The sequence below is a fragment of the Amphiura filiformis genome, chromosome 1, assembly GCF_039555335.1.
Source record: "Amphiura filiformis chromosome 1, Afil_fr2py, whole genome shotgun sequence".
In the NCBI taxonomy this organism is placed as follows: Eukaryota; Metazoa; Echinodermata; class Ophiuroidea; order Amphilepidida; family Amphiuridae; genus Amphiura; species Amphiura filiformis.
The window spans coordinates 54,977,373-55,039,902 of record NC_092628.1 but is presented as its reverse complement, the minus strand read 5'-3'; the positions used below and the strand labels follow the sequence as shown (position 1 = coordinate 55,039,902).

Sequence of the window (62,530 nt, the reverse complement as noted above, 5' to 3'; positions counted from 1 at the left end):
CAATGTTAGGGCAAAACATTTTACAGTTCTTTATTTGGTTCATTACAGAAGTTGCGGTATCAGGGCAAAGTATTTTTAAACTTCTTCATTCGAGAGGTTGCTTGCAATGTTAGGGCAAAATATTTTACAGTTCTTTATTTGGTTCATTACAGAAGTTGCGGTATCAAGGCAAAGCATTTTAAAACTTCTTCATTCGAGAGGTTGCTTGCAATGTTAGGGCAAAATATTTTACAGTTCTTTATTTGGTTCATTACAGAAGTTGCGGTATCAAGGCAAAGCATTTTAAAACGTCTTCATATGAGAGGTTGCTTGCAATGTTAGGGCAAAATATTTTACAGTTCTTCATTTGGTTCACAACAGAAGTTGCGGTATCAGGGCAAAGCATTTTAAAACTTCTTCATTTAAGAGGTTGCATGCAATGTTAGGGCAAAACATTTTACAGTTCTTTATTTGGTTCATTACAGAAGTTGCGGTATCAGGGCAAAGTATTTTTAAACTTCTTCATTCGAGAGGTTGCTTGCAATGTTAGGGCAAAATATTTTACAGTTCTTTATTTGGTTCATTACAGAAGTTGCGGTATCAGGGCAAAGCATTTTAAAACTTCTTCATTTAAGAGGTTGCATGCAATGTTAGGGCAAACCATTTTACAGTTCTTCATTTGGTTCATTACAGAAGTTGCAGTATCAAGGCAAAGCATTTTAAAACTTTTTCATTCGAGAGGTTGCATGCAATGTTAGGGCAAAACATTTTACAGTTCTTAATTTGGTTCATTACAGAAGTTGCCGTATCCGGCAAAGCATTTTAAAACTTCTTCATTTAAGAGGTTGCTTGCAATGTTAGGGCAAAATATTTTACAGTTCTTCATTTGGTTCATTACACAGAAGTTGCGGTATCAGGGCAAAGCATTTTAAAACTTCTTCATTCGAGAGGTTGCTTGCAATGTTAGGGCAAAACGTTTTACAGTTCTCCATTTGGTTCATTACAGAAGTTGCAGTATCATGGCAAAGCATTTTAAAACTTCTTCATTCGAGAGGTTGCTTGCAATGTTAGGGCAAAACGTTTTACAGTTCTCCATTTGGTTCATTACAGAAGTTGCAGTATCAGGGCAAAGCATTTTAAAATGTCTTCATTCGAGAGGTTGCTTGCAATGTTAGGGCAAAACATTTTACAGTTCTTCATTTGGTTCATTACAGAAGTTGCCGTATACGGGCAAAGTATTTTAAAATTTCTCTTCATTCGAGTGGTTGCTTGCAATCTTAGGGCAAAATATTTTACAGTTTTTTATTTGGTTCATTACAGAAGTTGCGGTATCAAGGCAAAGCATTTTAAAACATCTTCGTGTAAGAGGTTGCATGTAATGTTAGGGTAAAACATTTTACAGTTCTTAATTTGGTTCATTACAGAAGTTGCAGTATCAGGGCAAAGCATTTTAAAACTTCTTCATTTAAGAGGTTGCATGCAATGTTAGGGCAAAATATTTTACAGTTCTTTATTTGGTTCATTACAGAAGTTGCGGTATCAGGGCAAAGCATTTTAAAACTTCTTCATTCGAGAGGTTGCTTGCAATGTTAGGGCAAAATATTTTACAGTTCTTTATTTGGTTCATTACAGAAGTTGCGGTATCAAGGCAAAGCATTTTAAAATGTCTTCATTCGAGAGGTTGCTTGTAATGTTAGGGCAAAACATTTTACAGTTCTTCATTTGGTTCATTACAGAAGTTGCCGTATACGGGCAAAGTATTTTAAAACTTCTTCATTCGAGAGGTTGCTTGCAATGTTAGGGCAAAATATTTTACAGTTCTTTATTTGGTTCATTACAGAAGTTGCAGTATCAGGGCAAAGCATTTTAAAACTTCTTCATTTAAGAGGTTGCTTGCAATGTTAGGGCAAAACGTTTTACAGTTCTTCATTTGGTTCATTACAGAAGTTGCAGTATCAGGGCAAAGCATTTTAAAACTTCTTCATTTAAGAGGTTACATGCAATGTTAGGGCAAAACATTTTACAGTTCTTCATTTGGTTCATGACAGAAGTTGCAGTATCAGGGCAAAGCATTTAAAACTTCTTCATATGAGAGGTTGCTTGCAATGTTAGGGCAAAATATTTTACAGTTCTTCATTTGGTTCATTACAGAAGTTGCGGTATCAGGGCAAAGCATTTTAAAACTTCTTCATTCGAGAGGTTGCATGCAATGTTAGGGCAAAATATTTTACAGTTCTTCATTTGGTTCATTACAGAAGTTGCAGTATCAGGGCAAAGCATTTTAAAACTTCTTCATTCGAGAGGTTGCATGCAATGTTAGGGCAAACCATTTTACAGTTCTTCATTTGGTTCATTACAGAAGTTGCGGTATCAGGGCAAAGCATTTTAAAACTTCTTCATTCGAGAGGTTGCTTGCAATGTTAGGGCAAAATATTTTACAGTTCTTCATTTGGTTCATTACAGAAGTTGCGGTATCAGGGCAAAGCATTTTAAAACTTCTTCATTTAAGAGGTTGCATGCAATGTTAGGGCAAACCATTTTACAGTTCTTCATTTGGTTCATTACAGAAGTTGCCGTATACGGGCAAAGCATTCTAAAACTTCATATGAGAGGTTGCTTGCAATGTTAGGGCAAAATATTTTACAGTTCTTTATTTGGTTCATTACAGAAGTTGCGGTATCAGGGCAAAGTATTTTTAAACTTCTTCATTCGAGAGGTTGCTTGCAATGTTAGGGCAAAATATTTTACAGTTCTTCATTTGGTTCATTACAGAAGTTGCGGTATCAGGGCAAAGCATTCTAAAACTTCTTCATTCGAGAGGTTACTTGCAATGTTAGAGCAAAACATTTTACAGTTCTTCATTTGGTTCATTACAGAAGTTGCGGTATCAGGGCAAAGCATTTTAAAACTTCTTCATTCGAGAGGTTGCTTGCAATGTTAGGGCAAAATATTTTACAGTTCTTTATTTGGTTCATTACAGAAGTTGCGGTATCAAGGCAAAGCATTTTAAAATGTCTTCATTCGAGAGGTTGCTTGTAATGTTAGGGCAAAACATTTTACAGTTCTTCATTTGGTTCATTACAGAAGTTGCCGTATACGGGCAAAGTATTTTAAAACTTCTTCATTCGAGAGGTTGCTTGCAATGTTAGGGCAAAATATTTTATTTTACAGTTCTTTATTTGGTTCATTACAGAAGTTGCAGTATCAGGGCAAAGCATTTTAAAACTTCTTCATTTAAGAGGTTGCTTGCAATGTTAGGGCAAAACGTTTTACAGTTCTTCATTTGGTTCATTACAGAAGTTGCAGTATCAGGGCAAAGCATTTTAAAACTTCTTCATTTAAGAGGTTACATGCAATGTTAGGGCAAAACATTTTACAGTTCTTCATTTGGTTCATGACAGAAGTTGCAGTATCAGGGCAAAGCATTTAAAACTTCTTCATATGAGAGGTTGCTTGCAATGTTAGGGCAAAATATTTTACAGTTCTTCATTTGGTTCATTACAGAAGTTGCGGTATCAGGGCAAAGCATTTTAAAACTTCTTCATTCGAGAGGTTGCATGCAATGTTAGGGCAAAATATTTTACAGTTCTTCATTTGGTTCATTACAGAAGTTGCAGTATCAGGGCAAAGCATTTTAAAACTTCTTCATTCGAGAGGTTGCATGCAATGTTAGGGCAAACCATTTTACAGTTCTTCATTTGGTTCATTACAGAAGTTGCGGTATCAGGGCAAAGCATTTTAAAACTTCTTCATTCGAGAGGTTGCTTGCAATGTTAGGGCAAAATATTTTACAGTTCTTCATTTGGTTCATTACAGAAGTTGCGGTATCAGGGCAAAGCATTTTAAAACTTCTTCATTTAAGAGGTTGCATGCAATGTTAGGGCAAACCATTTTACAGTTCTTCATTTGGTTCATTACAGAAGTCGCCGTATACGGGCAAAGCATTCTAAAACTTCATATGAGAGGTTGCTTGCAATGTTAGGGCAAAATATTTTACAGTTCTTTATTTGGTTCATTACAGAAGTTGCGGTATCAGGGCAAAGTATTTTTAAACTTCTTCATTCGAGAGGTTGCTTGCAATGTTAGGGCAAAATATTTTACAGTTCTTCATTTGGTTCATTACAGAAGTTGCGGTATCAGGGCAAAGCATTCTAAAACTTCTTCATTCGAGAGGTTACTTGCAATGTTAGAGCAAAACATTTTACAGTTCTTCATTTGGTTTGGTTCATTGCAGAAGTTGCCGTATACGGGCAAAGTATTTTTAAACTTCTTCATTCGAAAGGTTGCATGCAATGTTAGGGCAAAACATTTTGCAGTTCTTCATTTGGTTCATTACAGAAGTTGCGGTATCAAGGCAAAGCATTTTAAAACTTCTTAATTCGAGAGGTTGCTTGTAATGTTAGGGCAAAATATTATACAGTTCTTCATTTGGTTCATTACAGAAGTTGCCGTATACGGGCAAAGTATTTTAAAACTTCTTCATTCGAAAGGTTGCATGCAATGTTAGGGCAAAACATTTTGCAGTTCATCATTTGGTTCATTACAGAAGTTGCCGTATCCGGCAAAACATTTTAAAACTTCTTCATTCGAGAGGTTGCTTGCAATGTTAGGGCAAAAGATTTTACAGTTCTTCATTTGGTTCATTACAGAAGTTGCGGTATCAGGGCAAAGCATTTTAAAACTTCTTCATTCGAGAGGTTGCTTGCAATGTTAGGGCAAAAGATTTTACAGTTCTTTATTTGGTTCATTACAGAAGTTGCGGTATCAAGGCAAAGCATTTTAAAACTTCTTCATTCGAGAGGTTGCATGCAATGTTAGGGCAAAATATTTTACAGTTCTTTATTTGGTTCATTACAGAAGTTGCGGTATCAAGGCAAAGCATTTTAAAACTTCTTCATTCGAGAGGTTGCTTGCAATGTTAGGGCAAACCATTTTGCAGTTCTTCATTTGGTTCATGACAGAAGTTGCAGTATCAGGGCAAAGCATTTTAAAACTTCTTCATTCGAGAGGTTGCTTGCAATGTTAGGGCAAAATATTTTACAGTTCTTTATTTGGTTCATTACAGAAGTTGCGGTATCAGGGCAAAGCATTTTAAAACTTCTTCATTCGAGAGGTTGCTTGCAATGTTAGGACAAAATATTTTACAGTTCTTTATTTGGTTCATTACAGAAGTTGCGGTATCAGGGCAAAGCATTTTAAAACTTCTTCATTCGAGAGGTTGCTTGCAATGTTAGGGCAAAATATTTTACAGTTCTTCATTTGGTTCATTACAGAAGTTGCGGTATCAGGGCAAAGCATTTTAAAATTTCTTCATTCGAGAGGTTGCTTGCAATGTTAGGGCAAAACATTTTACAGTTCTTAATTTGGTTCATTACAGAAGTTGCCGTATACGGGCAAAGCATTTTAAAACTTCTTCATTTAAGAGGTTGCATGCAATGTTAGGGCAAAACATTTTACAGTTCTTTATTTGGTTCATTACAGAAGTTGCGGTATCAGGGCAAAGCATTTTAAAACTTCTTCATTCGAGAGGTTGCTTGCAATGTTAGGGCAAAATATTTTATAGTTCTTCATTTGGTTCATTACAGAAGTTGCGGTATCAGGGCAAAGCATTTTAAAACTTCTTCATTCGAGAGGTTGCTTGCAATGTTAGGGCAAAATATTTTACAGTTCTTTATTTGGTTCATTACAGAAGTTGCGGTATCAGGGCAAAGCATTTTAAAACTTCTTCATTCGAGAGGTTGCTTGCAATGTTAGGGCAAAACATTTTACAGTTCTTTATTTGGTTCATTACAGAAGTTGCAGTATCAGTGTTGTAACAGGATTAACTACCATAGCAATAGATGAATACAAATTTTGAATAGATCGCCATGCACTACAACGTTCACGCGAATCACGCGGTACCTATGCATTGAACCATACTAATGTCAAAGAAATGCTGATCACTCGAACCTGTAAGATTAGTATCTGAAAAAAGCGGTAGTATGTATTCAATCTATAAAGGCAGACACACTTGTGATCAGTGTAATCTGCGTGCAGTGCAGGGCGATCCATTCAAACATTGTATTCCTCTATTGCTATCGTACATGTAGTTAATCTGATTATTACATTACTTCGACGGCGAATTGCATTGTAATAATAAGAATTTCACATTTTCATCAATGATTACCCTCAAGAATTTAACATGTTTATTGACATCTACCCTCTTTAATGATACATCATCAACTAAGTACAGTATTTTCAGACGGAAGAGTAGTCACCATTACATTCACCATATCCATTTTCTCGTTGTTTATGGAGATTTCATCGTCAAATAATTTATTTTGCTAGCATTAAACTGACAACTTATTCTCCCTGAACCAATTACTATATCCACTATTGTTCATTATTAAATCAAGTTTTGAGGCTAAATCAGTATCAGGGCAAAGTATTTTATACCTCTTTATTCGAGAAGTTGCAATATCCATGGTATCACAGGTCTTCATTTGAGAGGGTGCAGTATTAGGTGTTACCATCTATAGAAACATTAAGGTCAAAACATCTTTTACCCAAAATTCACTTAAGGATGCACAACAAAACACACTGTTTGTTTAAGTCAACAAAAATGAAATGTTAATGAAAAGAACAGGATGGCTGGATAGTGTTTTCACATAAATCATCAAATATACATAGCACATGTTAAAACAATCATCATGAGTCTCGTTTTCTTTGCTGATCAGTGTTGCTGAGTTTAATATAATACAGCTGATGTATCCTTTGCGTACAAAATACTTACACAGATGACAATCTTCGAAATGGTCTTACTTGCATCAATCACTCTTTCTTCAGAAACAGTTTCTTCGGTCCGTTTCACTTACATTAACAGACGTGTTTATTCATAAAACAGACTTCATCATGTCGGAGGAAGACCAATATAAAATCCCGTTTTGGGTAAAGATGTGCACTTTTGGTGTAATCCAAATATCTCTTCCAGTGGCCGAATTACCAAAAGTATCTTTTCCAGCAGTGGCCAAATTTCAAGTGCTCAACTTTGAAAGCACAATCACAATACAGCACACCAATTTATACTAATATTGATCCTGTTACCTACCCTACATACCCTATCTGTATCCAGCTGATACTAATTGTCAACCTTTCCATAAAATCCGACTCAATCCGAAGTAGACCCTTTCAGCACTACGGTTTGCTAAAATTCTGGAAATTTTCAGGGCTGTGTGGTCTAAAACCATGGGTTTTTTCGGGGAGGCATTACCGTATGGTTATTTGTGTAAAGTGACCCTCCCGGTATGTAATAATATGACTATAAATATACACTAAATGTCATTCAAATCACACAAATCACAAACTTATAGCACACCCTGCATTCGTTCTTTTCAGCACAATGTGTAACAGATGTTTCCGCAGAGCCCATCTCTGCGTCACAGATACGTGTAACATGGGACGCTAGTACAGACTCATGCTTCGCAGACGAATACAGTGTTACGTATCAACTGTTGAATAGAGATCAATGTAATGCAGAGGGCGATGCTGACGAAGGCTCCTCTGGGTGGAACGAAACGGTTTCGCCTCATGACATTGATGTAGACTTTGCATATTCCACATACAAGGTCACTTTGATGTATAGGGTGTCGAATGCGGATGGACAGTTTCTGTACGGAGAGAATGTTGACCAATATGTGACTACGCTTGAATTTGAGAGCCGTAAGTATTAGACCTATATGTTTCTGTATAATTAATAATGGACCAATCGTAATTTGTGTGTTTATAGCTTACTGTTACTATTAATAGTTACTCTACCTAATTAGCTAAACCATAGATTATCTAAATATTTAGATGATCTATGGCTATACTAAATTGGTTAAGTTGCTAAATTGATAAACTGTCAAGAATGGCCACTATTTTTCATGTCGCCGTCACTTTGATGCATGAGATGACCTGCAAGTTTACGACAGCAAAATTGTGTTGTTTAATGTGTCAAAAATAAGCACCAAATCAAACCTAATATGGATAATTTAGTTCTATAATTCTAGGTAAGAATAACATAAGACATTCCATAAATTCAGAATGGCAAACTGTCCAAAAACTGTTATATATTAATGGCAAGAAATGTTTTGTTTAATATGATTTGTTCATCAGCTACGATGGCTACTGGTAGACCATGGAATGTCACCGGAGGTCAGATTCCAGAATCAAATAGTATTAGATTTACTTGGAATGCCCCACGGTGTGGACGCAGACATGGGTTGATACTGCACTACATCTACCAGCTGCGCAACGGGGAGGACAACTTTAGATTCGTGGACACTGAAGATAACACAACGTCTTTGGTGGTAGAAAATACACAGTGCGGGGGAAACTACGCAATACGCATCAGTGGGCAGATAGGTGATGGACATACTGCCCCATCAGAATGGAGTGGACGGGTCCCTGTAGACAGAGAAGGTGAGTTTATTCGTTTTAGAAGAGTAACCGCCTCAAAATATTGTTTTTGATAACATGTTCCAAATTCGGAATCCCCTCGTGTATAACAATTTTGCAATTCAATTAATACTTAACAAATTTGATGATAATTATCTAAAAAGTTCATTATCCATGTCAATGGCATGAGGATTTGGTCACGCTTGCTTGTCTTGGTATATCGTGCCCATGAGTCAGCTGATGAGTCACGTGCGTATTTATAAATACTTATTTATAAATATAGTCGAAGTTGGCTGGTTGAGAAAAACCCATGAAACAAATGAACCAAGGAGGATTTTCTCTTTCCATTCAGACTAGTCTTGGCACTTCGTAAAGAAGTATTCAATACTTCATGTCAAGTCTGTAAAAGCATGAACTCGTACGCCATACGAAAGGACAGTATCATGTCTATGACAATTTTGTAGCATTTTATTTGTCAAATGTGTGAATTATGTTGAAACTTTCCCAGGGAATATGTATTTCAGATAACTAAAAAACCGGGCAACCAGTCTGCTAATGAAGTTAAATCTGAATGTCAACCAAAATCGTAGAATGCGACGACATGGAAATCGAATCATCGACCTTCAATGCCCTAGACAGACGCCCAAACAATAAACTATCAGCAATCCATGACAAACATGGCGATGAAACCAGAAGCCATAATGTTGGGGTATTAATTATACAACATGTGCACAGCACACACTAACATCAGTCCTTCATGTTTATTTTTTAACGAAATTGTTACGAATTTAAACTAAATTGACTAAGCTTGTATTGAAGTTTTCATGAAGCAGGGCTCCGGGATGGACTACTTTCAAAGGAGAACTTAACATTATGCGAGTTATTATAGGCTTCAATAGCAAACTTTAGCATATTTTCATGACTTTGCAGTTCCTGAACCCGTCACCAACCTTAGATATACTACACGCAGAATAGAAAACTCACGACTGCTATGGGATCCACCAGTTTTTGGTTGCAATCCATCAATGTACATTATGGAATACCGACTCCTTGATTCTCTTGAGGATTGTGCAGAAGAACAAGACACACGCTGGCGGATGTTAAGTACTTCAAACACTAACCAACCGCTTAGAAATCTTCAACCATTTTCTATGTATATTGTCAATGTGACGAGTAGAAATGAATTTGGAGATTCGGTGGCAGAAAGCATTGTGTTTGAAACCCACGAAACTGGTAAGTTGTACGTACTTCCTTAAGGTCTTCAAATCGTCATCGTCGTCGTCGTCGTCGTCGTCATCATCATCATCATCATCATCATCATCATCATCATCATCATCATCATCATCATCATCATCATCATCATCATCATCATCATCATCATCATCATCGTTGTCGTCGTCATTCTCTAAGCGTACTTCGTTTTTTTTCTTTTGCTGACGAGGTTATGACGTTAAACGTCGGATGAGTTCTCTCCTTCTTTGCGCAAAAACGCCAAGTCATGAAGTCATAATCTTTAATGGCGTCAAACTGATATCTAAAGTTACAGGGACCACAGAGTGAGATTAGATAAAAATGACTTTGGATGACCTTTAAACGTGTAATAGGATACAAAATGTTTACGACTCCAGGGATACTAGGCATCACATTGGGGGGCACCGACCATGATGGGGCACCGGATGATCCGGATCTAATTGGGGGTACAAACCGTTTTTCGGCAATTGTCCTATGGGATTTTCTAATTTTTGCAATCGAATGTCCCTATGACGCTACGCCACTGTACCCATTTACATGAAGTAAGAATAGTGCGCTCAAGAGGGAAGCACGATGAGCAAGAAAGGTAATTGCCACCGCCATTTCTTGCGCCTGGCCCAAATAGCTCCAAATCAGCCCAGAGACAGACAGACAGGTAGATTCACATACAGACAATTTTATTTAGCATAAATATCATCAAAAAATCAAACAAAATATACAATCAATCTTTGATTCAACCGCAGCTCCAACAGGAACTCCGTCTAACCTAGAGTACCAGCCTGGATCTTCATCAAATCTGACCTTCCTTTGGGATGAGATACAGTGTGGCTTCAGAGGAGGAATCATTCTCGGATACACTTATGACTTGGTCGGTATAGATGGAGCAGAAGTTATCAGCGGATTTATTCCTAATCGAACGGTTCTAATCAATGGAATCAATCCATGTGCTACTTACAATTTTACTGTGTCCGCGATGAACTCTATATCGGAGGGACCAAATGTGACAATAACGGCTGGAATATATTTATCAGGTAGGAAAATGTGTCAATATTATTGTCTTTATGATTATAGCAATAAATCCGACTAAAGTTTGCTATTCCCGAGGAATGTCCATTTAGTTCATAGACTCTATCGTATCTCTGTCCTACTCTCGGCTTGGCTTCGCTAACGAAGATCTAAAGACTATTGTCTTATATACGTTTGCCGCTACAGGCAGGACAGACTGCAGTATTTGCAGATAAAAGTCTGATCAGTGGTGGGGGTTCTCTTTTCGTCTCCTTTTCTTGTCTTCCAACTGAGTTCTTCTCGTAACAATCGTATCATCACCTTCATAACCGAATTGCCAAAGTAATTTTTTTATGATCGGTTTTGAGTTTTTGTTATTTTTTGCTAAAGTCGATCAATCTTTATAACAATTGCCACCTTGAAACAAAATGACATCACTGTTCTCATGATTATAGTGTTACTATTGTGATATTATTTACCACTCAGGAGCCTATGTCGCAAGACCAATGAATATTTTCCAATCTGAAACTACCTCAAGAAGTATAACATTAACCTGGGATATTACCGTATGTGATGAAACAGACCTCGCGAATTATGATGAATATGTTTACCGGCTGGTACGAAGTGATGAAGAAGTTGCTGCATCTGGAATAGTGTCTGGTAAAATGGTGACCATCAATGATCTTGCACCTTGTACGAGGTATACACGGTATTCTGTATAATATTGACACTTAAGCTTTTGTTCTTATTGTTGATTACTTACCTAGCTTTCATCTGGAGTCAACTCGCTTGAGATTTTTTGTTGATTGAGAGGTTGGTTCCTATTGAAGACATACTACGGTGATATAAAACCTGGTCAAATCGTTCATAAGTTGTTCTAAAACCTATAATTATATATTGGGTTTGCTGTATTTTGTCGTTGTCAATGACAGTCATTTACTTTTATCTTTTCAGCTATAACTTTGGTGTTGCTGTTGCTAGCATGAATGATACTGAACTTTACACATCAATCGAGGTCCAGACAAGCAATTCCGTGGGTAAGTACGTGTGATCATGGTAAATAGAGTATTTCGCACGTTATGGCGGGTCCTTACCTTACTACTCAATTCACCTCATCTCATATTATTTCATTTTTTTGTCAATCTCATCTCACCATGTCGGTACCTTAGCTTTCCTTTTGCAAGGTACAACTCGTTATGTTCAGGCCAACCTTCGACTAACCTCGTCAATCTATCTCCAGAAGAAGGCTTTCTAACACTCTTTTTCAATAATTGCCCTTTTTTCTATCTGTCTTGTCGGTTGTATTGCGTAAATGATTAAAGCAACTTTACCTGTGAGTTTGTGGCAGATGAACAAGTTATGACGAGTAAACATGGTAAATTGCGGATCTGTACAGATACGCAATACCAATGCTTCACTAACGTCAAATCATGAGTATTCTAATGCATACTTGATAACGTAATGTTGTTGCTCTTACACCACCAGTTCCAGATGCTGTCACAACCTTAATGTTTGATAAAACTCTGTCGCAGTTAACTTGGGATCCAGCAAATGCTTTATGTACACCAACAGCTTACTTAATAGAAATCAAACCATTACTCGTGGATATGTGCATGGCATTGTTTACTGATAATATTACGTCTGTAGAGGTAGCCCAGAATTCAGTGAAGTTGAGCAATTTGTATCCAGAAGGTGTCCTCCCATTCTCAACGTTTGTGGTTAATGTAACTGCGAGAAATTACTTAGGAGACTCAGATGCGATGACTATTATGGTGGAGTCAAATGAAGTTGGTAGGTATCAATAAGTCTGGTTGCGTTTTTATTACGGTAGATAGATATGAAGAAGAAAGTAAAATATGACCGTTCTGTTCTATGATCGGAAGGCCGTTTTTATATGTGTACTAAAATAACTTAATTGCCCAGGCAAAATTGTCTACCCTAATTGCATAAAAAATAGCGTTCAATACCAGTCCGATGAATTGCATTCTCGTACCCAAACAAAAGTATAATATTACTCTCGTGTTCTTTCTCCTGAAATCTACAGCACCTCTGGGTACTCCAACCAATATATCAGCCACGGCGTCGAATGGTTCACACATTTTATTGTCATGGAACGAAGTCCCATGCGGCTCTCGTGGCGGTATTATCACAGAATACGCATATGAAGCAAGAAATAGTTTCGACATCATTGTATCGAGCGGGAGAAGTAGTGAGACATCTGTTGGCATTGGAGATCTACAGGAGTGTAGTGTCTACACGTTTAGTATTGCAGCTATCAATGCTAAAGGAACCGGACCATTTGTAAGCTTGCAGGCATCAACAGTTTCTGCCACAGGTAGGCATAATAAACAAAAATAGATGTAACGTCCAAGAATTGTATTGTCTCGTCCAATATCCGTCATTAATAAAGCACATGGTGTCTTGCGTCAGTATACGTAGTCATTATTATTATATTTTTAATATTTTTACATTGTTGTATTATAATAATATCATTATATTTTATTAAACCCTTTGACATGTCTGACAAGATCTGTCCAATGAAACATTTCTCGTTATATAACGTATCTGTGTGCTTTTCATATCAGCACCACAACCAGTGAGAGACCTTAGTTACGAAAGCCTCCAGGGAGTCCTGGAATGGAGTGCTACCTTCGACCCGGACTCATGTCCACCTACTAGCTACTATTTACAGTACCAACGAATGGGAAGTCTTGAAGATTGCATGCCTGAGGAGATTGATGGTGAAGTTGTAGACTTGGTGGTTAATACTAATAATGCGTCACTTCTGCAATTGAGTTCATTTTCATCTTACATTGCCAATGTTTCTGCAAGAAATGATGGTGGGGATTCGGAACCTATGAGTATAGTCTTTGAAACAGCTGAAGAGGGTTTGTATTTGCATATTAAAACAACCGCATTATAAATAGTGCGTTAAGTGTTCCTATAAATCTAAAATACTCGCAAGGTTATGGCCAATCTGGAGTGATCTAGGAACGGTACTACATATTAGTGATGTGTTTGGTACACTTAGCACATTTTAAAATGGATTATTTTGCAGAAGTCACAACTTCTGACAAATAAAATTCACTCACTGAAGTAATTGAAGTGTGGATATAACGTAACACTTTAAAGAGTCGCCAAGAAATGCAAAATCGAATAAATCGGTCCAGAGTCAAATAAAATCTGCTCTTGTTTGCAGAACCAACGTTGTGTTTGAAATCGTCTCTGAGAAATTGACTTGGTAGATATTTCTCTTGTATTATCTTCAAAATAATCGACAGTGACCGCTCAAAATTGATTTGTCCGTCGAGCAAAGGTGTGTATAGGTCAATAATGAGTTGAAATGTAATAAAACTGTTTATTCAATTTCTACTCAACTCTGTATAGGTCCGTCTGAAATACCGTTAAATCTGACTTACGAATCTACATCTACAACAAGTCTTACCTTCAGCTGGGGTAAAGTACCGTGTGGCCACAGAAACGGCGTCATACTTGGGTACATTTTTCTTTTCTATCCTGTCGGAGGGTCTGAAAGAGATCGTGTCAGACGTGAAACCACAAATACAACGGCTACATTTGATGAGCTCAACCCGTGCGTTGAATATGTCTTTGGAGTGATTGCCTTAAACTCGGCATCTAGGGGTCCTTCTACGACCATCAGTGTAAATTCGGAAGGTGTGTTAACAATATCTACTTATGAATATGATCTAAACCCCTGTAGAGTCCGTTAGGAAATGTAGTGACATTAAGAATAGTAGTTGCGCTGCGATGAATTTATATATTTGTTTTGTTTTTATCCTTTTAGCATTGGTGACAAACATAGCGTATAACGAAGCTAGTTCTACTATTTCATGGGACGTCTCGTCGGATACATCATGCGCACCAACTGGTTACCTAATGGAGTTCAGATTAAGTGTACAAGACATGTGCATGACCCTTCCGGATAGTAAATGGCAGCAGTTGGAATTGCCGGCAGACACACAGTTTGTAATTTTGCCGCGTAGTTTGGAACCAAACAATGAGTATATTCTGCGGATAACTCCTTTAACGGAGGAAGGAATGTTACCACCGACAACAACATCCATTCAATCCGGAGAGTCGAGTAAGATATTATTATAATCATTGCAGTTTTAAGTATCACGGTTTACCGAATTTGAAATAAATTCAAAACATACCTCGAGTTTGGAACCAAACTCTTACTATTAAGATGTCTTGCTATAAAGGTATAAATTGAGGGAGATTCAATGCAAGTACAACCGCAATTGGGAATGGAATCCAAAATGGATTTACTGAGTCCAACTCTCAACATTATGTTAAGATTGCGGCTAATATTCGTAGCCAACCTCAGTGATGAGAAAATTCTATTTGTAAACTTTCTAAGAGAAACCGCTATCAAAATTACCCTAAAATGTTCTTCTTATTGATTATTTAACCTTTATCTTACTGAGGTATATATCTTTTGGTTACACACTTTACTAAGGACATTCCCTTTTGGATTTCTGTATACTAAACCTCTTGTTCTATTTGGAACCAATGGATAGCTGTGGGTTTCCTCTATCCAGTGATGCCAACTTAATTCTACTTGTAATGTTATAACGTAAGTGCTCGCGCCCTCGAAAAATAGGGAAATCCTATCTTCTATTTTTTTCCAATGGATTTTTGCATGGAAAATCACCAATGTAAAATCAAAATATGAAGTTTGAACTCAATTTTAACTCACTTTAATTTTGTAACAGCATACGTCTCCGACAGTCAACAATCTTTCGGGAATGAGCATGATAAACAAGCAAACAAACAAAAAACAAACAAGAACATGTGTACGACAAATAAAGCTAAATAACAGACTATCTTGGCAGGATTAGTTACACGAACCCGTTAGTTTGTCTCAACAGTTCATTTCAAACTCCTGCTGTTATAACAATTTTTATTGTTGTGTTTTATAGGACCTACGGGAAGGCCACGTGCCGTCACATTTGCCTTCAATGAAAACAGTGTCACTTTCTCATGGAGTCGACTACGCTGTGGCGATCGACGAGGTCTTATCACTGCGTATGAATATATGTTGCTCGTAGGAGGACGTGAAGGAGAAGTTGTAGCCTCAGGAATGACAAATGACACTCACGTGACCATTGACAACTTTGACATATGTATTAATAACCTGTTTAAAGTGCGCGCCAAGAACTCTGCTGGTTCGGGCCCTGACGCCAATAAACCAATAGTTGCTGATGTCACAAGTAAAGGTACATGTGCACTGAATATTATTTGTTATTATTTGTTGAAATGGTTGTATAAAATAGCTAATGGCTCTTGAACCCACATCTCATATGCACAGTTTATCCCTTACATACCCTGTGTCTTTAATAGCTAATGAAGCCCACTAACCCTGTGGTTAAGAGGCTAGTAAATAATTCCAGATATATTATACCCTCGTTTGTATGCCCTTTTCTAATCCTGCCCCACATGACAAGGACTAAAAATAGCCCATCTAATCTTGTAATGAGACAGTGGATGCCGGGACATTCTTTAGCCTTTTTCATGTTTCCAGTTGGCTACTAACCATCACGTGATCATAATAATGCTTTACTGATTGGTGAGCAAGGTTATTACAATTATTGTTAAATTAGTGATAAGACCGCTGAGCATAGGAAAATACACTGGATATTTCACATAGCCGGTTTACTGCTCATGATGTCCCACTGTGTTAATGATGAGTTTATTAAGTATCTTATCAAGACTTTATCTGCAAGTTATAATTGAATATCGTAGTGATATTTGTTTCTAAGCTTATCTTGTTTGAAGGATAATACAAACGGCTGGTTCCTTTTGCATACTTTATATATTTATACTGGTTTGTGTATTTCATTTAAACAGTTCCAAACAAGATACAGACCCTGACAATCAACAATTCCGAGAACGCCACAAGAATATCGTGGAATTTTGAAACTACCGAAGCTGCACCTTGTGAACCCAAACGTTTTATTTTGAATATTCTGCTCACAAATATGGGCATGTGTTTACCCATCGCTGGTGTGGACGACTTGATCACCAGAATGACGATGGACTCTTACCTTGACTTGTTTACTCTTCAACCTTTCTCTTCATACAATGTTGTTGTGATAGCGAGAAACCAATATGGAGATTCGGTGGCAGAGTCTGTATCATTTGATACACCCATTGCAGGTTTGTGAAATGGGAAATAGCAAATGTTGTATGGCGTGTCTTTGAAAATAATCCGTTAAAAGATCATTTATCAATCATTTATCAAATAAATTGATTACCATGAAAAATAAAGCCTGATGTGTTCTTGCCAGTAGGATGCAATTATCTGGTAAACACAATTGCTCCTTTAAGGCAAATGAATATCCGCCAAAGTTCTGGGAATGGAATTGGTCGCACCTTATCAACACACATCTCAATATTACCCAAGATGCTTTACGAATCATTCTAAACTAATTCATGACTTGCCAAGATCATTTGCAACTATTTGAATGACATTCATTATCAATAGTAATCATGGTAATCTTGCAAAGAATGGTACATACATTTCTATGCTGATAAAAGCACATTAAGCAGGGACTGTGCATGCATTAAGACGTTACGAAAGATAAGATAGTAGATAGTTCCCTAAACCCCCCAAAATTGGTAAAATGACAGAGATCTACTTTGCTGAATATCATAGCCTGTCCCAAAATATTTGTATCCGGTCCATGTATCTAATTAATTCAAAAAGACACACAGTATTGGTATAACTTAACTGTTAATCCTACGTCGCAATCTTTTAGGCTATTGAAAAGTTATGTAGGTATCTTTATAATATTATGTGAATGTTAAATATCAAGATAACATGAAAACTGCCACATATATCATAATTCTATTAGCTTCTATTCATTCTAGGATCTACCAGGATGTATAATTTTATATCACCCGTAATGTTTATTACACATTCTCTGCTTATATCGTGCCTTTGTAGCTCCAACATCACCACCGCAAAATATTAGCATAGCAAACCGAACTACCTCAAGTCTGACGATATCATGGGACGAGATACCTTGCCAATTCATCGGCGGTGGCGTCTTCTATGGTTATGCTTTCCAACTATCAAGTGTGCGAGATAACAGGACAGTAACAGACATGACAAATGATACAGTGTTCGAGGTGGAGGAACTTGCAGAATGTACTAGATACAACGTCAGTGTTGCCGTCGTTACATCGGCTGGTGTAGGAGCTTATCGGGACATTATTGCTTCAACTGAAAGAAATGGTTTGTTGTTTTGTTTCCTGCTCTCTTGCTTTGTTTCTATTTTTTTCTATAAACTTTCTTCCTTTCTATCTGTTTCTTGAATACGTGGTTTCCAAGCAAATATTACAGGCACATTTTATCTGACATTTGCTTTCGGTTATGACAACAACAAAAAACGCCCACGCGTCCCGGCGGTGATGCTAATGTTTTGTAGAGACATTATAATTCTGCTTACTTTTGGGGAGTTCATCACCTGAGAAAACACTTGGTTTGTTAAACAAGAAAGCTCCTGAACTGAAATAGATACAATAATAATAAAGTTAAAACATCTATTCTTCAGGTCCTGGAGATATTGAAGTAATAACGCACAACACAAGCAACTCTCAACTGGAATGGTCGGTACCGGCAACAGGCTGCCCGGTCACGCATTATCTGGTCGAATCAAGCCTTATCAATTTAGACATGTGTTCAGCTGATTTTAATGATGATGGCACACAATCGGGAAGGAGACCAAGGAATCGTGTCTCACTCGAAAGTTTAGTTCCAAATTCACTGTATGTGTTTAATGTAACCGCAATAAATGACCGTGGGTCTTCAAGAACTACATCAATTACAGTCGAAACCCCCATCAGTGGTAAGTATGTGATATTGATTAACTAGTTTAAATAATTTTGTTTTAAGAATAGAATCGCAGTCTTTTGTATTTGAACGTGTTCTTAAATATTAAATGAAAAGGGGAGAAGCAGGATTCGAACCGGCGACCTCTGCTTTGCTTGACAAATGCTCTATCACCTAAAGCTATCCATCCAATTAAATTATGTTGCACACAGAATCGTAATGGTAAGATTACAACGTACAATGCATCGTATAACATAAGTGATCTGTCAGCTGATCTGTACGTACTTAGAAATACACAGCTGACTGAAACGTTTCAATCTTAAGCACCTAGGGCAGGACCATCTAACCTGACACTTGTAAACAGAGATGCAAACACTCTCCATTACTCCTGGGGCAGTGTCCCATGTGGATGGACAGGTGGTGGAATTTTGATGCATTACGCCTACAACTTGACAAGTGAAGATGGTATTATCATACGTGGAGAGACGACAGAAATGAATGTTGTCATAGATGGACTTCCAGGGTGTGAGCAATTCAGTTTTGAAGTTGCGGGTGTTACGACGGCAGGTGTTGGCCCGAGTAGTACATTATTGACCGAACCCGAACTACAGGGTAAGTATAAGAATGCTAATAATTACTGTCAATAATACTAGCATTACGTTACTGCTGTCTGTAACAAGTTTGCATTTTCACTTCACTTCTTGCGTTCCCCCGAGGGTTTCTACGTATCAATGAAGTGACACAACATTAACATAATGTTAAAGAGGCAAATAAAGAGGCAAAAGATGACCCAGATCAGTCAAGTTGTTTCATAGGACAGCTTTGTGCAGTCTTGTTACTCGCCAGAGGCATTTGGTGATGTGCTACAGGCAATGTATTATCGATTTAGTTGTAAAAGTCGGTGAAATATTACCTATTCTCTAAGGCACTTATATTTACTTGTAACTCAACCATTGTAGCAATAGCATTTCATAGCGACCGTCGGACATTCAGAAACTATCTAGTTTATGTTGCCATTGCAGACTCGAAGTGCAAGGTCGATTTCTGTCTGTCCCTTCGAGATAAATTTTAAGTGCTAGCACTATCCTTAAGCTTTAGGAAATCCAATGTGTACTGGGAATCTGCAAATGTAATTTTATACCTATACAACTACTTTTACCTGTTATTTAGAACCTGGAGACATTCAACCGATATTTTTCAACAAGGAAGATTCAAGAGTTTTCTGGTCTGAACCTACAACCGGATGTCCTGTGACGGAATACCTCATTGAATACACACTTCTCAACCTGGATATGTGTTCAACAGACCTGGATGATACATGGCAGAGAGTCACCACACCAGCTGTGTTTCTGCAATTCCCTAATCTAGTCCCTAATTCAGTGTATAGGGTGAATGTGACAGCGATTAATGTTGCTGGAGCTTCAGATCCTGCTTCAATAACAGTAATTACGCGTAATCAAGGTAAGACGTGAAAATAACCATCAATGCTTATGAAATTCACTCATGCATGTTTTAGCAGGTAAAACAAAGGACAACGTTATTTTACAAATTCTATTGGTGGGGTGGCGATATACCTGTACCATTGTAAGATGATTTGGTGACAAGTGCTCTACGAATATGTTGCAAACAAAATCGTAATGGTAAGATTACAACGTACAATGAATCACATAAGCTGACTGAAATGTTTCAATCTTAAGCACCCAGGGCAGGACCATCTAACCTGACACTTGTAAACAGAGATGCAAACACTCTCCATTACTCCTGGGGCAGTGTCCCATGTGGATGGACAGGTGGTGGAATTCTGATGCATTACGCCTACAACTTGACAAGTGAAGATGGTATTATCATACGTGGAGAGACGACAGAAATGAATGTTGTCATAGATGGACTTCCGGCGTGTGAGCAGTTCAGTTTTGAAGTTGCGGGTGTTACGACGGCAGGTGTTGGCCCGAGTAGTACATTATTGACCGAACTCGAACAACAGGGTAATTAAAGTATAAGAATGCTAATAATTGTTGTCAATAATACTACCATTACGTTACCGCTGTCTGAAACAAGTTTGCATTTTCACTTCACTTCTTGCGTTCCCCAGAGGGTTTCTACCTTTAAATTAAGTGACAACATAAACATAATGTCATAAGAGGCAAAAGATGACCCAGATCAGTCGAGTTGTTTCATAGGACATTTTTGTGCAGTCTTGTAACTCGTAGAAAGTAATCTTCATCAGAGGCATTTGGATGTCAAATATTGACAGTCTCATGGGATATGCTACAGGCAATGTATTATCGATTTAGCTGTAAACGTCTGTGAAATGTTACCTATTCTCTAAGGCACTTATATTTACTTGTAACTTAAGCATTGTAGCAATAACATTTCATGACATTCGGAAACTATCTAGTTTATGTTGCCAATTCTGACCAGAAGTGCAGGGTAGATTACTAGATTTCTGTCTGTCCCTTTTTTGGTGTTAGCACTATCCTTAAGCTTTAGGAAATCCAATGTGTACTGGGAATCTGCAATTGTAATTTAATACTTATACAACCATGTTTACCTGTTATTTATATAGAACCTGGAGACATTCAAACGATATTTTTCAACAAGGAAGACTCAAGAGTATTTTGGTCTGTACCTACGACAGGATGTCCTGTGACGGAATATGTCATTGAATACACACTTCTCAACCTGGACATGTGTTCAACAGACCTGGGTGATACATGGGAGCGAGTAACCACGTCCGTTGTGTTTCTGCAATTCCCTAATCTAATCCCTAATTCAGTGTATAGAGTGAATGTGTCAGCGATTAATAATGGTGGAGCTTCAGATCCTGTATCATTAACAGTAATTACGAGGAATGAAGGTAAGACTAATGAAATTAACTCATGTATGTTTTAGCAGGTAAAACAAATTCTATTAGGGGGTGGCGATACCATTGTAAGATGATTTGGTGCCAAGTATATGGTGTCACATATTAGCTATCTATGTTCTTGTTTTATTTTTAAGGAAAGGACATGTGCTTGGTTCTTAGAAGGGTTATATGACAGTTGCACTACCTTACGCAATATGTACTTATTTATTCCTTAATTTTCCCATCATTAATCTATTTTAGGTCCATCAGGTCGGCCAACTGGTATCAGTGTCTCCAGTAATTCCACAGACAGACTAACATTTTCATGGGAAGAGCCACCTTGCGGTACACGTGGTGATGTCATTGTAGGATATGACTATGTATTAAGCAATGATGGATCAGTTCTGACCTCTGATATGACGACTTCCAGAACTCTTATTCTTGATGGTCTTCAGCCGTGTACAGAATACAGTTTTAGTATTTCATCAAGATCAAGGGTTGGACAAGGGCCAGCTGCTGAGATCTCTGTCTGGACTGGTGCAGGAGGTATAACTATTTTGTTCTGTTTTTACGAAACGGTCAAGGTAAAGTAGACGAGTGGATATTCAAGATTGTGGATTATCTACGAAAGCTTTTTGCAGGGTATGTTGGTTTAATAAAGTACAGTATAATCGTGTAAAAAAATATATTTTGAAAAATATTGAGGGCGTCCTTCTCAGCAAATGTTATAATATGGCTTTGATGTTCTTCCTATGATAAATATTCATGTAAACACAATTGTAATTTACATTTTCAGGTAATGATACCGTTACCGATATAGCTTTTATCAGCTCAAATGGAACCTTAATGTGGAACGCACCAGTCATTGACTGCCCCGTGACCGGTTACCGCGTGTCCTATAAACTCATTAACTTTGACATGTGCGAACAAGAAGATGATAATCTTTGGATAACACAGGAAGAACAAGAACCAAATGCTGACTTAAGCCATTTGGCTCCAAATTCAGTTTATGCCGTGACTGTGGTTACGAGTATTAATGGATTGACAGACATGCAGGATGGAGTAATGTTGACAATAGAAACGGGAGAAATAGGTAACACTGTAATTTATTTTATTCATTCTGGGATATATCAGGGTGTATTGTTTTACATTATCCGTAACGTTTATTACACATTCTGTGCTTATATCGTGCCTTTGTAGCGCCAACATCACCACTGCAAAATATTTGACTAAAGTTTATTCAGCTTATATAAGGCGGAAATTATTCGGCTTTTGTTATTGCGAGCGTCAATAAAGTCCCTACTCACACTCGCATAAATTCACATATTAAGCGTGCGACGCACAACTAGCGTAAGTACTGCGCCCGACAGCGTGCACGCCATTCTATATCAATACACGGTGTTATGAGTCTTTTTTTCCCGCCTTTATAAGTCGAACAAACTGTAGCACACCGAACTACCTCAAGTCTGAAGATATCATGGGAAGAGATACAGATATCCAAGTCTCGAATCACTCACTGCAAATAGATAAATACATATTTTTTCACAAATGCTCAAACACTGTTCATACATGGTATTTACAGCGTGTTTCTCGATGACTTTGGATAATTCCATTTACGAATATTTTTCTTCCAGCTCCATCTACGCCACCCATTTCCGTCTCGTTTTCAAGTACCCCTAATAGCACTACTTTTTCATGGGATGAAGTACCATGTGGATATAGAGGTGGAGTAGTCAAAGGATACAGTTATGAATTACAGTCTGATGTCTGTATGGTGGAATACTTCACTGGTAATGTTACCGATGAAGAGGTCACCATAGATGGATTACGACCTGGAAATGAATATATGTTTCGAGTGTTGGCGTGGAATAATGTGGGGGCCAGTAACTTTACTGAATATACGATGGCGTCAACAGAACCAGGTGGTAAGTCAGCTATTTTGAGTTCATTTGTCAAGACCAAATGAAAAACTTGCGATTTCTGCTGACTGTTTCGCCCGCTGTTTCGCCAGAAACCTTCAGGCTTTCTTAAAGTGTTGATGTTATTGATCTATCTGCTTGGAGTGGGAAACTTGACCGGATGTTTTGACGCTGGAGATACCACTTCCAGGAAAATCAAAACATCAAAGTTCCCGCTCCAATCAATAACATCATCAACGATTTGAGGTTTCTGGCGAAAACTCAAAATAGCTGATTAATTAACAGACCTGATGAACCTCTTCAAAACAAAGACAGACAGACAAGTTAGAGGGAAAGAAAGACTGTGCAGAGACTCAATGAAAGACATAGATATGAGAGATGAGAAGAAGGTCGTGTGTATGAAATCTGAGATATGCTGAAACATTATTTTAAGTAATGGTGAGGCACATGCAATATATTCTTGCAAATCATAAATATTTCAAACAAATCTATTTATTTTACGGTCCATAGTTTTGCTGAGCTTAGATTCAATTCCATTTACTTAAAAATCTTTAACGAGCCAGTTCTGCTTGTCTTCTGTAACAGCACCAAGTGGACCACCCGTTGATGTCACTATAACAAGTATGTCAACACGGTCCCTAACAATGGAATGGAACCAGCCAAAATGTGAACACACAAATGGTAACATCACGCTCTATACATACAAAGTATTGAATCAGATCACCGGATCGGCCATTTTCATGAACACGTCAATTACATCGTGGACCATATTGGATTTGATACCATATACTGAGTACATCATAAGTGTGTCGGCATGGAATGCTGCAGGACAAGGGCCATTTAGTAATGGTACTAGGACAACGACTGACGAAGAAGGTATGATGGTAATAAATGGCCTTGTGTATATAATTGAACTTTTTTGAGGATCTGTAGTCATCAAATAACGAGCTCTTCTAGACCCGTTTTCTCACCTGGTGTAAGGAGTGCAGGGTAACCCATCAATGTTGGGATATATCAACATTTAATAACCCTTCATTCGGTTCTTTCCAACTGATTTAGCACCACTAGAGGTGCACAAACATCCAGAGGCTGACTTAGAAAATGGGCCCCTCGTCTCTATTCATGGTATCATTCGCAAGAGTTTAATTATGTCCAACGGTTAATCTTTAGATTTGACAACATGAAGTTCAAAATTATAATTTCTATAAACCTGAAGTCCGTCAGCAGCTATATTTCAAAACAAAATTGTCTATATTTTCCAGAACCTTCAGCTCCTGTAAACGTCTCATCGCCATTCTCTGGACTTGACTACATAACCGTGGAATGGTATGTTCCAGACCCACCAAATGGTATAATTACGAGTTATCTTGTAGAATACTGGGAGCTACGAAAACCTGCTAACAATAGGATGAATCAGACCGTAGTAAGGAATTCACAGATGATACAACACTCTATATATGACTTGGAAACGGATACCTCATATGGAATTAGAGTAAGTATTACGAATAAAGACGAGTTTAGATCTAAAAAGCGATAGACAATGTAACACAAAATTTGTCTCTCGTGCGTACACAATACGCAAACTCGTTTCTTCACCGCTTCAAAATATTAGACCTACCAAGCCTCTATTGAATGAGAACAGATACTCAACACAGGAATACATCTTTTATTCTGGAGTTTAATTTTACAAAGAGGGTTCCGCATTCAGATAATCGCTAATTTATGTTACGTTTATCAGCTCTACATGTCATTGAATATTTCACTCATATACAGGGTGTCCCAAAAAAAGAGGCCCCTCATTGCGCCCTCTTTTTCTCCTATTTCTGAAAAGTTGATTAAATATATTTTGGTATGTAAAGAAACCTTTAATCGTCAGCTTTAATAAACCAAAACAATTATTTCAATCGGCTCACAGCTTTTGAAGATATGCCCTTTTGAATAAAATTACCCGTTTTTCACTCTGTCCACGGATAGCAAACAGAGTGGTTGAGATGGCTCATGCTGTGGAGTGGCCTGCACGATCACCAGATCTCACACCACTTGATTTTTTTTCCAAGATCTTCGCAAACGTATTATTGAATGCATTTGCAAGTATCCGGCGCACAAGGATGGTACGCAACGCAATTGATGCAATGGGGACCAGGGCTGAAACCTGTATTCGTCAAGGAGGCAACCAGGTAGAGGGCAGAGCAGCACAGTAAACTCACTTCAGAAGAACCAAAGACAAACCAAACAGCCTTTTATGGCTACCTTTTATTCTAAAAAGAGAAATGACTTGTGTTGTAAAAAAACAACAAAGTAAGAAAGTAAGAAACATAGTAAAAGAAAAAGGCATAGATAACCAAGAAAAAATAAGTAATTGCAAGTAAAGCAAAAGAAGTCCGATTCGGCATCCATTCTACCCACAAATTAATGACACTATTAACAAAATCCATTGCCCATTAACCCACCAGTAGCCCATTCCATAAATAAAGTAAGTTATTTTATAGAGTTATCATTGAGGAATGTTTGATATTCATGCATGGCATGTGTACTCCTTTTCAATCTTTGAAGTAACCAAACCTTCTCCGTGGACAGAGTGAAAAACAGGTACATTTCTTTAAAAGAGCATATCTTCAAAAGTTGTTAGCCGATTGATATAATTATTTTGGTTTATTAAAGCTAACGACTCAAGGTTTCTTTACATACCAAAATATTTTTGATCAACTTTTCAGAAATAGGAGAAAAAGAGGGCGCAATGAGGCCCCTTTTTTGGGGACACCCTGTACAAATATCCTGTCCAGTTGTTAATTCAAGGAATTCCAGGTACTGGAAAATGTACCTTAAGAAGAACAAAATTAATGAGACAGCTCTATCTGCCTGCGTAACCATGGTAACATAATGGTATCGTTTCATATTCTGTTTTAGGTACGAGCAGAAACACGGATTGGTTATGGGCCATGGAGTAGGACAATTATAGCAAGCACCATAGGGGATGGTTAGTATCATAATGTATCTGCATTTTGGTACAATATTGCATGTGAAGTGATAAGACTGGTTGGATGGAACTTTTATAAAATACCTTACTTGTTATTTTGGTTCTTCAAATCATGCAATTGGTCAATTAATGCGATACATAATGTCACGAAATCTAAATCATTTCATTGTCTGTCGAAGCTTCACCTGCATCACCGTTAATCGTTGTCAAACACTGATGACACAAAATGTGTTTGATAATTTTCAAAAAAGCACTTTCTTCTCGATGTAATACAGAGCATACAGGTTTTACATTTTCAGTTATGTTGGAAATATATAAAACTTTCTACAGAGCGAAATAATTGAACTGAAATCATTAATCGGCGCTCACTGTTGTTTGATAGCATGTAGATTGTAGAACTGTATTCATGTTTAAGCAAAGTTGAGCACCGATGGCGCTATTTATTTCAAATCTTGTTTAAACACTTGTAAAATGGCATTAAAATAAAGTAACATATAGCAAGGAAATTGAATATAAAATATATGTAAATAGCGCCCTCAATTTGCACACAAACATATATTATTTTTATAGAATAAAAAGTACCGTAAAAGGCAGAAAAAGATGAAACTTTTGATAAAGAAAATCCAAATTAAAAATTAGCCAAGCAATATATCTGTATATTAGTGTAATATCTGTTGGTATTGTAAAGATCTAGAATGGGAAATTATATTATGTAATGTTTTGTAAAAAAATCATTAATAAATGATAACATCAAACAACCGTGCGCTCTTTATTGTATAACAATCAAAATAGTTCCTGGGCAACCAGAAAATCTAGAGGCTGAAGACATTAAGGAGAACTCAATCACTTTAACCTGGACTTCCGCCAACAGCACAAATAGCAAAGTGTTGGATTATACTGTAAGTGTATGCCTATCATTCTTGTTCGTTATTCGGTATCCAAAATGCAATCTTGAACGTTCAAGATTCAATCTGGGACGTCCAAAATTCTTTAGGATGTAATCTTGGAGGTCCACGAATTTCGCAGTAGACTTAAATCTACAAATCACACGGACAGAAACCACATACAGCTAATCCATTTACTCGTGCTTTGAGCCTATTGGCATATAGATGGCCATTAGAGACTCAAAACACACGTCCGTCCAAGAATGCATCATGAACGTTCACGATGCAATCTTGGATTTTCAAGGTTAGGCATATAATCACGCGTATAAGGTATGTTTTGAGCTTCTTGACTATCCATATTGTAGCCAAGAGGCTCAACCAATTGATACACTTTGAAGACGGCTGGCTTGGTCTGTTACATCCAAGACTGCATCTTGTACGTCCAAGATTGTATCTTATACGTCCACAATAATGTTGTACGGCAAAGATTGCATATTGTACTTCCAATACTGCATTTTGTACGGCCACGATTGCATCTTGTTCGTCCAAGGTTACGTTTTAATCTTGGCCATGCATAATTTAAAACTTACATTATCCAAACTGTATCAAAATGATTGGTAGCGATATGTTTTAACGTTTTATTGAAAAGATTGGCTCTTTTAAATGCAGCTTAGCATCCACCTTATACAATAACGATTTTTTTTCTCTCTTCTAAAAAGCTTACCTATTTGGCCATATGGAAACCATATGTATTCAAATTGATAGAGCCACTCACAAGAAATATACAGCCAGCTCCTAACACAACCCGTCACGAGTATATCGTGGACGATTTGGAACCATCTACAGGTTACGAATTCAGCGTATCAGCAAGAACCTCAGGTGGATCCGGCAAAGCAATCAGTACGGTGGTGTTTACGGACACCGCAACAGGTACGATAACAATTCTGAAATCATATTCCACATAGAATTAAAACCATTATTTAAATCAAATTGTGCCTCCTAAATACAACACAAACGAAGAATGTCGTGAACAAAACTTCTCATAAGATTAATAACAGAAATTCTCAATGATGAAGCCAAACACTATAAATGGTTCGAACATACAATGACTGAGTAGTGACATAAGTTTATCTGAAAAAATGTTGGATGGCTTTGCAAAGTAACAATGTATAATAACTATAATCGTATCAGATCCTTATCTTTACGTATAAACCCATTATAAATAAGAATATTTCATAAGTTCAATGACAGAGATTTGATCATACGAGTATATGTTTGAACAAAATGTACATCTATAACCATTCTTTGAATCATGAAACAGATATTGATGTTCCTGGTGATGTGAGCATTGATTTTTCCAAAATGACTGCGACAACCGTTCCAATCAATTTTACGCCTGGAAGATCTAAATACATCAGGTAAAACAATACAAATTATCGTTGTGTTTTTAACGAGTTGATCAAAGTAATACATGAAAAAAAATCTAAATTTGAATGTTGCTTCTTGATTTGAACAAGAAATACATCAATATATAAATTATGGGCCAATCACTACAATAATAATAAAACAAACTAAGATCATCCTTGTGTGAGGTACACTGAATTGAAGTAATTTAAAGATGTAATAAAACTATAACTAAAGCATATTCATTACTAACAATCTGACACTAAAACCTAACAATACACACACCCCTACTCATGTGATGCGATCAAGCAAAATTAGTCGGAACTCGGATATATTGATTTTGAGATATAGCCAAACAAAGGAAATAATTATTTTTGAAACTCTTTGATTGCTCATATTTTTGGGACTGGTTGTTCAATTTCAATGGAGTTTTCTGTAAAATCCAGATTTGTAAATGCTTTTTACTATCCTATAAAAAACTGAAAATTTAATATTTCCGAGTTTCGACTGATTTTGGTTAATCGCATCACAAATTCTGATAACGTTTAATTTCAGTTCATATTTTGTTGGCGTTCGTAAAATAATAGACATCAGTAAACGTGACTCCAATACGGATATAATGAGTTACAAGGATAACCAAGATAACTATGTGGCAGCAGAAATAACCAGATCTGATGAACCCCAAACCTTTATTGTTGGCGACAATAAAACTTACGTAGACTTCTATAATGCACCTCTAACGACTGATGTTATGTACGCGATAAGTGTGGGATCAGTAACACGCACACCCAATGTAAGTTAATAGCACTTTTAATCACTAACTTACCTTCGGATACTTTGAAAATCATATATTTTATGGGTAATCAGGAAAGTTGTTTTCAGGAAGCATATATTTGTCAAAGGTGTGTTGTAAATGGTATGCTTATTTTGCATTTTCTGCTTAATATTACCAATTGGAAGCAAACGAAGCGTACAATTATGACTTGTGTACTTTGTTTACTTTTGCTGTTGTTTGTACTTATTTATTGTATAAACTGTTTATGTGTGATTTGTTAACAGAGTTTATACGTTGTTTGGGGATCACCTTTAGAAGCAACAGGTTTGTAATTGTTTCTCATTTTGTTGCTTAAACAATACACGTAGAACCATCGGCTGTATTCAGTTCAATCAATTCAATTGCAAAATTATTATAACACACCTGCTAATATGACTGGTGAGCAAGTTTGCTCTGTGCTCCAAAAGATTGGAACGAATCATAACCAAAAAATGAACGCTATAACATCAGGAACTCTACAAATGTTGCTGTGTATTTTCACTTTTTTTAATAGTGACATTTTACAGTGTACTTCGGTTATATATATAAATGCGCTTTTATAAATGCGCACGTGACCATCTCCGCGCTGCCATAACAGCTTATAGACAGTAAGTCTCGAAGTGACCTTCTACATATCGAGTGGTCTTTCTGCAAAGACGGAACAACTGTGCAGCAAAATTGTCTATTTTGTTCAACTTTGTGATTATATTGTAAACGTTTCCGTCGTTGAATATTTTCCCCGTCGTCAAATACTTTCAAAATGTTGTTTTTGATAACATATTACAAATTCGGAATTGCAAAATGTGTAATAATTTTGCAATTCAATTAATACTTAAATTTGATGATATTTATTTACAGAGTTCCTATCCCTTTCTGTATAGTGGTCAATACATGAGGATTTGGTCACGCTTGCTGGTCTTGGTATGTCGTGCCCATGGGTCACGTGCGCATTTATAAAAGCGCATTTATAGATATAACTGAAATACATTGTTTTACCGCAACATTATGTATAACCATTAGGATTAATATTTAAGTCGTTATTTCGTATCAATCTCACTTTACAATATATTTTAACAATGCTTAACCGAAATTTTCTTATTTCTTTGTAAATCTTTCTTACTCAGAATCGTTATTTTGTTTTGTACAGGTTCTATTTTACTGTGTTATAATTGAAGTTCACAAGCTTAAGGGAAGGGGTATGAACGTTTGGACAGTATTTATTGTGTGACATTAGAGCACATCAGACATATCGAATTGCATTCTGAATACGAAGAATGTCCTTCTGATATCAAATAATTTTGATTTTTGAAATTCACACTTTTAACAGTACTTGAAGTAAACTTTATAAATCTGATGATTTATATTTAAAGTGTATGTAGGTGGGATGAAAAGCCGACGATCAATTAAAATTTTGACCTTTCGTATTGAAGATATGGATTTTTTTCCCTAACACCAAAAAAAAAAGGTCTTTTTGGAAAAAAATCCATATCTTCCTCCCAGCTACATACACTTTAAGAATATATCATTTGATTTATAAAATTTATTTCGAGGACTGTTATATATCAAAAATTTGAAAAATATCAAATTTTAATAATTTGTCATAAAATTTGTATTATATCGTGAATTTCAAAAATGAAAATTATTTGATATCAGAAAGACATGCTTCGTATTCAGAATGCAATTCGATACGTCTGAGGTGCTCTCATGTCCCACAAAAAATACTGTCGAAACGCCATAAACGCTCATTCTAGATCCCTTAAATGCAAGATTAAATTTTGCTCAATTAAATAATTAATTCCCATTCTGGTACCAGGTTTAGGGAACTATACGTTTTATGCTATAATAGCCTTCCAAGATTTATGTGTAGAAGGTCACTCTCTACATACATCAGGGAACATGAACATCAAGGGAACTAAAATGTTGTAAAAATCAGAATGACATGTGAAAACAGACATTCTAAAACAGATATACTCTGCCTGGAATTGGAATTGGATAATACACTGGATGGCGTCGTAACACACGTGGATTGCACGATGTTGTCTTTGCTACTTCTATGGACTGTGTTTCAATAAAAATTGTGTAAAAGAGTATTCATTTGAATGCATGAATTTGAAGCCAATCAAATGTCGCATGCACTTTCAATGTCATACTGACAGTATTATTTTATTCCATATTGGGTTATACTGAAACAAGAAATAACAATTATATATTGCTGACGTAACTTGCATGAAAGATAGAAAAAGAAATATTTATAAAAATGGAGAAAAACACTGGTCTGCTTTTATTGTCACTTTTGTCGTGTCAAACTCCCAGTTTATTGTTATTAATATAAACATACCATTATGGCCATAGGAAGCTAGAACGATTTTTGTTTATACTTGGCCTGTAATGGAGTCCTAAATAATGAAAACTATTTAGAGTTTATTAAATGCCTTTGTTGTTATAGGTGATGCTACAAATGCTATAAAATATTGGACTGGTGTTTAGTCGTTTTCAGAATGCAATTCGATACGTCTAAGGTGCTCTCATGTCCCACAAAAAATACTGTCGAAACGCCATAAACGCTCATTCTAGATCCCTTAAATGCAAGATTAAATTTTGCTCAGAGGCAACATCAACACAATTTGTGTAAGATTTAATCTATTCATTATCATTAACGTTTTATACGTGTTTTTACTTGTTTTGTACAGCTGGTATGGCATCAAGGAGCAAATTACAATCCGACGCAGGTTTCCCAATTATACCAGTCATCCTAGTAATCGCTGTCATCATAACTATTGTGTTTGTCGTTCTTGTGATAGTGTTCATTCGAAAGAGGTTGGTATTAAAAAACTACGTGGACATCCACCGGCGGACATCCGACAAATTCTTATATCAAAATGTATAAAATATATTAATGTATTTAAAAACGATCTGGACGTCATATACTACAAACACTGCTACAATCCTGTTAATCCTGTGTGGGATTTTAAGGTGGTACTACACCCCTTGATAAATTTGTGACTATTTTTGCATTTTTCTCAACAAATGGTAACACACTGGTAACAAAAGTTATGTATATTATAGGGGCAAAAAATCCAGTTACTACACTGGAATTTTAGTGTCTCAAGACAAGCGGTATGTTATTTATGATAAGAAAAGAGGTACTGCTAAAATGTACCTCATTTCTTAACATGTATAATGAACCACTAGTCTTGAATCACTGAAATTTCAGTGAAGTAATTGGATTTCTTGCCCCTATAATATGACTTTTGTTACCAGTGTGTAGTCATTTTTTGAGAAAAATGCCAAATTAGTCACAAAATGTATAAGGGGGTGTAGTACCACCTTAAGTCAATTATTTTGCCAATTGCTAGAGCATTATACCCAATCCTAATTAGAAAAAAATTAGTTTGGCTGAGTTTCATTTACACAGAAACTCAGCTATGGGCGTGTACAATGATAAATTAATGGTTACCAATTATTCTTTTTCGTTTCTCTGTTTACAGGTCTAAGAGCGGAGAACACAAGCCAGTTTTCGAGGCTAAGAATGGTGAACAAGACCAAGATGCTTATCATCCTAATCCAACTTTCAATGTAGACGATGACATCGCACTTCATCATGAAAACCCAGTGTTTACTCATGATGATGTAGAAATATCCAAAGATGGTAAGCGCTAAATGATTTCTTGTTTCGATGATAAGATAAGATAAGATAAGATAAGATAAGATAAGATAAGATAAGATAAGATAAGATAAGATTAAGATAAGATAAGATAAGATAAGATAAGACTAGGTAAGATAAGATAGCATAGGATAGCATAAGACGAAATGATAAGATAAGGTAACATAAATTCCATGAAATAAATATCAAATAAACAAACCATAATAATGGATGTGATGCATTTATGGCAAGATCCTGAGAAATGCTACATCCCCTTTACAAATTATACAAATGCACTGAACATATACATAAAAGAACAATCAAATCAGTAAAACACTAAGATAGGAAGATTGACGAAAGAGAGGAAAAAGTCTAAAAAGAGTATTATACAGAGGACAAGAAAATAAAATATTTTTTTACCATATTATTTTTGCTTTGAAAATATTTACTCTTAATTCATTTTTGTATTATTTGTGTTGAATAAACCAGACACAGGAATGGAAAACCCGGAGGTTTTAGAAGAAAGCAACAAACCGAAGCCTTCCGATGTACTAGATGACATGAGCTCTATAGAATCAATATCGTCTTGGCCGTCATATAACGTTGATGGATCACAAGAAGATTTGCAACTATCGGAAGGGAACAAAGGCTTATCTACGAATGGTGACAAAATACCGCTATCAACTGAATCACCCGATGCGATGAAGCCTCTCTCAGTTGAAGCAGATATTCATCATCACATTGTAAATGAGGATGAAATGACAACAGTAAATGGCGAAGCGAATAATGAAATTACTGGGGACATAGAACATAGGGAACAAGAAAATCCAAACAAGAAACGCAAAGATCCCGAATATCTCGACAAGCATCGGGAAAAGGATACTGAAGATCAAACAAGTCTTGTTGAAAACCTTGAGGATGAAACTGGTCTTGATGGGAATCCTAAGGAAGATGATCGTAACGATACAGATACAAATCCATCGGATGAGCCACAGGTTAAAGATGTGACGGAAGTTACTTATATTCAAGATGTTGCCTTTTCTGTTTAGCGACACAGAACGAAAGCGGTGAATGCTGACCGAAGTTAAAAGAATTTGGAGAAGAACAAAATAACTACGTACTCGAAGATTTATGTAATGTTACAAACAATTTTGTCTATGTTCGTTTTATTATTTACTCATGACATATCATTTGGTAAGAGGCACGGGGCAAAAAAAAAAGAAGGATTATCATGCCCTTTATTATGTAAATAATTAATTCCCATTCTGGTACCAGGTTTAGGGAACTATACGTTTTATGCTATAATAGCCTTCCAAGATTTATGTGTAGAAGGTCACTCTCTACATACATCAGGGAACATGAACATCAAGGGAACTAAAATGTTGTAAAAATCAGAATGACATGTGAAAACAGACATTCTAAAACAGATATACTCTGCCTGGAATTGGAATTGGATAATACACTGGATGGCGTCGTAACACACGTGGATTGCACGATGTTGTCTTTGCTACTTCTATGGACTGTGTTTCAATAAAAATTGTGTAAAAGAGTATTCATTTGAATGCATGAATTTGAAGCCAATCAAATGTCGCATGCACTTTCAATGTCATACTGACAGTATTATTTTATTCCATATTGGGTTATACTGAAACAAGAAATAACAATTATATATTGCTGACGTAACTTGCATGAAAGATAGAAAAGAAATATTTATAAAAATGGAAAAACACTGGTCTGCTTTTATTGTCACTTTTGTCGTGTCAAACTCCCAGTTTATTGTTATTAATATAAACATACCATTATGGCCATAGGAAGCTAGAACGATTTTTGTTTATACTTGGCCTGTAATGGAGTCCTAAATAATGAAAACTATTTAGAGTTTATTAAATGCCTTTGTTGTTATAGGTGATGCTACAAATGCTATAAAATATTGGACTGGTGTTTAGTCGTTTATTGTCGACAGTCACGTTTCAGCTATCATTCGGTTGAGGAGTTGCCGTTATTCATTGCGAACGCTATGAATGAACACTTTGGCCCAGGAGTTCATCATAATTAAAACCTATTACGTTTCGCCAAATGTATTCTAACAGATTTGCTTAGTGCAGATGAACTGGCAACCTCTCAGGATATAAGTGAGCGATATACTTCTTCTCGATCTCTGATAAACATATTCTTTAAGCGCAGCCTAAGCTGCTGAACCAGGAACCTTCGAGATATCTGACACATCTCTTATGACTTTCATTTTACAACGATCCGATATTGAATCATTCTCTTGAGTCGCCAAAACTGCAAGGGAAAATTGGACAGATTATATCTTTGTGGTTAACTTCAGTATTTGATTGACGACTCCCTGTTGCTTGATAGACCTATAGTGAGACATGGAATAAATTACGAAAAGCTTTGTTATTTTATTATTTAATAAGCTGTGTTGCCATACATTTGAACTAACCCAATATTTCTCATGATGGCAGATCATCATCCCTACTGTAATGTCAACAATACTTACGTTTTACAAGAGTTCGAACTCATCACCTGGCTTCGCACTGACATTGACACAATTTTATCACTGTATATTCGACCCGCTTTGGCAATCTTTGGTCTGATAGTAAATATGGCATTCTTATTTGTGCTTTTTCGCGTTCATAGCATGCGTACCGTCACCAACTTTTACCTAGCCAATCTGGCGATCGCAGATGCCCTTTTTCTCATTACCAATTCATGGCATTTCATCTGGCAGTACCTCTCTTCTGCTGTATATAAGGGTATCATCCATGGGTCTTACATCGTTTGTACATACTTACAAAGGTCTGTAGTATTCGTGATATATATGGACTACTTTGCATCCGTTAACTTTATTTCGGCAGTTACTACCGAACGCTACCTTGCATTGTGTTACCCCTTACGACATCGAATTTGGAGCACAAAAACACGTACGGTGACGGTCATTTGCATTTGTTGGATCTCAGCATTTTTATTTGCTTGTCCGGAATTAGTGCGAGAGTATAAACTCACTTCGTCCTGTATTGCATATGCCGATACGGGTTCAGATAAAGGACTCACAATTTTGCTCGTGAAATATTGTGAAATAGGTTGTCCTTTGTGCGGATCCATAATTATATTTGCTGACTTACTGCAATTTTTTGTTGCTTTGGTCTCTAACGTCATCATGTATATCTTTATAATCAGGGCATTAGACAAGAAAGAGAACAAAATAGAGGCAAATACAGTTACAAATTCAAATCGCCTGAAAGCAAAAAAGGGCAGTTGTGCGCATGGTCACAATTAACGGCATCCTATTTTTTGTGCTTCTCGGAACTCGCAAATTTCAGCGTCTTATTACACTAATCTCTTATTTCGAAAACATATCTAGGCCTATTCCGGGTTCTATTCTTACAGCAAAGGCCTCGAATGTCGTAACAACTATGTCATACTTTACAACATTCCTGAACTCGTGCGCTAATCCATTGGTATATGTATTCAGCAATCAGAGATACAGGAGAGCTTTTGTTAGGGCATTCAAATTTCAACAAAAATCGTCTGCATATTCGGACGCAGTTTTTTATTGCCGTGTTGTGATATCACGTGAGCAATTAGAATCAAGAATGTAGCTAAGCGTAGCCATAATACTGTTAGGTTGTTCATAAACCTGACAATAGTAAATGGTGAAGCAAATAATGAAATAACTGGGAACATAGAACATAAGAACAAGAAGACGAGCAAAATCTAAACAAGAAACGCAAAGATCACGAATATCTCGACAAGCATCGGGAAAAGGATACTGAAGATCAAACAAGTCTTGTTGAAAACCTTGAGGATGAAACTGCTCTTGACGGTAAACCTAAGGAAGATGATCGTAACGATGCAGATAAAAATCCATCGGTTGAACTACAGGTTAAAGATGTGACGGAAGTTACTTATATTCAAGATGTTGCCTTTTCTGTTTAGCGACACAGAACGAAAGCGGTGAATGCTGACCGAACTTAAAAGAATTGGGAGAAGAACAAAATAACTACGTACTCAAAGATTTATGTAATGTTACAAACACTTGTGTCTATGTTCGTTTTATTATTTCCTCATGACATATCATTCGGTAAGGGGCACGGGGCAAAGAAAAGGATATATCATGTCCTTTATTATGCAAATAATTAATTCTCATTCTTTCCAGGTTTAGGGAACTATACGTTTTATGCTATGATAGCCTTCCAAGATTTATGTGTAGAAGGTCACTCTTTACATACATCAGGGAACATGAACATCAAGGGAACTAGAATGTTGTAAAATGACAGAAATGGCATGTGAAAACAGACATTCTAACAGATATAATTTGCCTGGAATTGGAATTGGATAATACATTGGATGGCGATCGTAACACACTGGATTGCACGATGATGTCTATACTCTTTGCTACTTCTGTGGACTGTGTTTCAATAAAATGGTATAAAAAGTATTCATTTGAATGCATGAATTTGAAGCCAATCAAATGCCACATGCAATTTCAATGTCATACTGACAGTATTGTTTTATTCCAATTTGGGTTATAATGAAACAGGAAATAACAATTATATATTGCTGAGTCATGCAAGTTATGTCAGCAGTGCTGACATAACTTGCATGAAATATACAAAAAGAAATATATATATATATAAAAATGGAGAAAAAACACCGGTCTGCTTTTATTGTCCTTTTTGTTGTGTCAAACCCCAGTTAATTGTCATTAATATAAACATACCATTATGGCCATAGGAAGCTAGAACGATTTTTGTTTATACTTGGCCTGTAATGGAGTCCTAAATAATGACAGCTCTTTAGAGTTTATTAAATACTTTTGTTGTTATAGGTGATGCTACAAATGCTATAAAAATATTGGACTGGTGTTCTTTACCATTAACAATGAAAGTATTCCATTATTACAAAGTTTAGTCGTTTACTGTCGGCAGTCGCGTTTCAGCTATCATTCGGTTGAGGAGTTGCCGTTATTCATTGCGAACGCTATGAATGAACATTTTGGCCCAGGAGTTCATCATAATTAAAACCTATTACGTTTAGCCAATTGTATTCTAACAGATTTGCTTAGTGCAGATGAACTGGCAACCTATCAGGATATAAGTGAGCGATATACTTCTTCTCGATCTCTGATAAACATATTCTTTTAAGCGCAGCCTAATCTGCTGAACCAGGAACCGTCGAGATATCTGACACATCTCTTATGATTTTTCATTTTACAACGATCCGATAAAGAATCATTCTCTTGAGTCGCCAAAACTACACGGGAAAATTGAATGGTTAACTTGAATAGATTATATCTTCGTGGTTAACTTAAGTAGTTGAGTGACGAGTCCCTGTTGTTTGATAGACCTATCGTGAGACATGGAATAAATTACGAAAAGCTTTGTTATTTTATTATTTAATAAGCTGTGTTGCCATACATTTGAACTAGGCCAATATTTCTCATGATGGCAGATCATCCCTACTGCAATGTCAACAATACTTACGTTTTACAAGAGTTCGAACTCATCACCTGGCTTCGCACTGACATTGACATCATTTTACCACTGTACATTCGACCCGCTTTGGCAATCTTTGGTCTGATAGTAAATATGGCATTCTTATTTGTGCTTTTTCGCGTTCCGAGCATGCGTACCGTCACCAACTTTTACCTAGCCAATCTGGCGATCGCAGATGCCCTTTTTCTCATCTTAACTTCATGGTATCGTATCTGGCAGTACCTCTCTTCTGATGTATATAAGAATACTATCTATGGGTCTTACATCGTTTGTACATACTTACAAAAGTCTGTGTTATTCGTGATATATATGGACTACTTTGCATCCGTTAACTTTATTTCGGCAGTTACTACCGAACGCTACCTCGCATTGTGTTACCCCTTACGACATCGACTTTGGAGCACGAAAACACGCACGGTGACGGTTATTTGCATTTGTTGGATCTCAGCATTTTTATTTGCTTGTCCGGAATTAATGCGAGAGTATATACTCACTTCGTCCTGTGTTGCATATCCCCAAACGGGTTCAGATAAAGGACTCACAATTTTGCTCGTGAAATATTGTGAAGTAGGTTGTCCTTTGTGTGGAGTCATAATTATATTTGCTGACTTACTGCAATTTTCTGTTGCTTTGGTCTCTAACGTCATCATGTATATCTTTATAATCAGGGCATTAGACAATAAAGAGAATAAAATAGAGGCTAATACAGTTACAAATTCAAATCGCCTGAAAGCAAAAAGGGCAGTTGTGCGCATGGTCACAATTAACGGCATCCTATTTTTTGTACTTCTCGGAACTCTCAAATTTCAGCGTCTTATTGCACTAATCTCCTATTTCGAAAAAATTTCTATTCTTTCAGCAAAGGCCTGGAATGTCGTAACAATTATGTCATACTTTACAACATTCCTTAACTCGTGCGCTAATCCATTGGTGTATGTATTCAGCAATCAGAGATACAGGAGAGCTTTTGTTAGGGCATTCAAATTTCAACAAAAATCGTCTGCATATTCGGACTCACGTGAGCAATTAGAATCAAGAATGTAGTTAGGCAAGATCAATGCATTTGCAACATCTTGCTACAGAGTCATGTTAAACATCAAGCGTCTCTAACGTCATCATGTATATCTTTATAATCAGGGCATTAGACAAAGAGAACAAAATAGAGGCTAATACAATAATAATACAATTTTTTTTTGTTGCTCTTCACTTTTTCAAACCACCGGAAAAAAAATGGGTCAACCTTTTCGGGCTGTTGAGGAAGGGGCGCCAAAATTTAATTTTCTTCATCCCCCCAGGGATAGGAGCGGTCATGGTACGCCATTGGCGATGTCAAGTGTACGTAAGTGATCAACTCTGAAATAACATCAAGCGAATATAGCACTCAAATATCTTCTATTTCTTTTATAACTCATTTATACTGTACTCAATGTAACTCATGTATTGCACTCAATGCAACTCATGTGTCCTAAGAGTAAAGACTCCAACAACCCTATCACACTGTTGACCAAGTATCGGTTCAGCACTTAGTAATTGAATAGCATTAACAACGGAACATTAAGTTTTCTTTGCATTAGGAAAGACGCCTCGGTAGTTAAAAAATGACATTTTGTGTACCCGAATTTGGTTGATTGCGTGTAGCGGAACAAAGCACCGAGGTAAGGTACCATACATTTGACCCGAGCCATAATTGCCGATATTTAGGTATATCACCCCTTTTTTAATCTCTACAATACCTACGTTTTACAAGAACATGACATCATCACCTGGCTTCGCACTGACATTGACATCATTTTATCACTGTACATTCGACCCGCTTTGGCAATCTTTGGTCTGATAGTAAATATGGCATTCTTATTTGTGCTTTTTCGCGTTCCGAGCATGCGTACCGTCACCAACTTTTACCTAGCCAATCTGGCGATAGCAGATGCCATTTTTCTCATCACCAATTCATCGTATTACATCTGGGAGTACCTCTCTTCTGCTGTATATAACAATATCATACATGGGTCTTACATCGTTTGTACATACATGTACTTACAAAAGTCTGTATTATTCGTGATATAAAATTATGGACTATTTTGCACCCGTTAACTTTATTTCCAGGCGGTAAGCATGGTAAGTGGCATGGTAATCAGAGACGGCAAAACCGCTCTCTCGTATAATGGCACGTATTTTGTGCATGAGACTGGTTTATGTAGTGAAAACCCTGGCGTCTTTTTTACAAACCTGATTTCTTGATTCAAAAACGCTGCTTTGCTTTGTTAATCAAGGAACCAGGATTTCCATCGATAAACCTGGTTCATGATTATCTAGGTGCCCCTTTGGCCCTTATAAAAAAATTATGAAACCAAGAGATCATCAGAGGTTAGAAAATAATAAACAAATTTGACGAAAATATGAACAAAATGAACAAGAACTAGAATGTTGTTAAAAAACAGAAATGACCTGTGAAAACAGACATTCTGAAACAAATATAATCTACATGGTCATGATGGTATTGGAATAAGAAATTGGATGGCGATTTTAATACACTGATTGCACGATGTTGTCTCTGCTACTATGAACTGTGTTTCAATAAAATGACGTCAACGAATACGTTTGAATGCATATGAATTTTAAGTTAATCAAATGTCAAACGTTCGATGTCATACTAACAGTATTGTTTTATTCCATCTTGGTTACCAGAAATAACAACTATATACTGCTTACATGCATTACTAATTTCCCGGCGGTGGGTCATCGAAAAAGTTTGTACGGGGATGTGGACTCCCGAGGGGGGGGGGCACTTCAATATGAAATGGATATAGGTGTAGGGCTGGCACTTTCGCAGTAAGGGGCATTCGGTGAGAGCAAAATGTAAAAATATAGGGTCATTGGGTGAGAGCATGATTTTTGGCATTCGGTGAGAGCAAAATGTAAAAAATAAGGGGTCATTGGGTGAGAACATGACCTTTGGAACCTTTGGGTGAGAGCCGAAAAGGCATAAAAAACCTCGAAAATCGAATTTTTAGTTCAAAAAGGCTTCAAATTTCTTTGTTTTTTCAAAAATAGGTAACAAAATCAGTGATAAATGAAAGTTGCTGTTCACAAATTGAAAAATAAGGGTCTTTGGGTGGCAGATCAAATGGAAACATAAGGGTCTTCGGGTGACAGAGCGAATGATGTGTTCGTAAAAAAATATGGGGTCTTTGGGTGAGAGCGATGCTGAAAAAGGGGGTCTTAATAGCCGTACATACGCGTCACCTTCAAAGTGGGAGTGCCCCCCCCGGGTGTGGACTGCCACGTAGACTTTCGGATGCTGAATTTCTCTATATACTTAGTGTTTCCTTTTTGCCGCCCATCAGTATACCAACATTTCACAAAAAGCACACAAATATGCTTTAATTGGGCGCTTTTAGGGGCACTTTTGACCAAATGCGTCTCATCCACCATTGGTCTCCACTGAAACCAACTCATCGATACACCGAAGTCGCTGAAAAGGTACCCCCAAACCCGTGGCACATCCCCGAATACCTTCAACTAGGAAGTCCCCCCCCCTTCCAGAACCAATTTATGCATCGCCTTTACGTCTAAGTTGCATCCACATGAAGGATATATAAAGAACTATAAATGGAGAACAAGAGGATATTGTTGCATCAGAAGTAAAAACATGGTTTGCTTTTATTGTTATTTTTGGCGTGTCAAATTTGCAGTTTATTGTTGTTAATATAAACGTGCCACGGAAGAAACCAGGAAGCTAGAACGAGTTTTGTTTATACTTGGCCTTTAATGGAGGCGTAAATAATGACAACCATTTAGAGTTTATTAAATGCCTTTGTTGTTATAGGTGATGCTACAGATGGAGTTAAAATCCAATATTGCCATAAAGATATTGGGCTAGTGTTCTTTGCCATTTATAACAATGAAAGTGTTCCATATTACCAAGTTTACTCATTTACTGTCGGAAGCCATGAAGTGTCACGTCCCAGCTTCATTCGGTTGAGGAGTTGCTGTTGTTCTCTGCTAATATTAGGAATAACCACTGCTTCTTTGACACAGGAGTTCATCATTATATTAGTGATTACTTTTCGTCGTAAAATTTGCATTCTAACAGAATTGTTTAGCGCAGATGAACTTGCAACTTCTCAGGATATCTAGTAAGCGATACACGTCATCTGATCTCGATCTCTGATCAGATTATTTTAAACGCAGCTGAACCAGGAACATTCGAGATGATCTGACACACGAGTCATAATATAATCTATCTCTTCTCTGATAGGATTATTTTCATTTTAGATCGATCCGATAAAGAATTATTTTCTTGAGTCACCAAAACTGCAAGGGCAAATTGAATTGATTATATCTTCGTTTTGAGTTCGAATTTGATTGACGAGTCCGTGTAGATCGTGTAGTATTTCTCATGATGGCAGATCATCCCTACTGTAATGTCAACAATACTTACGTTTTACAAGAGTTCGAACTCATCACCTGGCTTCGCACTGACATTGACACCATTTTATCACTGTACATTCGACCCGCTTTGGCAATCTTTGGTCTGATAGTAAATATGGCATTCTTATTTGTGCTTTTTCGCGTTCCGAGCATGCGTACCGTCACCAACTTTTACCTAGCCAATCTGGCGATAGCAGATGCCATTTTTCTCATCACCAATTCATCGTATTACATCTGGGAGTACCTCTCTTCTGCTGTAAAGGGTACCGTCCATGGGTCTTACATCGTTTGTACATACTTACTCAAGTCTGTATTATTCGTGATGTATATGGAGTACTTTGCGGCCGTTAACTTTATTTCGGCAGTTACTACCGAGCGCTACCTCGCATTGTGTTACCCCTTACGACATCGATTTTGGAGCACGAAAACACGCACGGTGACGGTTATTTGCATTTGTTGGAACTCGGCATTTTTATTTGCTTGTCCGGAATTAATTCGAGAGTACACACTCAATTCGTTCTGTGTTGCATATCCCGATACGGGTAAAGGATTCACAATTTTGTTCGTGAAATATTGTGAAGCAGGTTGTCCTTTGTGTGGATACATAATTACATTTGCTGACTTCCTGCAATTTTCTTTTGCTTTGGTCTCTAACGTCATCATGTATATCTTTATAATCAGGGCATTAGACAATAAAGAGAATAAAATAGAGGCTAATACAGTTACAAATTCAAATCGCCTGAAAGCAAAAAGGGCAGTTGTGCGCATGGTCACAATCAACGGTATCCTATTCTTTGTGCTTCTCGGAACTCTAAAATTTCAGCGTATTATCGAACTACTCTTCATTTTTGGAAAAATTTCAATTTTGTCATCAAATGCCTATAATATCGTAACAATCATCTCATACTTTACAACATTCCTTAATTCGTGCGCTAATCCATTGGTATATGTATTCAGCAATCAGAGATACCGACGTGCTTTTGTTAGGGCATTCAAATTTCAACAAAAATCGTCTGCATATTCTGACTCAGGTTTTGATAGCCGTATTGCGGTATCACGTGAGCAATTAGAATCAAGAATGTAGTTAGGCATAGCTGTAATACTGTTAGGTTTTTCATAATTACTATCAAGCAGTTTAATAGGTCCTGTCTAGCAAATCGTGAACTTAGCAATATTCCAACATTCATTCTATTCTTATTTTATTTATATAGCACTATTAGAGTATGTTCTATCTTTAATAACTCATGTATTGTACTCAATGTTACTCATGTATTGTACTCAATGTAACTCATGTATTGTACTCGATACAACTCATGTGTCCTAAGAGTAAAGACTCTAACAACCACGTTACAAACGGTGTACACCAAGCAAACACAAAACGTTTTCACACTATTCGCAAGGTTAGAAAATGTTGACAAAAAACGTGAAAATGTCGGGTTAACACGTTTTCATAAATTCAAAAAACATTTTTGCAAACTTGCATCATACTGTTATTAAAATGTTAGCAAGATATTTTGGAAAATGTGTCTTTCAAAAATGTTTGCAGCAATACCGGTATTTTATAATAACATTTTGACAACATTTAAATAAAAATTCCTTTAAAAAAGGAATGTGGCGCCCAATGTGAACTTGGACGTGATATGGTGAATTCCAAAAATGTTTTTGTAGTGTATTTTCATATACACAACGTTTTAGATCATTTTTATGAACTTTATATAACCTGAAATTTGAACGTTACTGAAACGTTTTCACATTAACCCAAACCCAAAATATAACACGTTTAAAACATTTTAAAATATTTTTGTAAAAACACTTTAAAATATTTTTGTATTTGCTGAGCATTTTGTCTTCGAGGTTGGCCAAGTTTTGATTTTAGCAACGGAACATCGCGTTCTCTTTGCTACACTCATAGAAATTGTTCGTTGGCATTACTCAGTAAGTTGATGTAAGTCGTTGCGTCAACTTTCCGAGTAATGCCAACGCGTATACAATTTTGAGTAACGCTGACTCGATATCATTATGTTGGTCGTACTCATTTGCACTTACTTTATTGAGTTGTTACAACTCAGAAAATGAAACTAGGTTAGCATAATTTTCTAGAGGTGTGCTATAGTATACAAAATTTTGCACTGATTACAAAAATAAATATTTGAATACTGCTAATTGTGCAGAAAATGATCCAATTACGTGAATTAAAAGGGCATTTCGTGATCCACAGCCTCATCCCCCCACTTTTCTCAAAAAAAGTTGAGATTTTTATATCACTGGAAACCTCTGGCTACATAATGTTTAGGCCTATGTACAAAATATTTCTTGCAGATTAATTCGTTTAGCCAAGATATCGTGAAATTTGAATTTCGTTCTGGTGCACCAGAACGAAATTACAACGTATTGTCTATGGAGCAGTGTAATACACATAATCATGCATAACTCGCAAACGCAATATCGGAATCAACTGAAATTTTGGGAATATGCTTTTTTCGTGGATATGCACTGAAAAATGTCATAAAAAGAGGATGCTAGGATCACGAAATACTCCTTTAAATAAGAAAGTACCAAATTGGAATAACTCAAAACAATAAGTACCAGTAACTTAATATGAACGAGTTACATCAACTTACATGTTGAGTTACAATAACTCAACTAATTCTTTGAACCTTGTTTATTTTTCTAAGTTCCCTGAACTTGAATTCAGAAGTTGGCATTACTTAAAAAGTTGACGCAACGACTTACATCAACTGTTTAAGTAATGCCAACAAAGTTGAATTTTGTTTTGGCAACTTTTACACTATTTTTGAGTTGTCCAAACTTACTCCTTTTGAATTGCGCCAACAAGGCGAACAAGTCATTTCTATGAGCAGATGAGTGTAGGAAATGCGTCTCAGTAGCTTAAAAGTCAGCGATAGTACCCGAATTTGCTTGATAGAACTTTGGCGTAACAAAGCACGGAATAAGTTACCATACATTTGATCCGAGCCAAGATTGCCCATTTATCACCCCTATTGTAATGTCAACAATACCTAGGCTACGTTTTACAAGACCATGACATCATCACGTTGCTTCGCACTAACATCATCATTTTACCACCTTGACCATATTCGACCAGCTTTTTTTTAGTATGGTCTGCTTGTAAAAATTGCATTTTTATTTAATTGTCCCTTTTCGCGTTTCGAGCATGAAAACCGTCACAAAATTTTACTTAGCCAATATAGCAGATACCATTTTTCTTATTACAAATTCATGGCATTACATCTAGCAGTACCTCGACCTCTCTTCTTCTGTATCATCTATGGGCTTACATCGTGTGTATTATTCGCGATATATATGGACTATTTTTATCCGGCAATTTTATTTCGGCAGTTACTGCCGAGCGCTACCTCGCATTGTTAGCCTGTGTTACACGTTACGACATCGACTTTGGAGCACGATAGTACGACCGGTTTCGTCCTGCGCTCCAAATTCGTCCTGCGTGACCCCGGGATGTGTGGCGTAACCTGATGACGGAGTCAGATAATACAATTTTACCCGTGAAATAGATGGTCGCATTCAATGCATATTAGCATGATTCGTAAACAGTAATAAAATCAAAATCAAAACCATACTTTTAATCAAAACAGTTGCGAAGCAAGACCGAAAGCATTTTGCAGAGTCAAGCCAAATAAGGGGCCCGCTACGCCCCAAAAAGCGTACTATTAAACTGATCTCATTATTTGGTCAAACTTCAATCTCGTTCTTCCTCTAGCCCTTGTTCCTGTTGTTTTGCTATTATACGTTCTTGCTGCACTGGAGCTCACTGGGTTGGCTAGGTGACCGAACCATCTAACTTGTTGTTTTGCAACATATATTCTGTATTCTGTGACTGGTGTGGTACCCACCATCTTTCTGATATCCTCCTTCCTGATTTTATCCTCCTTGACTTATTAGCTGCTTTTCTTAGGCATCTCATTTCATAGGTGTTGAGCTTTTGGTTGTTGTTCTTTTGTTGAGAGTCCATGTTTGGCACTGGTAGCAGAGAGTTGGAAAAAAATATGCCATTGATGAGTTTTGCTTTGGCATCCATCGGTAGTGCAGGATGTGTAAGAAGTGGGCCTAGTTGGTAAATGATATTATTAGCCTTTTGACACCGTGTCTCTATTTCTCTAGTGATACTTCCATCCTCAGGAAAGATACTTCCCAAGTACTTAAACTCCTTTGTTTTAGCTTGTTGTTAATGGTGATGTCAATATCATTGGGTAATCAGCTAACCAACATCTAGTCTCTGTTTTGGCTACGCAGACTTTCATGCCATATTTCTCACATGCTGCATTTAGTTTGTTGGTATGATCTTGAAGTCCTGTAGAGTCTTTGTGGATGAGGCTCTAGTCATCTGCAAAGAGAAGCTCATTTATTTCTACATTAGTTGGATTTGCTTCCTTGGCGATCTTGTCCATATAAATCAAGAAGAGCAGTGGCGACAGCACACGTCCTTGGCGTACCCCTGATTTTACTGGGAACCACTTTGACTGGCCACTTCTGGTTGGTTCTCACCATGCATTTGCTGTCTTTATATAGAGCCCTGACATTATCTAGCAGTTGACCTCTTACCATAGCCCTCCATTACAGCCCACAACTGTTCTCTAACCACCCGCTCAAAAGCCATTCCTCGGTCTACGAAGACCATGTGCAGTTCCTGGTTGAACTCGATACACTTTTCACATACCTGTCGTAGCGCGAAAATGGCATCTGTACATCCCCTGTTTTTCTGAAGACAAATTGTGTCTCACTTATTTGCACCTCCCGCACTGATGGGGTTCGAATTCTTCTCCCTATGATCTTTGCAAACATCTTGCCGGCGTGCCTCAGCAAGGAGATGCCCTGTATTTTTCAGTCTCTCTTCTCTTGCTTCCTCTCTTTTTCCAGATAGGAATCACTATTGCCTTTTGCCATTCACCTGGCAATGCCTGGTGTTTCTCTCTCCTCCCATGCTGCATTGAAGACTCTGGTCAGCCACTTGATTCCAACATTTCCACATGCTTGGATGGCTTCTTTTGTTATGTCGTCGTCAGTACCTGCTGCTTTATTTTTGGAACTTTCTTTCACAACAGCTCGAACTTCATCTTACATGATAGAGGAAACCCTCTATCAGGAAACCTGGATTGAGGGGTTCCTGGGAGCGTTGACTATCCCTGAAGTTACGGAGACCATTGAAATTTTCCTCCCATCTGTTGTTTATGTCTTCTTGGTCAGTGATGGGTTTGCAGCTTCATCATTTATCAGTGATGTGGGGTCGAAGGGTTCGTCCTTTTGTCTGACAGCTTTCCCTGTCTTATAGAATTCTTCTCTGGGTGATTTTACACATTTCTCTGCTAGGTTTTCTCCATATTGCTGCCAAGATGCTTTCTTAGCTGTTTTGACCACTTTCTTGCATTATTTTCTTAGACTTTGTTCTGGACAACTGCTTAAAGAGTTTCTTCTATACTTTGATGGATTCCTTCACTGTGTCATTCCACCGTGCTGTTCCTTTCTTATGCCCTTCACCCGTCTTCTTTATGCCACATTTCGCTTTCAGCGTATCAATTAACGAGGTTTTGAACAAGCTCCACTCTTCTGCTGTACTTTTCCGGTCTGAAAGATTTTCACACATTTTCTGTGCCATCTCCATTTCTATTTCTTGGCAGGTGTCTTCCTCTCTGTGTTTCTTCCAGTTTATAGTGATTGTCACTGGACTGGTTTTGACTTTCTGTTTCTTAGTTGGTGCGGTGCCCTGGTTTCCAACATGACTGGTCGATGGTCAGTGTCCATCTGTATGTTGGGCAGGGCTTTGGAGTCTATTACATGTCTTTGGTGTGGTTTCCTAGCAAGAATAATGTCTATCTGTGATGCTTGCTCTAGGTCATTCCACTTAAACTAGGTTTGAATTTGACTTTTTCTGTGTTGGAAGAATGTATTTGTGATGAACGGTCCATGCTGAGCACAAGAAGAGCAGTGGCGACAGCACACAGCCTTGGCAACTGTCTACCAAAAGGTTAGTTGACCGTTGTAGTGTTAGTTGGTCGTTAGTAGTTTCTGTTGGTATTGTGGTCACTGTGTGGGCCAAGGTGTGCTTCTCATGGTGGCCTCTGGTTTCCCATTCTACCGTAGAAATCTCCCATAACCATAGGTTGTCATCCGAATTAACCCATTGGATTATATCTGATAACTGGTCATAAAAGTTATCTTTTTCCTCATCAGTGTATGAATCATTGCAGGGTGCATAGATTTGGATATATTATGTTGTATTTTTACAGTCCTGTCTTATCTGCAGTTTCATGAATCTCTCTGAAATATATTCTGTTTCTGTGATGTTCTTTGAAACCTCTGGGTGCAGAACAAAACCAACTCCATGCTTGGCTCTTTTGTTCTCAACTCCGGACCATACGAGGACATATGAGGACATAATTGTTGTGGATTTCTTTCATCCCATATTCCTTTCGTCGGGTGTCTGATATTCCCACAATGTTGATTCTGTATGTTTCTATTGTTTCGACAAGTTCTGGTTCTTTGTCACCTAAGTCGCTGACATTCCAAGCGGCTATTCTTTCCATTTTTCTAGTCCGAAGTCGTTTTAGAGTTAAAGAGCCCAATAGTTAAGGAGTCCAATATAATGTGCGAATAAAAACTAAACTTTATAACCAACACTTGGACTGCCTTATTTTTTCCCCAAAATTTTTTTTTCAACAATATTTTGACCAAAACTCATTTTGGATCAAAACTAATTTTGGACCAAAAGTGATTGACCAAAAAGCACATTTATGACCACAAATCACATTTTGACCAAAACATCCGTGTTTTTTGATCAAAACATCACATTTATGACCAAGAAAAGATTGTAAAAACATAATGATAAAATTGGATTTTTTTTTCACCCAATACAAAATTTATTGGTCTCGCTATGCTGAGTTTTAAAATATTTAGCAATTAGCAATTAGTAATCTTCTTACCATCTTAGTAACGTGTCCCTTTTAGCCCTTGTCAAAATATTAATGACACCAAACAAGAGATGAATCATAAGTTAGAAAATAATAAATACATTTGATGAAAATATAAGAAATAGTTACTCACTGTCATTTTGGGGTTTGTAAATAATAACCATCAAACATCATACGCATGCCCCAGTATTTTCTTGAGGTGAATTTCAGAGGAGCAAAATTACCCAGCAAACACAAAACGTTTTCGACATCATTCGCAAAAGGTTATAAAAGGTTGTCAGAAAACGTTTAAATGTAAATGTATAAAACGTCTTCATAACATTAAAAAACATTTGTTGGTAATTTACTGCACAGTAAACACAAATGTTTTACAGAAAACATTTAAATGTCGGGTTATATAAAGGGTATAAAAACGTTTTAATAACATTCCAAAAACATTTTTGAAAACTTTGTACAAATCATTCTAAACAGGATGTTATTTTGGGGTTGAAAAAATATTTTACAATAACATTTTTAAAATATTTTCACGACCTTTATATAACCGGACATTTAAATGTTATTAAAACGTTTTATAAAAAAACATTTTAAGAACATTTCTGTGTTTGCTGGGTACAAATATTTTAACATAATGTTGTTTAAGTGTAGACAAAATATTTGGCCAAAAATGTTTGCAAAAATAGTTTACAATGACATTTCGAAAACATTATAAAAATATTTTATAACGATTTCATGACCTTGTTCGTAGGCATTGCTTATACTTGGTTGGGTAAAGGCGTAGTAATGAAAACCTGGATGTTCCCACAGTGTAAACACATTTATTAGTTACAGACGGTGGTGAAAAGAAAAATCAATTGAAACTCCATTACCTGTGTAGTGTCTTTGATATTAAAATATGCATCGTTTAACGTCAAATGCCATATAGTGTCTTTCATTTGGTTGAGAGTTCAATGCAAAATATCATGAATTTAAGAGTTGCTTCTGTTATTTAAAAAGTTTAATTTTCGTCATAATGATACAAATGTATGTTTTCTTTAGTCCAGTGGTTCCTGCAGCAGCATTATCACACCCTCTCATGATCCGACTCGGGAACATTTTACTTGGGATGATTTGTAAAGATGTCATGAAGTAAAATTTAACTGCACTAGTCTTCTCAGTGGCGGCACCAGAATGTATTTACAGGGGGGCATGGGCAGTAAAGTAAATTTCAGGGGGGGTGGGCAAAATCAACTAATTCTGCATAAAATTGTTGAACAAAGTGCAGTGGCGTAACTAGGGTTGGTAGCGCCCGGGGCAAGAAACAAAATTGGCGCCCCTAACCCCCATCCCACCCCCGAGAATATCTTAGACGTGGGCAATTCTTAAAACAATTGCGCACAAAATTTTGGACAAATAAGGCCTACCACAAATTAATTTTGCTTACTAGAAGTTTAATACCGGTCTTAAAATGTTCTTTCAATTGCTTTTGTGCTGAAATACGCGCGAAAACTTTGACTTGCATCGCTTGGAGGGGCGCAGAATCGATGCTGAATTGGTCAATTTGGCACCCCCAAAGGATGGCGCCCGGGGCACGTTGCCCCTCCCTGCCCCTGCCAACCCCCACACACCCCCGTAGTTACGCCACTGACAAAGTGGACCTTTGTGTAATTTTTGGTTTTTACTGACGGTATCTGGGAGGGCAAGAGTTCACTTGGGGGAATTCCCCATCCCCACAAAGCCAATGCATGGTATCAGCTTATTATGTGGCACGAAGCAACCCATACAGGAATCATTGTACACTTGCCTGCGCACAATTAAAAGAGCGGGGTATTTGATTTGCATTTTGACATACATGGGTAAACCTTTAATGACCTCTCAGATGTGTGTAGATGTGTAGATGTTGATTAACCTGCCGGTCTATTCAGGCGACGTAATTCTTGACACTCATGCTGGCTCCGCCGTGTGATACAACTCCCTATGTCCGCAAATAAGTTCATAAGGATTGTCAATAAAATATTAAGTTCAAAATTATTAGAGCAAATCCAATTTTGATGTTCATTGATCGAAGTATGTAACATCAAAATTGGATGTGCTCTAAGAATTTTTAACTTAATAACTCCTTACATGTATGTCATTTTTAAAATTGCACGAATTTCCAAACAACGGTTCCTATGCTCACAATGATTAAACTTTTGATATCAAATTTCGAAGAAAAGTGTATAGAAAATTATTATATAAATTATTTTGCCATAAACTCATCAGACTAGTGGGAACTTTTTTATTTGGCTGTGTTTAATTAATATGAAGCTTTTGTGATGATTTTTGAGAGTGTCAAAAGTACCAAATAAACATGTTGGTGCCTTTTGAAAACCAGTCCTTTAGTGTAATCATTTACATCATGTTTGCCAGGGGCACAAAACAACAAACTGCGTAACTCAATCAATTCCGCCTGTTTTGCTCTCTCCACTCGCATGGACATGGAGCGTAACATGCTACACAAACACAAAATGTATGCATGCGTTCAATATCACAAGATCTTGTATTACTGTGCAATACTAAAAATTTGCTGGGTAGCTAAAAGCTTCATATAATAATAATTATAATAATTATAATATATAATTGTTGAAGGTATTTGTAACAAATTGCTGATACCTTTCAATTATTTTTTATTTGCACCCTATGGGTCTTTTTCTGAAGGACTTCTAAAAACAAATTTATCTTTTTAAATAAATAAAGTAACAACAAATAATGTTAACAATCATACTCATAGATATTTGCTAACTTGTACATCTGAAGAACCAATTTTAATCAGCATCAGAAACAACACCAATAGCCTCCTGATCAGTGACCACAGTACAGGTTCTTAAAGCATATCAGCACCTCACGAGGAGTGCAAGCATGGGGTGACAGACTACATAGAAGAAGAAAATAATTGAGTGAGGAAATCTGGATAAATAGAATAAAAAATTGTATAAAATAAGCCAGTTTTGGACTATGACTCCTTCGCAGTGGCAGCATTATGGGCCCCACTTTCGAGGCAAAACCCAAAAATTAAATAAATTTTCACTTTTTGCAGCAATTTCGCACAAAATTTGTAAATTTTGCCCCCACCCCCGGAATTCACTTTTCCCCCAATGCCCCCCTCCTAAAAAGAATTCCTGGTGCTGCCACTGCCCCTTCATCAGAGAGAGAGGAGAGAGTTTTTTCATATTTCAATGGCCAGGATTTTAGAACAACCAAACTAGTTTACATCTGCATCTCAGTATTAGTGTTGATTGCTATATCTCAATTATTATCATTTCACAGTTTTATTTTTGGGCAGTACTGGATGTGCCATATTAATACTAGTTCATTATCAATCAAATCTGTGTTATGAAGTATTATCCTTATTCTTGCCATCTTCTTCTGGTAAAGGTGGGTGTTCTAAGACCTGATCAATCAAACCAAAATCCAGGGCTTCTTGTGGGCTCATGAATCGATCCCTCTCCATGGATTCAGCTGCAAAATAAACATAAACAAGTATTAAAGCAAGTTAATATCATAATACTGAAATGGTATACATGTATATAAAATAAAACTTGCTTCATGAATTGTTTTATTTGTTTAATTAATCTGAACTGGAACTAGAATTAGTAATTCACCAAGGTAATTCACTTTGCTACATTGCATCCAATACAATCGGACTCAATCAGGCATCTGATTGCCGATGGTGTGACATCAAGTTGAACAAAATATAGTTGATCAAGTCTGATGGTATCAGATGCAACATAGCAAAATGAGTTGAAAATTGTTGTTAAAGTTCAGATTAATTTAAAAAATAATGTTTTAAACTACTGGTTGAATAATCTGCACCAAGATACTATCCATTGTTTTACAAATAACAATTCAATCACTTTTTATGATACAAAAAGCCACATGGCAAATGATCTATACAGTCAAGTCAAATGTTAAGCACAATACTCTCATAGTGTGGGCATGCTATCCCGGGGACTAAAATATGACAGTGTACGCATGCGTGACCAAATTTTTTTCAAACACCCCCTAAACGAGTTTTACCCTACCAGCAAATTTAGCCCCTTAATAAGGTAATTTAGTGCAGAAACTAATGAGTTTTTGGCTGGTGAAAATGCAACAAATGTACCCTTTTTGGACTCATAATTTACCAAAAATTTGAAAAGGTACCCCAAAACAAGTTGTCCAGTTTCAGAAAACTACCCTTATTCTTGAAAATCACTGTTTTTAGACCCTAAACGCGTCACGCTAGCAGAACTTGCCTTGCCTAAAAAACATCCCCTTTTACTTGTTTTTTTTGTCACGCATGCGTACAGACCATTTATGTGAGTGATCCCCCCGGGCATGCTATACATTGTTCAACATGTATTAGGTGCATATTCCACAATTACGCCCGTAGGTGCTGCAACTGCATGTGCACCATTCCATATTAATCCATGATGCTATGAGTCTCATCTAAGACAAGCTGAACGATGTATAGGCAGGCACATTGATGACGTGGGTCTACAAAATACCTTTTATAATTATTAACAAATGTTCAATAGTACCGAGTCTAATCATTGTGGAACACCCTGCATAGATGTCACATATTTTTAGACCAAGTTGCCAAAGGCTATTTTTTAGGCCAAGCAAAGTCAATTGTGAGTTTCCCATCACATTCCTTTGGTGATCATGGTGATGGACATGGCCACTATTTTGTTAGACTGTCAGATCATTATTCAGAGGCTTTACCCTATGACATAAGTGGTGATCATGTGTAGAACATGTCAACATGGAACATGTCATCTTGGAACACTATCATGATAATTTTATGCAAAAACCGATGCCGATTGGTGACAGGAAACTCATGTTTGTCTTAAACCGATTATACTATGACACTATTATTTACAATACTAAAATTGGGAGGGGTTGAAAGAATGCCAACAGAGAAGAAAATGTGTAATCCATTGATGGGAACCTCCATTTATACAACTTTGTCCAATTATAGTTCTTGCCCCCCAAAACAAGTGAAGTTGGGAAGACACAGATTGCAATTATGAAGACTAATAATTAGTCTTCATAACTGCAATCTGGGGGGAGAATCAGACCTTGTTTTCCGTCAGACTGTTGGGATTTGAATTTAGAGGCAAATGAGACAGATATTGGATCCTTTTGTGTGAAATCATCCTGTGATAACCAGGTCCTTGAAACTCCTAGAGACAAATTCAACGAGCCAAGTGATGGTCAGAATTCATTCAGCCATTACTGGGTCCCCTCTACACCAAACTGGTGTTGTGACTGCCCAATTGGGAGGATTAAAGCCACTTCAAAATTGATGTGTGTTGTAAACTTTTATCATTCTTTTGTCTACGTGTAACACAAGTGATGGAATGCACTTGTCCCCGCCAAGCCGCATCATTTCACATTCACATGCACTTGTCCCCGCCAAGCCGCATCATTTCACATTCACATGCACTTGTCCCCGACAAGCCGAATCATTTCACATTCACATGCACTTGTCCCCGCCAAGCCGCATCATTTCACATTCACATGCACTTGTCCCCGCCAAGCCGCATCATTTCACATTTCAGGAGGGATGGACCCAGCCATGCCAACTTTGAAATCCAGTTTGCCGTACTCGGACAACCAAAAAAAAAGGAATTTTGCACCCCACAACCATATTCTTGTAAATTCGTAAATTTTCTACAAATCACATGTTGTGCATCTCGTGCTCTGAATGTCTTTCCTATTCCTCACAATAAAACTCCATTTCACAGCGTATTTGTCCTTAAAACACCGTTCTCTTCCAGGTTCTTCCTATCTTTTGAATTTGGATGCCATTATTTACGTTTTTGGTATCACACATGAACGAAAAGTCAAAACAAACACACACCACGAGTGCTTTGATGCATTGAACCAGCATAGCGCTCACATCTACAATGCCACGTAGTACTTTTTAAGACAAACGTGCCGATTGGTCGACAAGGGCAAATTGACGCATTGTTCACAAATATCAACCAATCAAATGACAGCTACGTCACCATGCAGGTCAATACGATGTCAATTCAGATCGGTAGTCTATTAGTGCAGCCGTTTATCTTTTTGAGGCATGACTTATTATTATTTTGGTCAGGGTTATCGAATACCATATTTTTTGGGAGCTAACCGTACCACCATATTTTTCATGCTTTACCGTAAAAAATATGGTGAAACCGTACTAGTTGGCATGTCTGTGGACGCAACGGGGACCCAGCTATGGCTGCCATTGAGGTGTAGAAATGCATGAAATTGGATTTGTCTATACATACAATATAAAAATGTATGGACATCGGAATGCATACTTTGTGTAATAAGACAGGGATAACAGTTCATTTGAAGCAGAAACTAGCTACTGCCACAACAGAGCTTCGTAAAATTCAGCATATTGCTATGAAGACTTAGGCTATGTAAGATTAATTCCCAATTTCAACAAATAAAAACTGCTACAAATACTCCTTTATCCCCCGTACAATAACTGACTGGAATAAACTACCATCTAACCTAACCAACATCGACGACAAAGAATCCTTCAAGCAAGCAACAAAGAACCACCTGCAAAACAACTAGTCTGCAGTCGCAGTGTGCCTCACGTACCCTACTCGGTTGACTCCCAATTTTGGGGGTGATGAGTAGTACCAGCACAAGACAAGACAAGACAAGCATATTGATATCAAGACTTATTGTTCAAAGTATGATGTCATTGTCCTCAGATTGAGTTGCGTAGTTGGGACTCCCAATTGCACTACATAGTTCAATAAACATGATTCCTTCATGTGCTATTATATATATCTTACCTATAATATTAATAGGTTGCTTGGTATGCTTCACATACAGGTTATTAATCTGGTGCTTGAGTTTCAGAATTTCTTCTGCTTGAATTTGGATGTCTGTAGCTTGACCCTATATGTTGGAAAGAGAAAGAGATTATGGAAAGTAAGTATCGGAGTATGTAGTACAATCTCTGATTATGCCATGACTGGTATCCCACCAAACTAGCAAGCTACCTTTTTTGACATTTCCCCTCCCTGACACCCATCATTGCTACTATACTTTTTCAATTGTAAGGTCAAGCTACATAGCTTTCTGTGCAGCCAATTCCACACCACCATTACAATATCAACATGCACTGTATGTCCCAGAAAAAGATTACATTATAATATTGTATCTACAGCCATCATGTTTGGTGATCAAAATTTCAATTGGGAAGGAAATGATCCATGGACAGAGACATTCAACATGCCCAAACATAGTATACTGCAAGTAAACACTTGTGAAATTATATTATGTCCTCCCAACTTATGGCTTATTGTTTGTAATGTCAAGTTGCAACTCAGCAGATATTTGTGTGAGAGACACTAAATTCCTGAGGAGATGAGGATTTGTGTGAGCTACAATTTTAACACACCACTATTAAGTATTATTTTTTATGTAGACAAAAATATGAATCTAATACTGGACTCACCAACGATTTTTTCAGTAATGTTGCGACCCGTTCACCGGGTCTTCATCAGACTGTGCAGAGACTTGACTAGTGGTTTGGTTACGTGATGGTAATCGGCGAGGAAGTAGTTTCACTGTGGGTCCCAGGCGTGTGATAGCAGGAAATGGAGGCCCTCCCCTTCTTATTGAGTGCTGGCTGCTCAGCTCTTTCCCGGATGGATTCTTTCACTCCCCTCTCAAACCACCTCTCCTCCTTGTCAAAGATTACGATGTCGTCGGCATTGAATTGGTGGCCAGAGAGTTTTGAATGGGTGAAGACTGCGGAGTCCTGGTTTTCGTTGGAACTTCCTCTCCGGTGTTGATTGAAGCGAGCTTTAATAGACTGTTTTGTCTCTCCTACATAAGACTGGGCACAGCTAGTTTCAGAGCATGTGAGTCCATAAACTAGGTTAGACTGCTTGTCTTTTTTAATTTTGTCTTTTACGTGCACCAGTTTGCTCCGTAAATTATTAGAGGGCTTGTAGGAGGTAACGCCGAATGCCTTGAAAGTGTTTTTAATTCTCTCTGAAAGGCCTGTGGAGTAAGGTATTGTAACTCTGGCTTTGCTAGCTGTGACATCTCCCGTGTTATTTTGTTGTGGGGTGTCTCTGGTTGTGGTGGCTTTTTCGAAAAGCATTACCATCATGTGACCAAACCACCAGTCAAGTCTCTGCACAGTCTGATGAAGACCCGGTGAACGGGTCGCAACGTTACTGAAAAAATTGTTGGTGAGTCCAGTATTTTATTCATATTTTTGTCTATTTTTTACTACTGGATGACTCAAAACATTCATAATCTTATTATTGAATGTCTTTGGTAGGACATGCATACATAAATACATTAGGCATTTATAATGTGCCATTTTATTTAGGACATACTGTACTTACAACTGCTTGTCCTGATGGCTGGTGAATCATTATCCTAGCATTTGGTAGACTATGTCTCATGCCTGGTGTTCCTGCTGTAAGAAGTAAGGAACCCATACTACAGGCCTGACCTACACACCATGTAGCTATTGGAGGTAACACATACTGCATAGTATCATAGATAGCCAGGCCTGATGTAACAACTCCACCTGCAAGGACAAACAAAGAAAAGCAAATTGGAATAATAAATAAATGCTTATCATGACTTGCTTATATTTTGCAATCACTTAACTACTAGAAACTGTGTACCATCTCTGCACAGTGTGCTGAGCCACTTGTCATATCACAATCACCAAACTTCACAACTTCCATATCAGATTCCATCTGATGATGTCTATAGCAGATTGTATGTAAGCAGATCATCTTTTGTGAGTTTGTGTGCTGCCACTTCTCAGTTTTGATATGTATCAAGGGTGATCACATGTGTTGGGTAATTGACCACCTATATTTGTCATTGAACACAGACATTTGTGGGATTGTTATAAAAAATCCATACTGACAGCTAGAATACAAAGTTTTATTCATCAAGTTGGGAAGTAGAGCCTATGCAGAAGAGTGGACAATGGCTCGTCTTATCTAGCTTTAAGGGTTGTGTCGAATTGTGTAACACTGGTCCCTAATTCTAACCTAACCCTAAGTTCCCATTGGCTTACACGGTACACATCAAAAAGTCAGTACCAATGTTTGAACATGTGACTAATATTAGTCTCAGGTGGGAACCAGCAGTTGCATAGATTCCCAGCCAGATTCAGAGACTTGCATAGCACAAAATATAAAGATTTCCAAAGAAAACCTTAAAAATAAAGTGTGAACCAGGCATGTATGATGTACCCACAATTTTTGCAGGGGACATTGCAGGATTTTTAAAATGTGGACCTCCCCTCCCCCACCCAAAAATTGCTTGCATGCAAAAAGTCACTTTTGACCAAGTTGTTTATGTGTACCTACCTGGACTGTTGATGTACATATGTATAGACTTTTTATTACTCTCTGATTGTAGAAATAGTAGCTGTGCTATCACCAAGCTTGCTATGTCATCATTTACCTGTAAAAATTTGCAAATGCAGTGCATGATAATAATATAAAATTACACTTATTAGGCATAAAACTCCAAAAAAGCCTCTATGTATATGTGCAAGAAACATATTAGCAAAAAGCGTTTAGCAAACAATATGCAGAAAATAGTATAAAGCACAATAAACACTGCAGTTATATAAACAATTAAAGCAACATTTCTACAAAAAATAAATTTGATTTCTTTTCCACAAAATGTTAGTTTTCACTGTCAAATATGTCCTCTTTTATTTTGAGTCGAACGAATGAAGTAACCAATAATTAAGGTTATTAATTATTTTAAACTGTTGTGATTTGGTAGTTCACAGCATCTTACGAATGGTATGGTAGTGAGCTTTGGCAAAAACTGCATTGCTCAATTCATAGCGAGTGTGCAGAAGAATTACAATATCACAGATATACTTTTATAAGTGCTGCGGTTCTTGAGTTACGTTGTAAAGAGGCTGAAACAACAACACTTTTGTAAAACTAAAACGTACATAACTCATTAACAACAATAAATTAAGCAAGTTTGCAAAGTATACAATTTGTAGAATGAACTTTTGCAAAACATCAAGGTGTTATTTTTCAATAATATATTGATCTGGATAATGAAAATCGATTTTTAGGTTGCTTCGACCAACAATACCTCGTCCACCCTTAATTCCAGCACCTATGTCGCCAATATGTGCACTCCGTTGGTTGTGACCGAGGTTGGTTATCCCATCTTGATGTATTCTGAACATCCAATATGCCAAATTGTACAAACAGTGTTATAAACATCACATACCTGTTTGACTACATATTTCAATCGTATGAATGAAATGTCATAATTAAACGTTTCATTCAAAACCTCAGAAACATAGCAAACTTATTTGTTAAAAATCCAAATGCTGATGCTACAACCATTGTCAAAATACTTACCGGTCCCATGATGCAAACTATTCTCTCCTTCAATAATCTTGAGTATATATCATACGCCCTTTCTCCACGGCCCTGTGATTAAAAAAAATGCTTTGGGACATGATTATGAATGAAAATGAACTTAAGAATTTTACTTGAACAGGACGCTTTCACAAGAGGTCTTAAGGTTAATTGCCTCCAAAACAGTGCAGAGAACAATACCGTACCACAGATGGGAATAATCCATTGGCAGCCCAGGTGTAGCAAGTGAATTGCATTGAACTCCAGCATTTTGGAGGATAATACCTGATGAGGACATTGTGAATACTCCCTATCAGTGCAATTTATCAATACATACAAGGTATGAAACAGAGAGTCTAGCCTCTGAAAATGAAATGTAGCCCTCTTTTATAATACTTACTGTTTGTTCTATAACTATTGGCACAAGTGGTGTGTTGGTTACAGCTGATGTGTGAATGCTAGACCTGACCCTACAACTCCTGGATGTCTGCACTACTAATTGCTGCATATAAGTGAATGAAAAACAAAGTAAGTAGGATCACATAACCTATGTGCACGAGTGTACATGTGTTCATATTCAATATTTAAACATCAAATGTTTGTACACATTTGGACAAACTTGTATTAACTGACTGGTACATAGCAAATATATGATACAAAGTGGGGACAGAAAGGTTCAAACTTCAGAATATGATACATATTATTTCGCTTCTTATTCATCCAGAAAAGATTTGTCAAAAATACAAGTTTAAAGTTCCTTTCTTACTGTAGTCATATGTGCGCTATTTTGCTTTATATCACTCATACATAAATTCTAGACAGATCATTGGTTGATTATATTGCCATTGATCATTTTTAACATCAGCCTCTCCATGTGCTAGTTTTTACCATCATAGTGCTGCGCCGTAGTGCGCCTGCGCCAGGCCGTGCGCTGACTCGCACGCATGATCAGTGTACTAAATCGCCGTCGTATTTGCATGCTGAGCATGCATATTCGCTGTTTTTCAAAAGCAACACGTAGGCCTATATTGACACCCTCTGTCGGTCAATGTTCTCTAAAATTACACATAACTTGTGCAGTTGTAAACGACAATGACTCAGTCTGATGATGAGTAACCCATGGGTATAAACGCAGCTTTACACAATGACTAATTTTCATAGGCACAAAAGACCGTGTTCATGTACCGTTACTCAGCCAAACATGGCAGAGTAGGTACCCTGTTCCTATCTCCACAACGTTATAGGCCTACCTTTTCTTCTTCTTCTTCTGGGTACTGCTTAACATTCCAGGTGGAAGACAAACAAGCAGGATTATTGCGCATGCGTGAAATGTTTTTAGTCTCTTATTAAATGTTACATGTAGCTTCCTTGGATTTAAAATAGTTGTGTACATGCATGTAATGCCTCTTTAAACTGATCTGGATTGCTTACATGTATATCAGTTATGGTGTGGGGTAAATCGTTCCAGTATTTACTGTCCACGGTACATAAGAAAATTTGTAGATATCGGTGCGAGCTTGGATTTGAGTAAATGAGTTTGCATTTGATCGCCTGGTGTGCCGTTGAGCCTGGTGTGCCATTGTTTTCAACAAGGAAAGAGATACGAAAATTGAACGTCTATATTTAGCCCTGACTGGAATGCCTTGCAAGTTGCACTTCGCATATAAGACTAGGTCCAGCTTCGGTGATTTTGTTGAATCATTGTCATTGATATTTTTTAAAACATGATAAAATAAATATCCCAACCAAACTGAAAAAACCTGGAGAGGCTGAGTCTAGTCTAGAGTAGAGACTCAGAGCATGGAGGTATTTAAATAAATGGAGAATGATCGCTAATTCTAATCTCCTAAGTGGAGATTATCCCGTTACCTCTATTCAATGAGTCACCAAACTTGAATTGACCAGCCACTTCAGCCAAGCTATTGATCTCCACACCCGGGGGGGTACTCAAATTTTTTTTGGGTAGGGGTGTGCCTCCGAAGATTTTGACGTAGGACCCATGGCTATACCACTTCAAACCTGATTTTTACTACCGATGCATATACCAACATAGAATAGACACCCATGACTATACCAGTTGAAAAGACAAAAATACCACCCATTGCTATACCAACCCCATATACTGACCCATCCATATACCACTATACATGTACGTTTAGAATACCATAACAAATTTTCATATCATATTTTTTATTTCTTGTTTACAGTATTTTTAATTCTTTTATTCTAGGTTCTATCAAGGGTCTATCATTTATTAATTATTATT

The 62,530-nt window shown here is 37.1% G+C and overlaps 2 protein-coding genes across 2 annotated transcripts in view; one reads left to right on the top strand and one right to left on the bottom strand.

Moving 5' to 3' along the window:
- The first annotated feature begins 11,608 nt into the window (after positions 1-11,608).
- On the top strand, positions 11,609-34,043 carry LOC140168273 (protein sidekick-2-like). Its single transcript, XM_072191630.1, has 28 exons — positions 11,609-11,687; positions 12,136-12,441; positions 12,695-12,985; positions 13,236-13,538; positions 14,038-14,325; positions 14,456-14,752; positions 15,594-15,890; positions 16,522-16,830; positions 17,621-17,911; positions 18,231-18,524; positions 18,833-19,120; positions 19,679-19,969; positions 20,206-20,493; positions 21,075-21,365; positions 21,615-21,899; positions 22,150-22,446; positions 22,988-23,278; positions 23,858-24,148; positions 24,535-24,764; positions 26,180-26,249; positions 27,042-27,148; positions 27,853-28,063; positions 28,455-28,551; positions 29,093-29,330; positions 29,597-29,636; positions 32,042-32,168; positions 32,840-33,000; positions 33,484-34,043. Exons 1-28 carry the CDS (start codon positions 11,633-11,635, stop codon positions 34,041-34,043), a joined length of 6,894 nt encoding a protein of 2,297 aa, XP_072047731.1. The 5' UTR covers positions 11,609-11,632.
- An 18,582-nt stretch (positions 34,044-52,625) lies between these two features.
- LOC140149039 (ATP-dependent Clp protease proteolytic subunit, mitochondrial-like) overlaps positions 52,626-62,530 on the bottom strand; it is an 18,890-nt gene continuing 8,985 nt past the window's right edge. Inside the window, exons 2-7 of the mRNA XM_072171190.1 lie at positions 60,665-60,766; positions 60,265-60,336; positions 59,236-59,332; positions 58,249-58,436; positions 56,677-56,782; positions 52,626-53,350 (exon numbers count right to left, since the gene is read on the bottom strand). Of these exons, the coding sequence (XP_072027291.1) occupies positions 53,223-53,350; positions 56,677-56,782; positions 58,249-58,436; positions 59,236-59,332; positions 60,265-60,336; positions 60,665-60,766 (693 nt within the window). The 3' untranslated portion in view covers positions 52,626-53,222. The remainder of the gene's footprint in view (positions 53,351-56,676; positions 56,783-58,248; positions 58,437-59,235; positions 59,333-60,264; positions 60,337-60,664; positions 60,767-62,530) is intronic.

Bases quoted from the DNA above. Each gene is read 5' to 3' on its own strand.
- LOC140168273 (XM_072191630.1), top strand. From the start codon at position 11,633: ATGAATGATACTGAACTTTACACATCAATCGAGGTCCAGACAAGCAAT. The intron at 14,326-14,455 runs GTGTGTTAACAA...TTATCCTTTTAG, and splicing joins CATCAGTGTAAATTCGGAAG to CATTGGTGACAAACATAGCG. The intron at 14,753-15,593 runs GTAAGATATTAT...TGTGTTTTATAG, and splicing joins CATTCAATCCGGAGAGTCGA to GACCTACGGGAAGGCCACGT.